The following is a 72,089-nucleotide window of genomic DNA, read 5'->3' as shown; positions in this document are numbered from 1 at the left end:
ATAATAAGCAGAAATAAGGACATCTTAAGCGTTAATTAATATGCAGTATTTTCAACAATTATAACTTCTCCTATGAACACAGATTTTACATTATTTCAGCTGTGTTGTGTTATATTTTCATATTAATTACTTTTGTTCGTACTAGATGCAAATAAAATTTCTTTTTGTAGGACAAATAAATTTGTTTCTATGATTTATTGAATTCTTTTTCCATTCATCCCCTGAAGGGAAGGATGGAGTTGCTTATTTCACACCGTAAAAGTAACACTGCAGATTTATAACAAATTAATTACATAAAGGCTAAAAGTATAATTTCAGAAGATCTAAGCTACTGAATTCTTGTTTTAGCCTGTTTGTGTGACTGTGTTTGATTTAAATGACAATACAACATAAAAAACAAATCCGTTTTTATTCAGTATCTAATAAAAACGTCTAATGAACAAATGTCTTTGATATATTTTCAAAACATCTGCAGGCACATTTTTTGCTAGCATCTGCTACGTCTGCAGTGAAAAGCCACCAACCCACAGATTCTGCCTTCTTGAGCAGGTCCGACTCATTGCACACATCAAACAAAATCATCCTGTTCAGATGATAATATTAAAAAATCCTTTCTCACAACTGTTATGACAACTGTTGATTCTCTTATGTTGGGATCATATTCATGTGAAAAAGTATCGTGGAAACTGTTGTCTTAAATGTTACATTACAGTCAGATTAATCAAGGTCATTGCCAAAGTTCATGTATCATATTCTTCTCATATACTTATTTGAATTACCCAAATTCTGAGTGCACCATCCAGCATCAAACTTAGGTTAATGTTTAATTATATTCCAGAATGCAATCAATTCATAATCTATCTCTGCTGGCCATTAAAAAGAATGCAAGTTTTAGGCACTTCCACATTGGCTTAAATTTTCAGACTCGGAGGTTGCCGCCTGATTTCAGTCCTTCAGCCACCTCCAGACTCTCGTACATCTTCTCCTTTTATAGAGCTCAGTGTTTGGCCATGAACACTTTGGCTGAGTGTTAAGCGATGATCAGGTCAAAGGGTAAGTGGCCAGAGGCAGTGTGTGCAAGTGTGTGTGTTTTCTTAGAAAGGAAAAAGGAAGGAGTGAGAAGATGGGGAGATAAAGTAAGAGGATGTGGTTATCCTTCTTTCTGAGTTGTGACTGCATACAGTATATGCTCTATGAATACTTTATATAGACTAATGCATGCATGTATAAATGTGCTTGCATTTACGTTGTGTATGCGTTTGTAAAAAAGGGGGGCTTTCAGTCATGAAGATGACAGTTATATGGGTATGAACCTGCTTAACTCAAAGAAACAGTGTGTGACATTTAAGGGGGGGGTTTGTAGGCAGATATTTAATATAAAATGTTCATAACTATGTTTTAATCAGTGTATAATGACCTGAAACTAAGAAAAGTAGTGTTTTTGTTAGCTTAAAAAAGCCATTTATATCTTCCGAGGGAGTGTGTCGTCTTACACGGAGCCAAGTCGCACCTTTATGTTTCTCAGAACGGACACTGACTCATGCGAGAGCCTTTGGCATTTTACATTATCTGAATGTACACATCAAAGCTACTTGGTTAAATTCAGGAAACGATCGTGGGATGTTTATTACGTAACTGGCGTTAGTTACGTATGGATGTTAGCTAACACAATAACTCAACGTTCTTTATGATACATCAGTTGCTCTGACTATCTAATAATGACACAGATGGGTTTATATTGGAGTTAGTTTCAAGCCCAGTGTACTCTCAGTTGCTAAAGGATGCACTGACCAAGCATCAGTATTTTACAAGTTGGGAGTGATAATGGGTTGCCTCAACACAGAAACATGTTCATCTTGCTGATATGTGTATCACAATTGCATCCTCATGTATACATTTAGAGATAAAATAAGTATGTTGATAAAAGCCTTTATAAACAGAAATGATCACAGATATATATTCTATACTAACCTCGAGGCCTGTCACTCAGAATATCACCCTGGCATCTGGAGTATACCCACCTCCACCCAAATTAAAACAAGGAGGGCAAAAATATATTTTCCAATTCAGCAGATGTGAGTCATTTCATCTTGTGATTCAAATGAGTTTGGTGTTTTGTGTGAACAGATGTCCGTACCCCGCCTCCTTTATCAGCATTAGCTGATTGGGTTTTAGCATGCAGCTTGCCGTGCCTCTGCCTCACAGGTACTAACACACTAATCTGCCTCTGCACAGCTGTGCAGCTTGGTGGAGGAGGGTGGAGAGGAAAAAAGCAAGAGAGCAAGGGCAGAATGGAGGAATGGAGGAGGGCTGGAAGCAATAGAGTAAGAGATGGAGAGGGGAGATGGAGGGAAGGTGGGTGAGACGGGAGAGCCAGAGGGCGGCCTGGAGAGAGGATGTTGGTGAGACAAAGAGAAGACTGGAGAAACACAGATGCTGGCAGAAAGAAGAGGACGAAAGAGAGAGAAACAAAGGAGAGGTGGAGTGAGACAGTGTAAAAAGAAAAATGAATGACAGAAAACCTCTCAGCCAGAAACATTGAGGGCACAAAGTTTGCGTTTGTGTGTGAGTGTGTTTGTGTGCAAGAGTGTGTGTGTGGTGAGGGCAGTGGCTTTCAGATAACCCCTCAGCGGCTTCTTGGCCTGTAGCAGTTCACACAGAGAGCACCTGCAGCACAGCAAGGGTCACACTGTGGTGACACACTTTCTCTAGTAGCGTGTGTGCTCGCAGGTGTGCGTGTATGTGTGTGTCGCTTCATCATTGTAATCCATCTTTGTGTTGCCCCCCCCAGCCATGTTAAACTCCATTCTGCACTCCTACTCCTCTGAACTGAGATGTTAGATATCTGTGGGTGTGCATCTGATTGGTGAATCTGTGTGTGTGAGTGTTGTTTGTGTTGTGTGTGTGTCTGTATGGGTGGCTATGACAATGTGGCATAGACCTCTGGTGCGTTTGTTTACCCAGCCGTCCTGCCACAACAACGGGGCTCTTTCTGTCTGCGCACCTGTTCAGCAGTACTGACATCAGCAGCACTCAGCGCACAAAGACCACCTCTGCACCCCAGAGGGGAGCAGCAGGAGGGAGAATGAATTAGGGCTTTGGGGGGAGCCGACTGTAGGGGGGGAAAGTGCGACGGTAAGAGAGGAAGGTAAGAATGAGTGAGAGGTGGCGGAGGGTTGTTAGAAAGGCTGAATGTGAGTCATGTGGAGACGGGGGGTAAGAAAAGAAAGAGGGACTGGGGGAGACACAAAGATTCAAATATCGGGTTTAGGGTGCGGTCGGAAACAAAAATGTGGTTTAAAACATAGAGTGGGTGGTGTTAAAAATGGGAAATAGATTTAAAGGGTGGGTGGTGACAACGAGGTAAGGTGGTTGGGTGCTGTGTCCCTTGCGTCATTCGCCTCCACCCCAGGAGTTGATCGGGTGCACTCAGCTTGTGAGCTCATTAAAAAGCACCCATTATCCCGACATTTGCATGCATCGCATGCAAAACTAATTTACTTGTAAGAAATTAAAAGTTCATTTTAATTGAGCTCGCGCTGCAGTATGCAAATTAGGAGTACATAATGTACATTGATGCGGAGCAGACAACACACTGAAAATGGACTTAACCCTTTCGTTAGAATACGGGAAATCCTTAATTCAAAATTATAAACAATGTCCAAACAATACATTACAATGTACGATGGAGACAATGTGTGTATTTGTTTGTTAGGACACATAAAACAGGAGTAAAACTGTAGCAACATTAGTTATATTGTCACAGTAATGAAATCTACAATCTGCCCTGTTTAAGTGTTTGCTTCATCATACAAGAATATAGCATATTATAACAGTCTGTTATCAGTAATGTCACCAGTAACATCAAAACTGTGCTTATTTTTGTTTAACTAATGTTCATATCCAAGCCAGAGCTGATTTAAATCTTTCTTTAAATGTCTGCATCATAGACTAGTGTGTGGGTTTATGAATGCATATCTAAGTGTCCAAAGTTTTGCAGGAGTGTGTTCCGCTCAATAAGTCAGCGGAGCAGTGAAGATCCATACGTTTATTCCCGAGGTGGAGGTGAGAGGTGAGAGTCAAAGATTGGGGTCGAGCAGTAAATAAGATGGAACTGATCTGTGTGTTTGTGTTTCCTCCCAAGAGTGTGTCAGCTCAACCTGAACCCTGTGACCTTCTTGACCCTTCCTCCCACCCCGTCAATAGCCAATAACACGTCAATAAAATGACACAGTCACCTGGAGAGTTCCATAAGAAGAGGGGGTATCGGTGGACGGGTCACAGTGGGGTGTGTGTAAGCATCTGTGCTGTGCGCAATGGTATGTGAGAGTCTTCAGTGAGGGTTAAACAAATGTGTACTGTATCATTTTGCTACAGTTCTTTTACAATACATGTCGATGTGAGCATTTGTGTATTGCACAGCAGAATCTGAAAGCTTTGTTTTATGATAAAATACCAACTTCCCGTCTGCATTTTTTTGCCACACTGGCTAGCTCGTGGCCTCCGTAGGCGTAGAGCCCACCCTCCGATTTCCCCTCAGGTAAACACCGTTAGCTCTGTCGGTTGATAGCTGTCGAGAGGCAATTAAAAATTCTCTCACAATCTTATTTAGCACCTTTAGTCCTCCTACCTTTTCCGTTATAAATGATTTGTCTGATTCACAAACACAAAAAATGGTAGTTGAACTCTATAATTTAAAGTCTGTCGAGTCAGCACTGACTCTGCAAAGTGTTTCCTCCATGCTGCTGTGTTCACCCAGTGACGACAGGTAAACGTCTGGCACTCACAGGGCATGGCTGGTTGGCACAGAGGGTCGGCACGGAAGGCGGGCGCGTTGTTAGCTGGCGTGTGCAGGCCCTTAATGAGCAAAGTGTTGATTTGGCGCTGATCCTAATAGGATCAAAGCTGTCATTTGGCTCCCCCAATGGCTGACAGGAGGCCAGGCCTGGCACACCACCAAGAAAGACGACAGACAACATCACTTTCACAGGCTACGTAAGTACACATACTCAAACACAGCCTCTTTTCTTTTTCGCTGTGTCTTCCTCGTTCCCACTAGGTCTACCTGCTTTGCTGCTTTTGATCTCTTTCTTTTTCTGTCTCTCAGTCCTTCCTTCTCTTTTACAGACACATACATTCACACAAAACTAAGCTAATGGAGCCCCGGTGCGTTATGGGAATCTAAGTCAGGAATATAATGCCTGATGCATGTTCATTTATCTTTGAGTGTTCCGTCAAGCCACTGGAAAAGCCTCAAGGCCGTTATTTCTAGCAAACTGAAGTCACCCACAGTGAGGGCAATAGGAGCGATGTTTATTGAATGTAGATGATATTGTAATGCACTAAGGAGCGTCTCAGCTGGCTTCAGCTCATTGAGAAGAATGATTTATAGTGCAGGAGTAAGTGGGGTTTATTTTGGCTTGGGAGCGCTGCATGCCCTGAGGGCTGGTGATGGATTCACTCACCCACATGCATGCATTGTCATTTAGAGATATGCACACACACACACACACACACACACACACACACACACACACACACACACACACACACACAAAGAACAACTTAAAGGCAGATGGAGTCACATTGAAATACTGCGAAACGTTACACAGAAGAAAATAAACTGTAAAAATTCCAAATGCAGATATGATAGATAGAGCAAGGGCAAGAGCAAGGAGACAAAGACAAAGAAAAAGATCCTGATTGAAAAAAAAAACAGTCCCCCTCCACTCCCAAATTAAAATGCAAATGTTTTTTTTTCCCTTTTTTTTGTTATCATTATTTGCCTCATCCTCTTCATCCCACATGCCAACCCCCACCCTTTCGCCCTCCACCCCCACCGCCCACCCCCTTGTCTCCTCCATCCTTTTGTCTCAAAATTAGTGAAGCAGAGTGCTCGGGCGGCTAATTATGTATTCAAATGAAAGAGGCTCGTTAATGTTGCACTGGGGAGAGGCAAGATGATTGGGAGAGGGTGATGGAATTGAAATGAGTGCCGGGGTGTCGTTCGCTCGCTCACTCGCTCGGGTGGCGGTGGTGGAAGAGGCGGTGGTGCATCTGGAACCAGCCGAGCACATCCCGGCAGATGTCACCTCCCGGGGGGTGATTGGAAGGCAGGGTGGGAGAGAGAGAGAGAGAGAGAGAGAGAGAGAGAGAGAGAGAGAGAGAGAGGTGGGGTGTGGAAGGAGGTGTGAGGCAGGGGGGTGAGGAGAGGGTGGGGGGTGCGGTCAGACAGGAGACGCACACTTTACAATGACAGGATGGGTGGGGAGTAGGGAGGGGAAGCGAGAGGCAGGGAGGGAGGAAAGGGTGATGTGGAGGAGGGGTGTGTGTATGTGTGTGTGTTGGGGGGGACACATGGCTTTGTTTCTACAGAGGACACACAAAGAAGAGAAGTGGGATGGTTAATTTAGCTCAGCAGAGAAAGAGAGAAAAAAATAGAAATGAGCTAATGAGCACGTTGTTGTTGTTGTTCTTGTTGTTGCTCTATATGGTCGCTTTGCTATGTGACCTACGCCAGCTAATGTCTGTGAGGAATCATGCGACGAGGACGACAATGAGGATAACTCTGTCTAATAGACTGTACACATGCACCCAGAAAAGTGTTAACCAGCAATGAATCTGTGCCTATATATCAGGGCTTTATCACTGAGTGAAGGGGTGTAAATATTGAACCTCAGGGTACAAAAACGGCTCTGTACGACACAGAATGTGCTCTGTGTGTGTTTACTGTAGGTACATTCAGGGTTGTGTGGTGTTGAGGGGAGCGAGCAGCGAGGTACATCGAGTCATTCTGCAAAGGGAAAAAGTCCAGGCTGAATGATGCACAGAGGCAGGGAGGGGATGAGGTGTTCATACAGCTCCAACCAGCCATCTGCTCTCTGTGTCCTTCATCTGACATACTTCTCACCCATATTGGCCCGTACAGGCGCATGCACATGCACAGAGACACACACACACACACACACACACACACACACACACACACACACACACACACACACACACACACACACACACACACACACACACACACACACACACACACACACACACACACACACACACACACACAGTCTTATCCTGTATTCATGAGGGCTGTCCTGCCAGCTCGGTACCCCGAGGCCCCTGGCCCTGTGGCCTGCAGCTATCATTAGAGAGAGCCTGTACTCTCATTATTGATCCCCTGTCTGATAATGCTATGCATGCTCAGTCCCTACGGGGCACCACTGGGACCGGTGGCCCCCACCAGCCCTGCACCGCCGCTGTAAGGGTGTTCCATCAACGACACATCAGTACACACATCCGCACACACACACATATACTTTCCGACCAGCCAGCACAGAGGCATGCGCTATGCATGCCTTAACAACGCATTGGTGTGACGGTGGCATGATGGATATTCTGCAGGTACAGTGTTACATTGTAGAGAGACAAAGTGATGAAAGAGGATTAAAGGTTGCCTACGGGATCTATCAATCTTTGTGTTGTAAGCATGCATGTTCAGTATCTATCTATCTATCTATCTATCTATCTATCTATCTATCTATCTATCTATCTATCTATCTATCTATCTATCTATCTATCTATCTATCTATCTATCTATCTATCTATCTATATATCTCCCTGTCTATCTATCTATCGGTCTATCTGTCTGTCTTTTATGTTTATCTCCCTCTCACTCTGTTTCTTTCTTTTTCCCTCCATCCCCTCCCCAATTTTTTTTTTTTTCTGTGAATCTCTGACGGAGATGCATGGTGTTTCTAATTTGGCATGCAGACATTAATTCCAGCACAGCTGCTGCCTCTTCCTCCTCCTCCTCCCTCCATCCTCTCCCCTCCTCCCTCCACCACCCCCACCCGCCCCCTCAACCCCACGTCTCCTCCTCCCTCCCTCTCTCCCTGAAGGCTTCTCTCTAATGTGCAGCTTCAGAGAGGCGCGGCAAATTAACACCATTTGTTCTGCGGAGCATGCCTTCTTCTCAACACTACAAGCATATCTTATGAGGTTTGTCTAAATGTGAGAGGGAGCAGGAAAGAGAAATGTTGCAATGTTGTTTTTTTCGACCCTATTCAAATCCACAAGATACAAGCCCAAAACACATCTCAGCGTGACTTTTTTTTTTAGTTTTTACACAAGAGATTGCAAAGCTTGCTTCTTTCTTATCTCTTCAGAGTTTTGCCTTCAGCGATAGACAGTCTTTTGCGTCTACTCACCAGCACTGACAGAGATGAAACTGTGAAAATTGTCTCTGTTACAGCAGCCAACATCTGCCCAACTGCTGAGATCTATGTCACCTTAGACGAAATGCTGCGACCGTACTATTCATCCATTAGCACACATCAACGAACTCTCAAAACAAATGTTTTATTCAAACTTAAACCCCCATAGAAACAAATATCAGTTTTGTCTGAGGAATAGCAGTTGAAATGGTGGACCATATGTGTGAGAGGAGCGAGGGGAGGAAAACAGAGCAGAGGAGGAAAGGTGGGGGGAGGAAGGTGTGGAGAGGCAGGAGCATCTGTATACTCCCAGACAGGTTGTTTTGGTATTCTAAGTCCGGGGCTGACAGGAATATTGAATATGGCAGACCTGCCTTTGCATACTGCACACAAAGAAACACAGCCACATGCACGGATACACAGCCCTCCAGACGGCCACCTGCCCCCCCCCCCCCCCCCCCCGCATAGACCCAGCAGGGCTCTCTCTCTGGACACCAGCTCCTTTTGAACCATGGGCTAATTCCCTTTTGCACTTCTTATCCCCCCTACCAACCGCCCCTTTCTTCGTCTTCTTTTATTTACTTTTACTTTCTTTCTGCACATCTCCCTCCCAACCTCTCTCTCACCCCACATCATCTCTCTCCTTTGCTCCCTCCCCCCTGCTTCCTCCCCCTCCTTGCCTCCGAGATAACAGCATTATTAACTGGCCTAGTTGACCTACACTCCTGATAAACTCATCCCACCAAGGATCCCTGCTTTTCTTCCCCCTCTGCTGCATGAGGATTACTATCTTCTGGACCAGAGGAGGCCATAAACATTGAGTGATCGGAATAAAGTCTACCCAGAAAGAGATGGTAGATACAGATACACACAATTGCAGACGGAGGGAAAAAGAAAGAAAGTTAGATATGAGGTAAATAGAAGGACAGTCAGTTTAGTATTTACAGCTAAATGTTAAAAATGAAATGTTTAGATAAGCTAATAGTTGAAAAATATTATTAGCTGCTGATTAGCTGATGCTATAAAAGCAATTTGATTAGCTGGAGTGGATATGGGCCAGAGAGTAGTCAGCTGTGCCTCAGCTGGGAGAGAGCTGAATAACCTCTTTACCACAGGTGCATGCTGGGAGACTGCAGGGGGAGCAGTCTCTGCAAATAAACAACTGCTTGAAATCAGAAAAAAACATATTTTAAAAACGCGAACCTTCTCTTGTTGCCTCATTTACAATGTTTCGTGAATAGGGCAGAAATAGGAAAGTGAAAGGGTGTTCATTTGAGTCAGAAAGCGAGACAGATGAGTGAGACAGAGACAGGCAGGAAGACATGGGTAGTAGGATGCATTGAGAAATGGACAGACAGGCAGGCAGGGCATGTCCCTGAAGGCAGAGAAGAAGAAGAGAAAGAAGAAGAAAAAGAAGAAAGGAGAGCGAGTTAGAAAGGAGGGATGAAGTGCTTCTGCACTTGGAAAGCTGCCGCCACATCTGCTCGTCCATGATGTCTGTGCGGCAGCCATCAGCTGTCATGTTGGACCGCAGTCAAGTGGAGCAGAGGTACCGCCTGGCTCCCTGCCTCCTTTGGTACCCAGAGCACTGGTTTGTCTTTCCACAGCTTTGAAAACGAGCCTCTTCGTCTTCCTTTCAGCTCTCCTCTCACTTCTTGCTCCCGACCCTGAGTTCCTTAAATACAGATTATTTCGGGGGGTTTCAGGTTAAGAAACACAATATGTCCATACCAGGTTCCTCCTGCCAGGATTTGGAGGGCCACTACTTGGCCATTGAGGCAAATCATAAATGTAACCTGGGCGTCTGCTGATAAGTAATGGCCTCCAAATCTCTGTCCAAACAACAAGCCAATCCATCACGGAAAACATGCCACTAACAGCCCAACAGGATGCATTACTGTGGAGCATTTAGCCCAATTATCACCACCAAACAAAGAATTTAAGTGTCCCAATGCATTAGGCAGGGTTGTAAATAATGGCATTGTATTTAAGCACTACCATTAGGCTTCACAGACAAACATCAGTTATTCAACACTCCATTCACTCCCCACCCATCTGCCTAATAAAAGTGAGGGAGAGAGAAAAAGAGAAAAAGAGAAATCCAGAGCAGGGTAAAAGAAAGGTAGAAAGGAGGGGCAAGACAGGGAATGATCCATCAAAATACCCACGGATATGAAGTAAGGCATGTTTATGTATCCAAGGGAACGGTGCCAATGAAAAGAAAGAAAAAAGCGTGTGGTGAGTGACTCTGAGAGAAACAGGAAGGTGAGAAGATGCTCTTGCATGTTGAACTGTTGTTGTGCATTAGACAGCCAGGCAGCAGGGTGATGAAATAAATAAATAAGTGGTCTCTGGTCTGTGCGGCGCGGTGCTGTGCCGAGGTGCCTGGTTGCCCATGAATATTCCATGAGGCAGAGAGTGGGGAAGTGTGCTGCCTGGAACATCTGGTCCGGTCCACAGGGACCCTCGTGGCGAGAAAGCTGCAACTTCAGGAAGAAAGAAGGAAAATAGAGGGGGAAAAATGCCAATAAAATGAAGGGAGGAAAAAAAAACAGCAGCAATCAGCAAGCCTGCGCATCATATGGTTGATTTGTTTTGCTAATTCGATTTTAAGACCAGCGGCCCCAGCAAGTACAAAACAAAACTGAATGAATGATTTCTGTAAGCAAAATAAATCCAGCTCCACAGCATCAGGGTCATCTTTTTCAGCTACAGATTTGTGTGTGATCAAACATGTATTTCACACCGCATTTGTATATGAAGCACTTGTTTGCATGGTGATAAATTAGCATTCAAATTGGCAAGGCTCAATATAGGTAGATGTCTGTTGTGAAAGAGCTGTTGAGTTTTGTGCTGCTTTAATTCAGAAACCCCTCTGAATGAGTGTATTGCATGTGTGATTATGTTTTTAATCACTGAGTTGTCCGCCTCTATGTGATATCAGTATGTATGCGAGCAGGGAGTTGAGGGTTGAACATGCAAAGCCGTATTCAACAGAGCTCAATGGGAAGAAAACTGTTGGGATGTGAAAATGGTGAGGAGCCAAGCGAGGCAAAGAAGGAATATAATGCACATGGCCGATTGCAAAGCAAAGTGGCACAACGACTGTGGCCTTGGTCATGCATCTGTATTGTTGGAGCTGTCCAAACACTTTGGCTAGATAATGAATATGAGAGAGTGTCCTCACCAGAAACACCAGTTACAAAGACGATTCTGCAAAGCCTTTAAACACATTTCAGTTACATTGTTCACGTCTAATTTGTGCATGGCAACTACGGTATGGTAAAGATAACGGAAATGTTGTGTATAAGCCAATAAACCATGATTTAAGGTACTGTGGTTAAAGGTCATGCAACCAAAATACCTGGTTACGGCTAGAGAAAGATTGTGTTTGCTGTAATAAATAGCAGGACTGCAATCCATGGTCTCCTACATGAAAGTCAGGTGTGCTTCAATCTGACCTCCAAGTCCTTACAAGGGCAAACTACTTCCTGCGCTGGCAATAAATGTTGGTATTGGATGTGACTTGTGAGTTGTGAAATCAAACCATATACATACAGGAAACACTAGGATACAGCATATTATGAGACAGAAACAACTGCATTGGTCGTTTCTTCAAACAGCAAAGAGCTACTTACAGTATTCTGTTGTTAAGATTCCATTTAAAGTTCCAGGAAAGTCAAAGGATGTTTGTTCTCTCTGACTAAAAGTCAGTGCTGCTTTCATTTTACCATGAGGAAGATCTTTTCCTTTACCAAGGAGTTTGGTGCATCTTATCGATTGTCTTATCGATTGTTAAACATACAAAGTGTGTGACTTTAACACTGGAAATTGCGGTGTGCATCCTATCTTCTACTAATAGCCATAAAACCGATTTTTGCCGGTTAGCACACCCACGATCTTTTCTAATGATTAGTTAGTTTTACTTTCTTAATCCTAGAGAGACCTTAAGCATATATGAAGATCAACGAGCTTGTGGAACAGAAATGTGTTGGATTTTGAGGGCACTAACCAATGTTGTCTTGTTTTCTTTCTGGCGTGAGGATTTGAACATCAAGATAAGTCACACACACTGATACCGTCAAGAATGTGTGCACTCACCTACACACAGCCTTTCACACTGTATGCCAGACTGTATGTGAGGTAAAAAAAATAATCTTGTTTTCTGCAGAAATTCCAGTTGTTTTGATTAAAAGAAATTACTCCGAATGGTGAATAAATATTTCAGTGTGGAGAAGAATGCTCAGAATGGTTCCCTATACTGAAACACCTCAAGGATTTCTGCTTTAGAAAGCATCTGACATTCCTTTTCAAGAACAAAAATACCAACCCTTTTTGCAATACAGTAATTGCAAGGTTAGTTAGAAAACCCTGCCCAGAATGTCTGTGTGCTGAAAGCAACTATCTAAGAAGCAAGAGACAGCACATTGAATTCATTAATTTGTCTGACTTATTGTGATTCCTCTTGTGACTTTCAGTGAAAGTAAAAAAAAATATGCTTATTTGTTTTCAGGTCTTGTAAATCGTTCTGCTTGTTTTGTTTTTAATCACTCTATTGTTACTTCAGTTTCCTGGATTTTTGTTTTATCTATACTTAATGTAAAGAAGGGAGCGTCAGACAAAAGAAGATCTACACTGTTATTTAGAGTTACTGCATGTTTCCTGCTGATTTCATGAATTCTTTTCTACTGAATGTTGGATGTAGAATATTTATTAAGTCTGTCACCTGTGTGACATCTCTAGCAGTCTCAGTGTAAACACCGAATGTGACTTTGCTAATAATACGTTTTCACCCTCTGGCAGCGATTCCTTTTTTTGCTGGCACCTGACAGTAAACAGAGCTTAGTATTGTATTTTAATCAATGTAGGCATTTATAGGAAAAAAACTCCACTTGGAGACATAGAAATAACTTGAATCCTTTACAAAATCAAATTACGGAAATACAATATCTTTCATGTGATACAAGATGATAAAGTTGTTTTTAGAATAATTAGTTGAAGCCTCTTACAGCAACTTGGGGGTAAAAAAACACTTGCATTGAAATAATTTTTAAGATATATTTCTTAGCTCTTACGAGATGAAATGAGGTGTACCAGTAGGGCGCTGTAGCAGCTGGAGCCCGGAGCTGAGAGCACTGGTGGATGAGGGTCAGGGTACCTTGTCCTGGATACTGGATCATGGAGATCCCCTCATTAGCCAGAGGCAACCCTGTGATGATTGGCCTTCACCACCGAGCACCTGAGCACTACTCACTGGCCGGGCTAACTCCTAAAAACACTGAAGGAGCATGGCAGGCAGCAGCAGAGGGCTTCATCATCATGGCAGTTGTGCAGTACTCACATGAATGTTTGCTGCGAAAAGGCAATGCTTCTCTGAAACAAAACATATATGGTTGTACATTTTAAATATAATCCTTCCAAATAACAAAAACTATACACCATATCTAACAAAATTATGGCCGGCATTATTTATCACAGTGTAATCTTCAAATCTGCTTAATCTCTTAATAATAAAAATACCATCTGGGATTTTAAAATATTTGTTGTGGAATCATTTTTCCACAATTGTCTGAAATATAATTGAGAAACTAAATTATAGGAAATAAAAATGAAGGTTTTTTTTTATATCATTTTAATTGTCTCAGCAGAAAATTAGGGACTTTAAGCTGCAACGGTTGGAAAGATGGCTCTGGCATTCGAGGGACATTCCAGCTGGTTGCTGTTCAAGTGAAAATTATACATCACTAAGCAACGTAACTTTTGCAATGACTTCTTCATAAGGAAACTATCTGGGCTCTGAACATTATTTAGGCTAAAATACGTCTCTAGGAATGGCACAACATCACTTGATTTATGCTTTACAGACAATTTGATATCAAATAAGCAGTTTGCATGAACAGGTCAAGGAATTTAGACTTGCCATTTAGATAATATACACCTTTTAATGTGGATGATATGCCTAGCATCAATCTCGATGGGTGACATGTCTATGAATTAATAGGAAAATCAGTCAAATAAGCAGCTGATTAACAACAAATAATCTATAAAACTACTAACATCATAATCTAGTTTAAAATAAATGACAAATGCCAAAAAAGATAAAAATATACAATGCGCTGCTAATGCTTTCAACAATTGCGGGGGTGTGGCAAAACAATGGAGATGCCATTCAAAGTGCAATGCCAGATGGGACACACTTATCAATAAAGTTTTCCAATGTCATGAATGAGAAGACCATTCCAGCACAATGTCAAAAATTTGTATGGCTGAAGTAAATGTATGCTATTATGTGTTATCTTTCATCAATTATTGTAAAGTGAGTCAGGTTTCATAACTGATGTTTAGAGTTGATGTCCTGTAACTTAAGGCTTTGCAAAAATCTTTGCACAATACTAATAAATGATATATTTAAGATTGCTCAGTTCATTTGTAACAAATGACTAGCAGTGAATATTGTAGTTTAACATGGTGCATAGTTTACACAAATTACTTTTATAGCCATCATTTGTAACAGGTGAGGTAGATGAACAACATCACATGAAAAGATTTAGATAAGGGGATGCAGAGATGTTTGTTAATGACTTGTAAATAATGCAATTATACATTTACACATGATTCATAGAAGGTGAATAATTAATCATGTTAGTCTTGAAATAATTTAAACTTGAAGAGACTTTGTTTATGTCTTCTAAATTGATCATACTTATTCGTTGCATATGGCCCATTTGTTGTGTGTACTACAGTTCAGAGGGTTTGAATAACCGTATGCTTTCTGACACACATGGAGTCACCAGACGCTTCTTTTCATTATTTCCCAGATAACCGTGATCCATAATATAGCCACAAATGACTTGTAATAATCACTGTTTGTGATTATTTTAGAATTTATATAAAGTGAATAGATGACGTAAATTCGTAATATGTTCAAATCGCAATTATTAATCATTAACAAACGTGTACATGTTTTTGATGAGAAGATCATTATTAACTTCATTATTAGGGCTTACTAATGACTCATGACTAATCATTATTATAGATGTTAACAAATATTTTATAGAGTTCGCGTCTCCAGATTATTTAAATTATTCTAAATCCAGTTAACATGACAAACATTAAGTCTTTTTTCAGGACTAAATAATGTTTTTTAATGTTTTAATTTTAATTTGCGTTGATCTCTCTCTATCTACTGGTTCACACATAAACCCTCATAAAACTGTTTTGTATCTGTGAGTTACTGTAACAACATCAACATTCCCTTAGTCACGCTAGCTTTCATATGCACACTTTTTTCCCATCTAACTGTCAAATTATAGCTAAAACAGATCATGTTAATCTCCAAGGTTAATATAAAAGACTGGCTGGTAACTCAAAGTATTTATCTCATTGCACCACTTGGAGTATTTCTATGTAACAAGCTGCTGAAAGCAGCTTTTACTAAGGATTGGAGAAACCCCAAACACTTCACACATGTGATTTATGAATGAGCTTACCTACATGTGCACGCAGTGATCAATCAGTCCATGTTGGGGGACTTTTCATTAAAAAATACATTAACTGGAGTTGGAAGTACTGTTGTTGTATTTACAGTAAGGGTGTTTGACTGACCGAAATGTTAAAAAGAAATCAACCAAAAATCTGAGTCCACATGTTATAATAATTTCACTGAAGTCTCAAGTGTGATCATCCACAGACTGCAAGGTTAGCCATGGTCCACCATTATGTCACTAAAAGTGTATAGCTTTAGAATCAAAATAAAAAATAAATATTTTATATTGTGACAATTGTTTTAAAGTGGTTACAAAAAGAAACGTGCTTTGATTTTTAGACTCACTTGTTCTACTTAAAAAAAAGGAAACACTTACTCTTCTTTAAATGCCTTTACATGTCTTGATAATCATAAGGGATACAAATACTTGCTGTACTCTCTTCTTTTTCATCTCTTCCTGATACATTATTATTCAGGAGGCACAAGAATGTTTTGCTGCATCTTTTCTTGAGGTCTTGTGGTTTAGAAAACATTAGCTTAATGTCTGCCGGCATTTAAAATAGACGTTTACATTATGTATGTTATGTAGAAACTAGAAAAATAAATTAAGTAGAAAATAAATTACAGTTTCTATTATTCTTAGAGAGTGTGGGAGCACAATACACGTCCGCTATGGGAGTGGAGGAATCCTCAGGTCCAATATGCTCTGATGTATTGTCTGTTTGACCATAATATCTGTGGTGAGAGACCACATTAGCGCACCTCATCCATCACACACAGGCACACCACGCCTCTCTCTCTCTCACACACACACACACACACACACACACACACACACACACACACACACACACACACACACACACACACACACACACACACACACACACACCCATTCACCTTAACATCACTCAAACCCACAATATTTCCTTCTACACCTGAGACCTTAACATCCATAAAAAAGAAAAACACACACATCCGTCCTTAACCCCTCCTCCACAACAGAGATGGCCTCTCGATCTCCGCCTCTCCCCCTTTTACACCCACACACAGCAGGGCAGGGAGAACAGCTCTGCTCCCTGCCCCCCCATGACTTTGCTAGTGCTTCATAAAATGTCTAAGCAGCGTGTAGCACTCCAGTGCAGTTGAAAGTATGTAACCTTGAGCTACTCACGTCTAGCTTATTACAAGTTGTGATAGTGAGGGAAAACTGTGAATTTGATAAGATTGGCCACAAAGCCAAAATGAATTGAGTTGTAAAGTGTGTAAGAAATTTTCCATTGTGGATGTTAATGTTGAATACAGTTCATAAAAGTAAATTCATTCTACGTTATCAGTATTGGTGGATCAAGGTATTTTCTGGTTAAAGTCAAGTAGGTGTGTATATTTGAGCAGTATTCATTTAGAGATGCATTTAGAGATTTGCCTTCCACTTGGCATTGTAGAGATTTTTTGCATTGCCGCATTTAGCTACCAAACAAAAACACATTGAATGTTGGCTGTACTTGCTTGAGTAGTGTTAGTTTGCAGGAACATTTACATTGTTATATTGTTCCAGCATTGATAAGGAACATTTATGGCCATATCTTACGCAAAGCGACGCACAGCGCAACACAACTGTCATAGATAGCTTCAGACTGATGCAATTATCATTTTCACGTCATAGGAATATGACGTGAAATTAAGAGACAAAATAAAACCCCTTTTCCCGTTGTGCCTTATTTTGCGCCCAGATTATGCACATTTCAACTAGCATAAGTGGAGTTGGAAACCCACTTAATTTTCATGGCTAACACATGAAAACTAACTACGTTGGTTAGCTAATATTTATAAAGTGTATCAAAAGTACTAATAGACCAATAAGGACCGTGGCATATAAGCCAAAACAGCTTCTTGACAAGAAGTCCTAAACTTTGACTATACAACAGTAGTTCAGTTTATAATCTAAACATTTTAATCAAACTGTGACTCTAAAATGCTATTGCAAAATACATTTCACAAACAGATGTTGATTCGTGAATTTCCTTTATGGGACATATTTAGTTACTCTTATGTTCTTAATCAGTTTTTATTCCATTTATCGCATCAAAGTAGGTTGTATGAATGTAAGTGCTCTTTTGTGGCAACATCTTAAAAGCGAATCACTGTAATTGATTAATCTTTCCCCTTAACCCTGATTTTCAAAAAGAAATCATCCAAATTGAATCAATGCTATCCCTATAGAAATATTTGCTTTATTTTCAAATAAATGTTATAAATGAATTTTCTTTCCTTTAAGTTTGTGTGTACGGTATAAGCATCTGCACATCAGTGTGCAGCGTGTAGTAAAGGAAAGGCACTACGAGATCTAGAGTGTGCAAACTAATGCGACTTACTGCATGCACAACATGTATTATACATAGTGAGTGTACATACAGGGCTCTCCTTCATCTCTCCCTGTACTACCGCTATCAAATCAGCAATTTAGATAGGATGTTGGTCTGTTTTCACAGCAGACGCAAGGAGTAAATTAAAAGCAGTGGCTGACAGAGAACCATATGGTACCACTCTCTGCAAGAGAAAAAATCCCAGCAAAGATTAATTGATAATAGCTGGAACTTCCACCACCTCCAACAGGGATATTAGTGCGTGTATGCGTGTGTGTGTGTGTGTGTGTGTGTGTGTGTGTGTGTGTGTGTGTGTGTGTGTGTGTGTGTGTGTGTGTGTGAAGGCGCCTGTGTGTATGCATGCAGTAAATGTGTGTATGTAGGCAGATTTCAAACAGCATGCTTATATTGAAAGGCCCAGGAGGGGGACCTGTCAGACAAAATGGTTTGTATTGTCTGTAGCATCAACATGCCTACATTTTTAAACTTGCCATCTTGTAAGAGATGCTGAAGACTTAAACAAGCAACACATTACTCATGCATGAGAGCTTTCAGGGCACTGTTGGATTCTATTGTTAAATGTGGGTTTCTTTGACTGTGGCTGTTTGTCCTTGTTTGTGTTTGTGTGTTGCCTACAATCCATTCATCGTACAACTGTGGTGCTTTCTCTCACAGTTGCTGCTGCAGGAGGGAAAATATGACATTAACACAAGTACTGAGCATGATTTAAGGGTTTTAACTGGCAGGGTTGTGCAAACAACTCCCCACACTCTAAGAAATTCAGGATCTCAATTGTATCCGCATCTCTCTTTGTATAGTCCAATGGTCAGTAACCCCTCCAGGTTAGGATTGGCTGGAATTAAAACCTGATGTCAGACGGGTGAAGAACCCTGCAGGGGTTGGAAAGGGCTGCAGGGGGAAGTGAGGGCAGGGAGGTTGTCTTGATTGGATAGACTGATGCAAAGAGAAGGAGAGAGAGAAAGAAACAGAGTAAGAGAAAGAGAGGGAGAAAGACCACTCAGGGGAAATCAGCTCTCTCCACTCATAAACAAATTCATCATCAGCTCTGACAAACCACACGCCGCATAACGATGAGCTTAAGTGCACAGAGCAAGAAGGGAGGGTTAGAATGAGAAAGAGACAAGGGAACAATAGCAGGACAACAGGAGGTATGTATATTTATTTATACTAAGCTGTGGCAACCACCATGCATCCATCTTTAATTGGTTGGTATCATTGCAGCCTGGATGGAGAGCTCAAGTATGTTGTCATGCAGAATCTTCTGAGTAAAGTGGTTTCCAGATCATTGGTTCAGCTTTAAATGGTGGTAATATAAATTATAATTTGTAATCTACTTTACTATATGTAAGATGTAAGGTGTGTATAGACTGATCATGATTTAAAGTGATAGGGGTACTCAGATATACTGTATGTGATAAGCAATGGCGGTAAGTGATGTCAGTCTGGGTGTGGTGCAGCAGAGGGGAGGACATGGACCCATGAGATGGAGGAGCAAAGAGGGTGCCAGGGGCTGGACTGACAGCCCATAATTACGACTCATTTTCAGTCATTAAGGCATGGAGTGTGAGCAGCTCTCACACTAAGGGAAGGGCCCTGATTAATAATGAAGCCCCCCCCCAACCCTACCTCCCTCTAATACACGCACACACACACACACATAAATACGAAGACATCCATGCAAGATGAGTATGTGGGTAACACACACACACACACACACACACACACACACACACACACACACACACACACACACACACACACACACACACACACACACACACACACACACACGTACACATGTGCTCATTTAACTCTAATGACTGACAATAACGATGACAATGTCAGCCCCTCAATTAGATAACTATTAAAATGTATGGATAAAAATACGTTTCGTCTCAGTATCGAAGTTGGTTTCAAAATGTTCCAACATCCACTGCACAACTTCTTGTTTTCCACTGTGTTAAAGACTGAGGGAGCTGTCCAGGATAATGGTGGTGCTGAATTTAAAACTGAGCACACAGCCATGCCTCCCTCCCTTGCTCTCCCTTCCCCTTCCCACTCGCCTTCTCTTCTCTCTCCCCCCCACCTCCTGTCTTACCCCCAGTCTCCACTCCTCCTCCACTCTGTTCTGGCTGGCTGTCAGAGGACCCAGCGTCTCCTTTGAACTCCTACACCGGCACCCTGCAACGATCAAACTTCGAGCTGCTCCCCGCCATGAAATATTTACCACACAGAAGGGACATATTCAGTCAATGTCGGTCGAGAGGCTGGTACAAAGGTGCAACATGAAAGACAGAGAGAATATGAAAGGAGCAGAGGAGCATTTTGAAGCTGAAACTTCGTCCTTTCTACCATGAAACTGCAAAGAAACGTGACTACTCAGATAGCATTTTATTGAGTGATGTAATACTTTGGCAGAGGATAAATAATGCATCTAATTCCCAAAGAGGAGGAGGAAGTCAAACAGATGATACATGAAAGTGTTCTCACCGAAGTGTCATCCAAACATGTAAGACTCATAGTCTTTCACTTATGCGTTTTCTATTCAAATACAACTCACGCTATGTGCAGAAATACACTACTCACTTAATACAACAATACACATATTGCTAATAGTGCTATTAGATTACTTTGTTGTTGAATTCAATCATTAAATGTGGATGTGAATATTAGATATGAATCTTTATCTGGAGACTTCAATCCTGTTTCTGTCAAAGTCATAATTTAAAATGGAAATATGAACAAAGTAACATCCACTTGCATATCAGTACCCTGCGATTCTCAAAGCCTGAACAACAACAGAAGTTGTTGCAGAAGAACGTTGAGCTCAGCAGTGTGAACACCCACCTCTGCCTGTCATTTGCAGGCGTCACCAACTCCCCACCACCACCCTACACACATACAGTAGACACACAGACACACACCAACACCAGCAGCACCAGCAGAGAAAGGGCCGGGACAGAGCCGGCTGGTCCCAGCTGGTCCCTGCTAACACATTCCACTGCACCCTAATGACAGCGGGCCCCCCAGCCTCTGTGACCCTGGCCCTAACACCCCTTCATGGGCCCCCAGGGATCCCACAGGGCCAGGAGGGGTGAGGAGGAGGAAGGGTGGTGGAGAAGAAGGGGGGGAGGAGTGACACAGATGAGGGAGGACACTCCAGGTGGTGGGACAGCTCTGAGGGAATTGGAAGTCATGAATATATTAACTGACAGGAGGGGGAGTAATGAATTCAAATTAAATTATATGTGCTGAGCACCACACGAACACGGGCGAACATGCCGGGGATATTTCAAGGAGGCCGACATAATTACACCTTTCAGGAAATTTGATAAAAAGGAAATATGTGTAAGACAATCACAGATGCAAAACACAGCTACCAAGAGTGTGCTTCACTTTAAGAAAGTTGGATACTATAAAAAGAGAAGTTTTTATGGGCTGTGGTTTGTGTTCCTTTTTTTCTTTCCTCCCTCTTCCTTGTCTTTTTTTCTGTCATTCCTTTAAATTTTTCAGGAAATATTTTTTCTGTTCATTCAGTCTTAGAACTCACATGTTAATTATCACCATTGCAAACAACAATATGCTTATCTGTGTAGATTAAATAGTGACCCACGGGGCTGTAGTACAGGCTGTTTTCTGATCCACATTAATTGGGTTTTGGTAGAAGGCCTCTCTCCGGGCCAAATCCTGTAGACGTTGGTCATGTTCCAGGCCAAGGATTTGGTCCTTATGGCTGCTGACCCCCTCAAACCAGGAGGTTAGAGGGAGTCCAGCTGTCTCCCAGGGCTGAAACTGACTGAGGCAGCCATGCAACCATACCCCCCTCCTCTCTCCTGTCCCATCACCCACTTTGTCCCTCAGTCTGTTTTCGCTTCGCCAGGGGCAACTGTCATCCCTAGATCCCCTCTGCTGCGGTGTGGGGCCAGGTGACCAGAGGGCAAACAGCACTGCAGGATGATTGGTCTACAACAACAATCAGGACAAGCAGCCCTTGAAATCCGTCCCTGACTGCAGAGGAGAAGGGGAAGGATTGGAGGGGACGCAAGAACAGAGGGTGAAAGACAGGAAGGGAGAGGTCAGGATGAGGAGGAGTGTTGGTTCGAAGGAGTACAGGGAGAGAAGTGGGCAGGGCAGTCTCCTACACCACCTGAGGCAAAATGGAGATTGAGAGCCGAGAGGGGAGCTCCCCTTCCTATTGTTCATCTGATCCTATAAACAATATCCAAATCCCTGTGATCTGCAGAGTATTAGCCTGTCCATACGGACCTCCCTGTTTATAACAGCGAGACGGACCAGCCAAAGTAAACAGGCCAGATTTATATAACCCCTCTTCATTTCCTCATAATGGAGCCATTGATATTAAGCTTCCGGACTATTTGTTTTTCCATCATCTATTAGCGTTCCCTTCATGTCCTGACACCACTGAAATCCCTTTTAATACTTCCTTTACTTTTATTTATTTTCTTTGTAGAAAAATTGATATTTAAGCACATTGTCTAATCAGACAAAGCACCAAATGAATCATGCTTGAATCCAGTGGGGAGTAGGATAAATGCAACACTCATAATTTTCCGCAATGCGAATAGTTAGATGCGAAAATGCGAGAGCAATTTGCAATGTGATGGCAGGCAGTTTGTTGTCGGCACGTTAAGGCGCTGTGTAATTATGGATTCTGAAGACCAATTAAAAACCACAGTCACACTGGGCTTTGTTTCAAGTTTTTCTATTATTTGGTGAGACTGGAAGATGGGTAAAGATATGGCGCTAGGCGGACGAAGATAAACGTAGACTGTGATGATGCAGGGATAACCGGTTATCTCAGCTTTCACACGCCTTCAGCTTTACCCTTCCCTTCCCCTCCTTCCCGCTCTCTCTATCTCTGCCTCTCTATCGCTTTTAGATCCCTCACAAGTAATCTGTTTTTTCCCCAAGCCCATGTCCTCATGTCCTCTTTCAATATAACATGCTTATTTCGGTATGTTGCATCTAATACCCATATCCCACCATCTCCTCACACCTCCTTCCCATACAACGTATACAATGTAGCTCTTTTTGCCCCCTTGTCTTCCTCCGTGCCTTCTTCATCTTCTCGTTATCTTGATGAGCACAGCCAGGAAGAAATACACAGATTTATTCCATAACAGTTATACGCAAATCAATAAAAATGAAGAAAGATCTCATGAAATTTATATTAATCTTCATTGTCTACCAATCCTTGATGGATACATTTACAAATGCCAAGTTAAAGGTAAAGAAGCATATTACTGCTGTAAATATGTGTATGTTTGTGTGTGTGTGTGTGTGTGTGTGTGTGTGTGTGTGTGTGTGTGTGTGTGTGTGTGTGTGTGTGTGTGTGTGTGTGTGTGTGTGTGTGTGTGTGTGTGTGTGTGTGTGTGTGTGCGCTATGTTGCAGATTAGGAGGTGCGAGACAGCAGATGGGTATGTCTAAAAAAGCCCCAAGCTCCCAACACCAATCAGCGATTGCGGGTTGGGATTGATGGATGTTGAGGTGGCAAATTATTTCATTGGTGCAGATGAAAACTGATCATTAGATATCAAAATCACACCACATTAGTGTCAGTTTCAGACAAGTGGAAGAAGTCTTAACAGAAATTGCAACAAGACTTATTTTTCCTCTCATAACATTTTTGAGGGATCACAGTGGAGAGCAAGATGACGCATCATCAGGCAAAAGATTTGACTCCGGTGAGAATTTGTGTACAATGTTTCATAAAATAACATTTATATATACTTCAATGAGACAGCTGCTCATCCAAACCATCTTCCCCCTCATAAATAAGTATACAACCACATCTTGCTGTGTCAGTCCCGTGTCTGTGTGCGAGTGTGACAGATGAACATGGACTAGTGCATGAGCAGAGTGGCTGATGACAATGACAGGACTTGATGAGCAGATACAGCCCGCTGCTGATGCCCTGACCATATGGACGGGTATTGTTGTGCCTCCCCCTCACCACCACAGATGGTGCCCGCAGCAACACAACACAACAAAACCTAAGCCATTGTTTTACCGGTAGCAATCATAATAAGTTGAAGGAGGGAGAGAGACAGGGAAAATAATTACTTCTGCAGCCAGGAAAAAAAATCTGTCCTTCTTCAGAACTGGTGTCCAGAAGGGCAGATTCCTGAGAGAAAGCACCCAGAGTGGTTGTTGGTAATTGACTGATATGGTAATGAGTGCCTAATTATACCCGGTACACGGTAGAGAGGACCGCATACACAGTGACTGCCCCATGACCCGCTTTCTGACAAACTGTCACTTCATCTTGCCACATCACTCAAGGGCTTATCAAATATGACCCCGAAATAGACAAGTGATAATGCGCACACAGGCCGAGTTAGACACACATAAAAATATGTACAGTACACTTGCAGGCGTGTTACACACACAGACATATGGTTGCACACACTAACAGTTAAGCGCATATGTGTGTGAATATTATGACACATTGGTATCTTCATAAGCAATCAGTGCCTACAGTAATATACCTCAGAGTCATGGCAGTGACTCAGCAGTGCTATTATAGAAATTCTTATTATTGTTTCTCCTCAGCCTCAGTGTCCAAGGGAGATCTAGAGGATCATACTATTGTGTGTCCAAAAATAAAGTCCTGTATTGCAGTGGGCCTATCTCCAGAATAGTCTGGCTGCACATATATTCATGTTACTATAGGGGGAGAAAACACTCAAGCTTGTTTGGGTTTCTTTAAACCAATCACAATCGTCTTAAGGCGGCGCTAGACACAGGATGCAGCGACATTTGCCTTGTAGAATAGACAACTGAAGGGGAGGATAATGCCTTGTGAAAAAAATGGCAAGCTTAACATCCGGTTAGTCAAAAAATGATATACAAAACTGTTTCAGCATGATTTCCAGTTGCGTTACATCAGACGTGTTTCTTTTTTTGTATTCATTGTTTTACAAGTGCATGAAGGTTTAATATATATTTTCAGGGCCTATTCACATTTACCAGTTTCTAACAGTTGAATTGTGAAGCGCTGACTCAACATATCACAGGAAAAATGTTACTCAAATGCTCCCCTTTAATAGTTCACTTCAAATCCCCCACAGCCCTCCACCAACCCTTCACCCCCCTCACAGGTACTGGAAAATTGATCACAGCTGTACGTATCCCTTGCACATCTTAACACACTCTGAATGTTAAAGAAGCAATAATGAAACAATGCAACAACAAAAAATGATAGAGAAGGAGCAGTTTTTAATTTCAATTGTAGATATTTTGGACCTGGTCACAACTGAACTTTGAACATTAATAGAACATCTGTCTTAAGTATGAGATGTCTGAGGTTTGTCACACCTGTCCTTTACTTCTGTAAACATTTCAGACAACCAGGAATTAGAAAAATAAACACTGTGCAGGACTTTGAACTGTTCGAGACGAAGTCAGCATGAAGAGTATGGGTCCTTTTGATCGCCCCTTTCCACCGGTCCTCTGTGAATTTTCAAACACCGACCTTGTTTTAGTCATTGAACATTTATATATATTCATTATTTACATTCTATATTTAAGTGATAAGAACTGACCATGGATCATGGAGATCAGTGATCTCTCACATCAGGCTAATTTCTTCAGGAACAAGATCTTAAACTGTTATATTGATTTTGACACATCATAGTCCTAGTATTAGTGGTTTACTGTGCAGAATAAAAGCATACAAGATAACATTGTGTTTGTCAACTCTCCTGTAATAAATCAAATAAGTATTCCAAATAATTGCGGCCTTTAACATATTAAAATCCTCTTTTCAATGCTTAATGGTCAACTCTTTTGCACCACTTAACTTGAGCTCTACTTCATGAAACATTTTTATAAAACATAACTTTTTTTTTTTTTAAATAGAGCCCTCGTGCTTTTCTGGCACATCATACAAATGCTTGCCATTGTTCACAAGGTATTCATGTAGCCTAATATCTAGTTTTATCAATTTGAATGTTATTCAAACCTTCCCACCAGGGATGCCAAATTAAAAGAGCCTTTGACCAAAATGAGGAAGTACTCCAGGAGGGAATAACATAGAAAAGTAGAAGAACCAGCAACACATTTTGTGTATATGAAATTTATTATTTTCAGAATATTGGAAAAGGGTCAGAAAATACATTAATTAATTAATTAAATATGAGTTTGAGTCATATACATATAGATTTATCATGCAACATACTGTTGCACTATAAAAATAACATTTTAATACAAGCAGTATGTAACAATGAGAATAAATATTGTGTATCTGAGGAAAGAAAGCTAATTTAATGTTTATGTCTTTCTAAACTGTGTTTTATTTATTGAAATGGTTTGACAGTTTCTTGTTTTCTTTCAGCGAGATCACATCTACGGAGCTACAGCATGCAGCCGACCATCTTAACTCTTGACACAAAAGGGAATAAACATACTTCCCAAAACTATTCCTTCAAGGTTCCAGACTTTAAACCCAGAACAATTCTTTAAATCAATAATTGAAGAAAATATGCATGGTTATAATGTGTATTTGTTTGAAACCACAGCACTCTAGTAAAAAGAGTGTAGTCAGTAAATATGATTCTGCTCAGTGCAAAGGTGTGACATAATGCTCAATATATTTAATAACATCTGTTTATTCCACAAATATCCAAATCCAATTATTTCTACAGTGATTTTCTCAGTTACAGCAAAAAATGTGCAACCACAGAGGTTTGATATAAATAGGGGGAGTTCTTAAAATCAACACAATGGCACACACCACCTGAGTTACCAACGTAGTGCCAGCACAGTTGTTTGGAATATGCACACCTCCTTTTTTTAACACTTCTCTTTCACCCATTAAGGCAGGTTGTTGCAGAATCACAGTGGGTCCTTCTGTCTGGGTGACGTCTCTGTAATCTCCACAAGCTGTCAATTTTCCCTCTCTCTGATTGGGAGTGTGAAGGTTAAGTGCCAGAAAACGGTCCTTCGAAATTGGATGAAAATACACCGTAAAGAAAAATATTAATACCTTCCTGCTTTTAAATGTCAAGGTGAAATAAACAGAAAGCTCAGAAACACAAATAATGTCTTGGATATAAAATATGTGAACTTTCATTAAGATTAGGATAAGGACAAAGACATTATGGCTGCAGATAACATACAAATTGTTAAACATATGGTAAAACATAATTTTAAGGTTGAGACACTAATTGCATAAACCATTGACCATATACAACTTATGTATGTGAGCCTTTTCCCAAGCAACATTTTGACTTGTAATAGCTGAAATAGCACAGTTGCTATTAATAACATTAACAAGGCTTGAGTTTTTTTCAGCTGTGCTAATAAACAATGGCAGAGTGACGGTGTGCCAGCATGCAAAATATGTTAGTCTGATGATTTACACCTGTGCTCTTCTACTGTGACATATCAAAATGTTTTCCCCAAAAATATAACCTTTGAGGAAAAAGTAAGATTGGCAGAGAATTATAGTAAACTGAACTGATTAAAACAACTGACACAATTGGATGCTCTTTTTTCTACATTAATATGGGACAATAAATATAGGATGTTTATATTATTTTAATTGTTTAGGTTAAAATCAGTTAAATAATGTTAAAAAATAAGAGAAAAAACATTATTTGTCTTCTAATTAGGAGTGGTGGGGTTTATTCATGCATTTTGTTCTTGTATTTTTAGCTTTCGTGCTCATTATACCACTCGTTAAGTTTACAAAGAAACAGCCAGAAAAAGAGAAACTAGAAAGAAAAAGATACAAATGGACCAAATGAAACAGACAGACAGACAGACAGAAGGAGGAGCACCAGACACGCGGGACGTTTCCTGTCATGTGATCATGTATTACTGGTCAGCATGCTGGGTCAGACCCTCGCAGTATCAGTCCGGAGAGATGGCCCACCCTCCAGATGGCCTCGGTCCAACAGGTGGTCCCATAGTGGGGGTGGAGCTGAGAGGTCTGACATCTGCCATCCACAGCTAACCCCTCACACACACACACGCACGGACACACACACACATATTGCACACAGTAGCACAGACTAGTTTGCACCTTCTCCTTCCTGCTCTACATCTCTGCCGTGGTGAGATCTTGGGGCCCCGGGGCTCAGACTCCTGCTCTCTGTCTGTTTCCTCTATCTGATTTCACCCTCATCTCACACGTCGCAGATCAGTGTGTTCTCATTTCCATGGCTCATGCTTCAAACAATGACAACTAATTAGCATGTATTGTATGGCTTTGGATTGTCGTGAATTGGCAAATAATGAATATGTATTCCATTCGCAGGCCTTTTGTTTTACTTTATTCTCATTTACTCATAGTCTGAGTTTGTGGTAGCTGTTTGCGCTCAGCCTACAGAGCTATATTATGTGCAACCTTGCACTTGTTGGTTTACTGATGATTATTTAATTGCCTACATAAGAGTGATGCTACACAGGAGCCATGACTGACATAAACAGCGTGGTAAATCAGAGGGAGATTGCTTTCTCCTAGGGTGACGCAAAGCAGATATGTAGTTTGTTGGTTTCTCTAAAAACTCATGCACATTTTATTCCAACTCTCTCGCCTGTCAGTAGGGGACATATTTGGCTTAAAGAGAGAAAAACAAAGCAAAGAGCTTGTTAATTATTCCTGGCATATTGACAACAGTCTGGTGGAGTAGCTTTGTGTTTTGCAAACATGTTTCCTAATTGTTTATATGCTAGAGAATGATAGTGATGATCATCTGCCTTACAGAAAGTGTCTGCTTGATTAGTCACTGTACTGTAATACTAATTTAGATGCTAAAATAACTATTACAGATATCACAGTAAATTACTTTCAAATGTACTTAGACTTTAATATATATACTGCTTGAAAAGAAAAGTGTTTGCAGGTCTACAGAAAGGTTATTGTTCGTAGGCAGACAAATTGGTTGGTGACCAAGAATAAAGTGACAGAAGACGTAAGAAGCAGTGATCTCTCTGTGAAGGTTCAGGAGAACTTGCTGCTATAGTTGAATTATTCATCACACGTCATTGCCATTCTTCTCTACCTTCAATTGATAGGTGTCTAGGTGAGTCCATATGGCACGTGGGCCACGATATGCACAACACACACACACACACACACACACACACACACACACACACACACACACACACACACACACACACACACACACACACAACCAGGATTGGTACTGTGTTGTGTGTGTGTGTGTGTGTGTGTGTGTGTGTGTGTGTGTGTGTGTGTGTGTGTGTGTGTGTGTGTGTGTGTGTGTGTGTGTGTGTGTGTGTGTGCACATGGTAGAGGTCTTGTTAGCACCACCAGTGTACGGCTAATTTAGTCTCCTCTATCCCTCACACCTGCTCTTAGACCCTGCAGCTGTCAGTAAGCTCATGTCTGTCTATCTTTCTATTTATTAGGGGTTTCATGTTTCATGCCTTACATTGATGCATCAGTTACAAATTATGCCAGTTGACTGCATTCTTTTGCTTAAAGAAATATCTTGATCAACAATTCAACAATCATACTGATTTAAAACTGCTCTTCTGCAAGAGCTGAGTGTGTACTTCTGCAACTACTACTGCCACCGTCAGGGATATTCATATTACAGCCAAGTAAATGTACTCTATATTTTATTGAACTTTTGAGACACTTAACTTTTTCATTTTCTTAATTTTTTATACTTCTACTCCACTACATTTCAGAATGAAATATTGTTTTCAATACTGCACTCTGTATTTGACTACTTTTGTAACTAGTTTCTTAAACATTTAAGTTTCTTATTCTTATAAAATAATGCATTGTTATAGATTCAGCTATCCAAGCCAACAGTATAAACATACTTAGAATTAGCTCCACTTTGACCAGCAGCAACATTTACATATTAAAACGTCAATAATTATACTAATCTATTAACACAAAGTGAAAAATAACACTTTCAAAGTAAAGCCATTTTAATACATTTAGGACAATTACTAAGATAAGATATTCAATATATTGATGCTGATAAGTCATCTGCCAATCTGCACAGGGGAACATCATCAAATTAAAATAATGTGCATGCTGGCACACTGCCACAATGCCTTTGTTTACTAAAATTGAAGATAACTTAAGTCTTGTAAATCTTATTAGAAGCATTACATTACATTACATTACAGCACTTGTGCTTTTTTTTTTGTTATTACATGTCAAAAATCATCAAAATATAATTACCGTATGTTCTTTATTTCTTCATTTAAGTCACAATAACTAATGATGACTAATCATTGATAATCAACTGATATTTTAATGTCCCAATATAAAACAATGTATCAATACTTGTTTTATGTTCCCTTCCTGGGGAACAATCTGTCTTTAGTTTCACGCAGTTCAAGTGAGAATATAACGTCATGTTTTCATCAAAATACTAAAGCAAACCTACGTTGCAACTTTAAACAACAGTCCTCTGCTTCTCATTCCTGCTGCTTCTGCCCTCAGCTGGCATTTTGCCTTGAATCATTAAACCACTGTATCTCTTTGCTCAGGGCTTTAATGTCTCCTCTCTCTCTCATCTCATTAACTGAAATGTTATGCCCATCCATGTTTTTTCCCCCTTGTGCGAAACTGTGAACAAATGAGGAGCAAGGAAGAGCAAATGGACTAGAATGGAAGTGGACAATGGACCACAGAAGTAAAAGGTCAAAAGGTCAGTTCGGTAGTGACCCCTGTGGTCAGTTAGTAGCGATGTGGTCTGTGCTGCCACCACCTAAGCAGCTTGTTAGTGCTGGTCAGGTGACCTCTATCTGCCCTTTCATGTAACCACACACACAGAGCATGCTTACAGAGTATGCAGTATATGTGGATTATATACAAATTACACTTTATTTAAATGTGTTTGAATGCTGGAAAATATGCATTTTTCTCATGTCTTCTTGTTACTTCTACTTTTTTTTCTGTCTTCATGTCCTTGCTGTCTTTCCACTTATGTTAACTGACACGGTGTGACCTCCCTCCACTATACAAGCTGGCTCCCAGAGCCTGCAGAGACCCTCACAATATTGCTTTTGAAAAGGGTCCAATAAACAAACAATTACAAGGGAGGAAGACGTATCAGGCTGAATTGCTTCACGATGGTGAAGCGGTTAATTTCTGATTTCACAGTCTTTTGGAAAAGGGGACAGGGGGCCAAGCCAAACAGCAGTCACTTTCCCAGGGACACACACACACTGCTTTTCTTTCTCTCTCTCACACACACACACACTTTTATTTCATGCCCTACTGTTTTTTAACGGCCTGTAATTACGTCTCGTAGCCCTCGTGTCATGGCTCCCATTTTCAATTTAATGTATAGATGTAATGCATTGTGGCCTGAGGAAAACATCCATCTCTATCTGGGTTTTTACATGCTGCTCATAACTGAATTGCATATTGAATAATTCAATTTGCAGCCATATATAATCACTACATGTTGTGGAGAGTAACCACAGTTTCAATACTCACCTAATGGATTGATTCAGTTATAACGGTGGGCTGCAGTAAGTAGTTTTCCTACTGGCTTGTCTAACCGCAGTGTAGCCATAAAGACCAACATTAAGCTACACACAGATCAATACATACCACTGGAATGGGAGGTGAGGGGGAATATCTTGAGTAATATCCCAATGAAGCCTTTTCCTTAGTGAAAGTTAAATGTTATAGGATATAAAACATCCTTTAATGTCTCGACTGTAAGATGCATTCAAGTATTGCTGCAGTAAGTAAACTAGTCTTAAATCTGAGGTAAACTGAAGTGGTTCCCAACCCTTAGGGTCAAGACCCTCCAAGGGATCACAGGATAATTTACAAGATAGAAAATAAGAACTGAAAAAGTTTTATTTCCTTTTTTATGTTGTGAAATACCTAAAATACTGTTTTATTTCCTCAGGTCTTTAACAGCTGTTGTGATAAACAATCTGAGAAGGAAACATCACTTTGATTGAACTGCTTGCAACAACACAAACAATATCATATTAGTCAAAATATAAATAAACAGGTATTTAGTGGTGAAAATAATAATTCATATCCTTCAAGCTACCTAAGAAAAGAATAGAGGCACCATAATGTACAAAGAATTCATTGAAAATACTCATTCAAACTTGGGGAAAAGAAAGGAATATTAGCTGTAAATTGAACTAATTTATTACAGTAAAATGACTCATTCAAAAGACTGATTCCTTCCGAGTTGTTAAATATTAATGTTTTAATTTGTAACAAGCATTGTAATGGTGTAGCCGGTTCGGGTGCTGCTAAAGCTCACTACTACACTGCACTAATATGCTGTTTAGAAGTTGTCGTGTCATGTGAAACTATTAAAGGTTGCAGGTAACTACGGCTGTTATTTGGTGCAGTAGAAAGTACTTTTTTATCTTCGCTTTATTAGTGTTTGCACATTACCTACAACTGTTAAAACATGATGAATTGGGGGTGAAGATCCCAGTCATGATGTAGCCTCATTAATATTAAATTAATGAGTATGGTAGGAATAGTATTTATTTCTAAAATATAGTGGCATGAGAGTCTCTCCTAATGGAAATGCTTACTTTGAATGCTAGTACTTCTGTGCTAATACTCACTAACAGTAAAGAATATTACATGTGAGTAACTCATGGACTCATGAATCCCCTCACTTTCTCTCTTGCACCCACCCTCTTTCTATTTTTGTGTCTGTCTCTGGACACACACACACACACACACACACACACACACACAAACCGACACGTGCGCTTGCCTGCTCCCATTGTTCCTGTGGTATTGTTCTCAGTGGATTTGTGCGATCATTTGCCCCCCTGATACATCTGCCATCCCTGATCCATTGTCCAGCAGCGTGCCACACAAACAGGCACCAATTAGACAGGCCCTCCCTTTCTGTAGTGGTGTGATTGTTTTGGCCTGGTCTCCATTGCAGCACCTGTCTTGCACATGTTGGGGTCCTTTGATGGTCCGTAACTTAACTCCTGTTCAAATTACCCAGGGGTAAAAATAGCACGGTCCTGCTCAGCAAATGATTGGTTCAGTTAAGATCTCTTTGCTGTAGAGAATATTACAACCAACCACGGGACTGCACATATGACACAATTGCACATTTTTTCATTACCAGGGGCATCATGGGTATCAACATATAAAAGGCTTATTATTAAAAATCTATATATTTCAATGATCACACTCAAATGATTACTGCTTCTGCTTTTAGATAAGTAAGGTCAGTCCTTATGGAGCGCACTTAAATTGAGAGTGATGAGGTGATGAGATAAGTTGATGATAAATTGCTGAATCAGGATAGTCATCATAGGATCACACAGGTTCCATTTATAAATATATCAGGTTAATGTCAGACAAATAGCTTCAAAAAATAATCTGTAAATGCTCAAATTCAATTCCATTGTCACACATCGTCTATTCACTTGTTAATTTAATGTTTTATTGTTTAATTTATATTGAATCTGAGTTAAAATATCTATTGTGATCCCTCCCACTGACTTCTGTAAAGAATTTTGTGGACATTTTAACCTGTATTAGAGAGTCAACAATAGACATGTGACAAAAAAAAAAAAAAAGATGGGAAATGGAATGCAATAAAAGTCTGCGGCCAGACTCAAACCAGTCACTTGCAATTCATGGTCAGTGTCTGAAACCCTTAACACCAGGGCAACCCATTTCTCTATAAGCTTTGCAGTTTAGTTCTGCTCATTAGATTTTCATGTAATCGAGTAAAATGTCAATAAAGTTAAGGTACCTTTAATTGAGCAGGTACAGTATTGTGCAAATATCCCAACCACTTCCTAAAAGTGCATTGTTATAATGGGATTCAATGGGGGAGTTTGATTCTCCACAGTCTAAATGCTGTTTCAGGTCCTTATTGCTGCCAAAAATAGATTCAGTATTGCTAACTGCAAGAATCTTGTTTTGCCTCTTGTTGACAGGGCAAAGTTTAAATGTAAAGACAAGGAGTATTGCCACAAATGTCAGCACTGGCCTCCAAAAATACAAATCAGTCAAACTGCATTTATTGCACTCCTTACTTTTCTGATAAAACTACTTCGGCTAAGGAAGTTTTCTTGAATATGGATCTCTGTCATTAATGTTTGTCTCTAAAAAACTCTGAAAATGTCTCGATACAAGCGTCGCTGATCATTTCTTTGCAAATAATTTATCTTTGATATTGTGCTCTCTGGATAAATAAAGGTAAGCTTAAGAATACAATCATTATACTCTATAGAAATGCTATTAAAACAAAAAATGTATTTATCAGTAACCAGGCCTGGATAGTACCATATTGTGACATTTAGTTGGGTTCACCTCGATTTTGGCAGGATCTCTGACATATTAGACTCTTCCAACAAAGACTGCAGGAAGTGGAGTGCGGGGATCGGATAATGAAAACCAGAGCAGAATGCTGCAAGGAGCCAGTGTTCTCAAATAGGAACCAGACAGCACTCACAACACATGTGTACAGCTTATATATACACTTGTAACAGTCGGAAACACACAACTGCCGAGTCAAGTTAGTACAGTATCTACATCAGTCTCTGAACTAGAGAGTTATTTCTCATCCTCAGCTGCTATGAAGAGTCACACCTTTCAAAAAATTGCTTCAAAAAGGCCCCTTGTTTTGCCTGAAGTCATCAGCTACTCTATTCAGACTGTAATAATGTCAATATCCTGACTTTATTTGAATATTAATATGTTATTCATTAAAGTATTTTTTTAATTTCAATATAAACATTTTTAGATAACAAACATATTTGTTGAAGAAAGACAATGTAGAAAAAACCAACTGGAAAAGCATTATTTCACTATTTCATTACAGTGGATCAAATGCCAGTTTGAGAACATTTCATGCAAATTTAATGCAAATCCACAGTGAATTATAGAAAGATGAACATATATAAATTAAGCAGAGTAGAAGAAGTCACCATGTGTCTGTGAAACAGAAGCCACTGCATATTTCACTCATCATAACATGATACTAAAATGCTTTGGTAAAATATTCAAGAATGGTACAAAATTAAATCCTTGTTTTCTGTGGTTTCCATGTGTCAACATCCATTGATGTGCATTTCAATCTATGGCTGCACGGATGTAGCAGAAGTAAATATTAGCTCGTGTACAAAGAGATACTGTTAATCTGTTCTCAAACTTCATGGTTTAAAGAACCGCAGCTAATTAACCGCACACCAAAACAGGAATATATTTTAATATTGATCCCCTTATGTCCCTGGTGCATTGTCTGTGTGCATATGAGTGTGTGTGTGAGAGTGCATGTGTGCAGGCAAGAGTATGATTATGAATATTTTAAGAGCACATTTAACATGGCGAAGCCAGAGCAGCCTCGATGAGGGATTTGCGCCTACTCTTCAGCTAATGACCCCAGGCGCTTCCAGCAAAGCTTCTTCATATTTTAAAGAAAGTCGATAGAGCTGCAGCCCAGTCAGCAGCATTAAGATTCATACAGACGCCACAGGGACCCTGAAAAAATTAATAACACGCGTGTCTAACAATCCTTCCTGCGATTTAGTGGAGCACCCAAGCTCTCTGCCTGAAATGCAAAGTAGTAATGAACACACAGATAAGATAAATTCTGAACATGCATCCCCTGCCCCTCAAGTCAGTACACAAACACACTCTTTACACCCACTCTTTCCTTCAGCCCCTTCTCAGCAAACGCTCCCATCACCTTCCCGCCCTCCTGACCAGAGTTATCCAAACACACTCTTTTGATCGCTCTGCACTCTATGACTTTTTTTCACTTTTCCCCTCTGTCTCTCAATCCCTTAAAAAATGATAAGAAACCACAAATCAAAGGGCTCGAAAATGCCTAAGATGACACAGCTGAACAAAAGCTTTTTTTCACTTTGCCAGGCTGTAATTAATTTTTCAAGACTTCTCATCTGCAGGTGTGCAGAGGCATTGTCAGGTCCTCTCACTGCAAGGTTAACCTCTGTCTAGAATCCATCTCAACAGCTCTTTACTTGTTAACAGTTTGACAGAAATGTTCACGCTGCACTACTAGTAGCACTTCCTATCGTCCAACAAGGCGGGGATGCTAGGGGCTAAGTGCACACAAACATTTACAGTATGTTTGTATGAATTCCTTCTTTTTTTTTGAACTTACAAGAAAACTAAATCTAATTACAAGAAAACAAAAACACAAAGTGTTAGCACCCTTAAAAAAATAGCGCTCTTGTTCCTCAATGTGTTTTCCCGAAGGGTGGATGAAGGTTAGTGAATAAAGATACACATTTCTATCTTCAGTAAAATCTGGATAATTTATACCTTTTAAAAAAATTATCAGGATGAACATCAATGAATATCACACTGTAAGGGATTTCTCTAATTACAAAATCCTCAGAAATAGGAAGAGTTTTAGGGCTGAGGTGGGCTTCCCTCAGAGTCAGGACAACAGTGCAGCGGTAGGCTCTGCTCTCCCTGGGAGGCTAGACAACATATGGCACCGACTCCCAGAGAACAACACGCCACCCAAGCAGCCTGGCAGCCTCAGTGTGTGTGTGCTTGTGTGTGTGTGTGTGTGTGTGTGTGTGTGTGTGTGTGTGTGTGTGTGTGTGTGTGTGTGTGTGTGTGTGTGTGTGTGTGTGTGTGCGTGTGTGTGCGTGTGTGTGTGTGTGTGTGTGTGTGTGTGTCTGTGTGTGTGTCTATGTATGTGTATGAGTGAGTGTGCTTGTGCCTGCCTGTAGTTTGAGCATGTTTGCAGAGGATGGAACAAGAAAGATGCCTGCCAAGTTTTTTCCGCATGGCAGGAGAAATAAATTGATGATGTATGGAAAATGTCTCTTTTTTTTTTTCCCCCTCTTCCATGTCCACATAAGCTAAACAGTCATTTACAAGGCTTTCAGAGGGATAAGAGACAAACATGTCCTGATGTGAACTCACAGTTCCTATTTTTATCCAAGCTGTATCATAAACATGCTTGATAGAAGACGGAAGGGCTGAATATTCCACTTTACATCTGGTTGTAACACTGGCCTGCTTGTTTTGAATAACCATATACAATAACCATCCCGCTGTTCAGAAGCAGCATATTGTTGAGGATGCAGGACAGAGTTAGTGCGCTGAATTAGACGGAAGAGCGGAAGTCCTGATCTTCTGTCTAGCAGAAGAGTTTCCATTTTCATATGTGTGAGTTAAAAGGGAAATAGGAGAATCAATAAGGCATTAGTGGAAAGCCATCAAAAAATCTGCAGCGACCTGAAACTGCAGCCAGCAGGTCAGGAAGTTGGATATCATTTATTCAGTGTGAGTAACCTTAAGACTACAGTTAAATAAACTTTATTCCGTCCATTTGACCGTGCCGTCTGCCTCAGTGATTCAGAGAACGTGTAAATTACAATAACAAGTTGCAGACATCTTCATATAACCTTTATTGATATACTTTATATTTGATAGCCCAACAGATTTGTATCAAATATAAAGGGAGAGCATCCCTGCAAACAAACATATCTGCTCTCTACGGTAAGTATGCTGTGCCAACCCAAACAAAGCAGACCCACTGCATATAGCCACTTCAAATCCTCTAGTGGAGATATCTCTCTCTAAGGCCATGATGAGAGGCTTGTGTAAGCAGCTCATCAGCAGCCTGTTTGCCCATATGTGCCTCACACCCCACAGTCCCCAGTGGGTCCTGGCTCTGTGCAGTGATACCATCTCATCTGCCAACATGGACCACTTCCCTCGTCTGGTTGGCCTATTCTGCCTTCACTGGCTTATGTTATGATCTGCACAGATCTGCAGCCAGTCTGTCCACAAAGTCAAGTGCATAATCATAGGCTGGCCAGTAGGAACAAAATAAATACAGGTGAATACTGAATAAAAGAGTTTAAGCAGTAAATAAGATGCAGAGTCATGATGACTGTGCATGTTGTCTGACAGTTGACACAAATAGTGCATTGACTTAATAACAACTAAAATAAAAAACACACATAATCCAAAATCTTCGCAAATTCACTTTGTCTACTCATCAAATTTCACAACAGACAGACATCCTTGACTCAGGAGAGGCAGCCAGAGTTTTGTTTTGTCGAATCACTAAGGTGTGAATCCTCGGGGCCAGTATTGATGATGACATATGCTGTGGGAAGCAGACAGACAGGAAAGCAGGGTCCAGTGTCATATCTGCAGTGTGTGTCTGCAGGTCCCGCGCGGCGACGGTTCGCTTATCCCCCTGCCACCGCACATATGTTTGGGAAACGGAACAGTTGGACGTGGCCGAGGGCTAAAATGGGTCAGACCGACACAGATGGAGAAAAAACTCCCACTGGGTCACTGTCAGATGACTAACACCCACAGAAAAATGTGAGAGAATATATGTGTGTGAGTGTAAGGGAGAGATGTAGTCAAATTCTGACAGATTTTAACAGCTTGCCAACATTTCTTTTGAAACAAGGCTAGAAATAAATACTAACACAACAAGTTTTGAATTCAAATTGGGTCACGCTGTGCTTGAGTAGCCGAGAGCAATCCGGGAAGTCTTAAGAAATCCAGTGGATGTCAAAAAACCCTGACATCACATTTCACATTTCAGCTTTCTGCTTTTTCACTTGCTGCTTGCTGCTTTCCTTTCCTTTACTTCAAGTATAAACAGAGTCAACACAACATGATTAATAACTTCAGTTACTGTTCATGTTGCCAATTAATACTGCAACCGTGATCACAGTAAACACACTGTACATTTGATTTTTTACAAACTGCTATCAAACTTGGACAGCAGGAGAGCTGACATTTGGGTCACAATGAGAGCTTTGGGTTAATTCCTTTGGAATGTATCAGGAAATCAATTGAAAGTGGAGGAGAACCCAAACACATCTCTTGACAGACGGAGAAGAGTTGGTATTTAATGCACCTCAGTGACTAAATGGATTCATCCAGACCAGTAGATGGTATATTCCGAGACAAAAGGTGAAAAAAAATATAACGAGGTAATCTTCAAACAAAGCTGTCACAGCTAAGTTGTATTCAGGGCACTTCAGGCAAATGTCCTTGGTTGTCAAAACCTCCATTAGAAATGGAATGTGAGGCAATAATTGCAGAGTTGAAAGGTCACTCGTACATTTGTTCATTAGAAAAATGGGAGGGAAATTCCTTTCAGTGTAATCCTTTGCTGCCTTTTGATTTGATCTTTCAACACAATTTCTCAACACAAAGAGATGGGCCATAGCTGCTGGATGAAGAGCACTGAGACCAACATACAGTGCCTTTCTGAATGTTACTGCCACCTTTGCTCACTGTGCTTTTGTTGATTTGATGCTTTAAAAGAAAATAAAAGTTTTTGTAAGCCAAGAGCTTCCCATTGTCAATGGGTTGTTTCTCCCCGAAGCCTCTTTGGAAGCAGTTGTGTTCGACAATACACAACGTAGAGAACCATCACAAAGCATCCTTCATCTTTCACCTCAAATGAACCATTCCATCACACGGGCACACACAAGTCCCTCTGCGCAGAATACAAGCCATGTTGTCAACCGTGCATTAGTATGTGGGTGGCATGTGCTCTGTGAGGCAGTCATATGTTTATGGTGAATCTCTTGGATGAAAGTCAAGTTTGCAGCTGCAGCCTCGGAATAATTCATCGCTCGCCTTTTTACCCATGAGGAGCCACAGGTAGTTGATGAAGTGGCAGTGCCAAGACTCCCAACTGGCGAAGACGAAGCGCAGCTGCCAGGAGTCAGCGCGGCCAGATGCCGCTGCTGATGTACCATGTGTTCCAAGCAGGGCAACAGTGTGTTTGTGTGTGAGCCGGGGTGGGAGGGGAGCGAGCGGAGCGCTTGCCAAGAGATTCTCACATTGATGCCAACCTGACACATGCTTGGGTACTCCCCACGGTTTGTGTTACCATCTCAGCCTCTCTCACAGATCTGTGGGGGGTCCCCTCTTTCCCTCTTTCTCTTTTCCTCAGATGCAGTCCTTTGCCAAGATGGGAGTTGGCGCCTGCTCGCGGCCGTCCTGCCCATCACTGGCTAGATCCTTTCAGGTGTCCGTTGCTGAATGGTGTGTTGGCAGCAGGCCATTGCAACAGAATGCCAGCTTCTGCCGGATACTCTGTCTGATCATGTTTTCGCCATAACCGTAACCATAACTCCGTATGGTAGCCATGTCTTGTCCTCTCACCCATGACAAACAGACATATACGTGATGCCCTATATCATCTTCTTCAGACATCCCCGCTGTCTCCAGTAGCTGTAGATAACTCCATCAACTGCTCAGATTCCAGTCCCCATACGATGCAAAGCAAAAATATGGCTAACTTCCAGGAAACAAATCCAAAAACATGGGTCATCTGTGCCCTATTTCGTTTCATCGAAGACAACGTTCGATCTTTTTTGGGTTGAATCCTTAGAAAAATGCGGCACTGCAATCTATATCAAAAAAGACTAAAGACTGTGCAAATGGCTTACAAATAAAGGAGTCTCTGGAAATTACATTGCTGCCGGGGTAGCATAGCATTCCCTTGAATAGCGTTTCCCCCACGAATGGGAACGAGTGGTCTTTGACGATACTATTCCTGAGAGTGGAGGGGAGTTCTCTGAAACAAAGGCTCCAATTTCGTTAGGAACATGCCATCATCGTTTGCAGTGTAGGGGGTTTGGGGAGGGAAGTGAAAACTTTTTGAACGTGTGCCATGTCTGTACCATTCTCTTATCTGAGGCACGCGACTGCCAGCTGGCGGCTGAATGTGCCCACTTGCACTGTGATGATGAAGCCAGCCAAGCTAGTTGGCACACTGAGTGGTGGGACTGGCATGTGATCTAACGCCAAACACAGCTCTGTGTGTGGTAGCTGCGTATATACTGCATTCTCCCTTCCCATGTCCTCATCTCTAGTGAGCAGCTTCTCCACTCAATCTGCAGATCCTAAACAATTGAAGGAAGGGGGGTCTTGCCAACAACCACCAAGCTGAGTTAAGAATCTCAGGATGGCAGATAACAACAACCACTCATGCTAGTAGCTCTGTAATCAATAATAAATATATCTTGAACCAGCTGTCTGTGGCCTGTGATGAAACTAGTAAAGAGGTCTAAATTACTGTGTTACCTCTGCCCTCTAGTATCCTACAAAGTACTGCATCAGATCATGTGTAACATTTAACTTAAGGGATTGTTCTAAAAATACTAAATTAATTAACTCTAAAAGCCATATAATTTATATGTGTATTTAAATCATTCCATGTAGTGAAATAAAAGTAAGTAAAAAGTCATTAAAGTAGCAAAGCACAATGTTCCTGGGCAATCAAAAACAATATTTTTTAAAGGCAGTTGTCACTCAGGAGCTGGGCTGCAGTGTGTACAGTACTAACCGGGCAGGAACCATTCAAGCAAACGGTTTCATGCCGGAAGAGTTATGCTGTTGCACCGTCCTCCACTACAAGACGTACCGGCTTATGTTTAGGGTAAGGTGAATAGGAATTAAAGCAGGTATATGTGCAGGGGAACACGGGCATTACTTCATACATATTCATAAAGTATTCGCTGTAGAAAGGAGAATTTATTGTTCGTATGTTTTGCTGCTGTCCGGTCGGTATGGAGGTTGTCTTCCATCTGCCACTGTCAGTTACCTAACGTTAAATACTGTCAAATGTCATGGTAACGTCAACGGTCAGCATTAGCGTTCCCTGCTGTATTGTTACCGAATCCGATGACGTCAGTGGTAATGACGAAAAGAACACTTAACGAAAATCATTGATAAACTGGACATTGTTTCACTTCATTTTAGTTGCCACAGTTACACTGAATAACTTTATATTTGGGAGTAGTTTACACACAAGCTACCTCTTTACTATGTTTATAATAGTTACTGAAAAATAGGATTAAAACGTGGTTTTAGAAATAGAATATAAGATCATAGAAAGTGGGGACATTCACAGAAAATCTCCTCTGATAGTTGTTTTTTTTCATAACAGTCCAAAAACTCAAAATTGTTGATATTTAAAGGAAAGGAACACCACCAATAATCACAATGACGTCACAAGCCTGCCTGTTAGGTGCAATGAGTTGTGTTATGGAAATTGTAGGATCCATAATATTGTTGAATTGAACCATATTTGAAACTAAAAGTCTGAATTTCTGAGCCTTCAATCTTGGTAATTCCTCAATTTTAAAAGTGCAATACTAATTTGAGTGCTCCTTTAATTTTGAATCATTTGCTTTAGTCTGCCCCTTTTTCTGCAAACCATGTTTTAAAATGATAGAATAAATAAAGCAATAAATTGAGGCCACCTGCAGGGAGTTTGTGTTGAATAGTGCAATGCTAGATGAATCAAAGTGAAGGAAAAGTGATGTGTCAACAGGTCAAATTAAATATTACAGAGATAGGTCAAACTTTGTGTGTTGCTTGATAAAACTAAGCCTTTATTTCCCTGTTAACTCACAGATGTCTGCTATAAGCATTGTGCAAGAGGCTGCGGATGGAGCTGTCTTGAGGTTCTGACTCTTGACTTGACTTGAGGGTCTGAAAATCTCCAAACATGCTGTCAGGACGTGTTGCTGCTTCCTGCCACTCTCTGAAGTGGACATTACCTCAGTGGAAAGCCACTCTTCACAGAACTTATAGCCCATCAACGCCATGGCAGTGGCTACTGGGAACTGTGGTTCACAGAGGGGCTCATAGATGGACTACAGCGCCATCATCAAGGATAAACCAGAAGCCAGTGTTTAAAAGAGCTCCTGCATTTGGAGATAAACTTGCAATCATAGACAGCAGTGGCAGCCACAGCTACAAGCAGCTGTATAGCAGCAGTTTAGGTCTTGCAGGTAGAATCAGCACCGCCCTCAACTGTGACTTTGGGGGTCTGGAAGGGAAACGAATCTCCTTCCTGTGTGCTAATGATGCTTCCTATACAGTGGCACAGTGGGCTGCTTGGATGAGTGGTGGGACGGCAGTGCCGCTTTACCGAAAACACCCTGAATCTGAGCTGGAGTACATCATCTCCGACTGCCAGAGTTCACTGCTGGTGGCAGGGCATCCCTATGCTGAAACCCTTGAGCCACTGGCACAGAGGCTGGGGCTGCCATGTCTCACACTGCCCCCTACTTCTAACCTGGGAACCTCAGATGGGGCAGACAGCCAAGAGAAGGAGACAGAAGACGACATAGACTGGGCTGATCGACCAGCTACGATCATCTACACCAGTGGTACCACAGGGAGACCCAAGGGAGTTCTACATACGCACAGAAGCATCCAGGCCATGGTAATTGTTGACTTCTAAACCATAATTACATTGGAGACATAGCTAATTACATTTCATCTCCTTGTTTGTCATTTGGCATATCAAATGTCTTCTTAAAATGCACTTTTTCTTAAAGATCTTGGCATTCAACAATGTTTTCTTTTTTGGGATTTGTTCGTAGGTAAGAACAGATTCTACGCACACTCAAGAGCCCACTTACATGTACATTTGAGTGCTGACATATTTGTACAAAATAATTAATTATTGCGTTCTCTTCAGTTGTATAGTATATTAAAACAATATTTTTTATAATTTATGATATTATTTAGTTAGTATTTTAATGATATTACACAGCATAGTCTTAAAAAGTGAATAAACACTAAACAACAACTTAAGCACTGAACAGGTAAAATAGCATTCTGTGCTTTATTTTCTTTATTTTATATCCACTGCTAAATATATTTTTAACGTTAGGAACCTCAGTCTGTTGCTTCACCCTTTTTCAACTTTCCTTTGGGCATTTTTTACTTAATTCTCTCAACTTTTCTTTTCAATGATACCCTGTAGTCTCATGCCCTGTAATGGCCACTGGCAAGGCGTTTTTCTATGTTAATTAGGATCAACTGGCACGCGCTTTCAGTTTACGAGGACAAAGGAATTCACCATGATAAGAACACAGTAGAAATTAGTCTGTGGTTAAATAACATGCCATAAAACTGAAGTAGCCTTATCTTTCCTCCTCGTTGGTGTGTTCAGGTGCTCTAGGAAGATCAGAAATCAGTGACTTCAGAGTCAGAAATCTACCTTTTCGACGTAATTGCTAAATTTACATTTTGTTTGTCTTCTGAGTTTGATTTAGGACTATTTAAAACATGACATTTGATGTTCAACGCAGTGAAGTGACTATGCAAAGCTCCAACAAATGGAGACACATAAAACATATTCATGTTTCTGAGTGCAAGTGTTTAGACATCCCCACACCCACTTTTGACTCCCTGATTAGCATCAGTCCTCTTTTGTTCCAGTCAAGGTTTCTGAATAATCACTAATTTATGCCATTAGAGATCTCCTGAAGATGTTCCTGTATATTTTTAAGTGAAATTGACCTACATGTCCAATAGTGTGGAAAATTAAATCCATCTGAAAGAAGGCAGAGCTTCATTTGTCTCTGTTTGGCCCAGGGAAGTGAGTGAGTGGATGATTAAGTGAGTCTGTCTGTTTTCCTGGAAGGCAACAACATCAGGTTGTCAGAGTTCCTGGAAAGCTTCTCTGTCAGGTTAATGTGAATGAAGACTTAAGGCAAACTTGAAAGAAAAATAAATTTGCTGTATAACTTCCAAAATTATGATCTGAACCCAATCTTCCACCATTTTTGTTGTCTTTGACAATTAAATACACTAAATGTTCGTCGCATCATTTGGGACATTGAGTGCCTACACAGACAGCAATTTTCTCCCGGTGAATGTAAACATTTAAATCTATTTATTTGCATTTGCATTCAGAAGCATGTGGTAGAAGTTTCACTTGTCATAAACTAGGGAAGATTATACTTTATTATCTGCTTACACAAATATATATCAAACAGAACATAATAACCAGGATACCTGTACAATGTAAGGAAATGAAATGTATATCACTAATGTACAAATAATCATTTTCAGTTGCATTAACAACTTTTCTCACACAGCCTCAACATAAGTTGAACAGTATAAGCTTCACAAAGGTGATGTTTAAATTAAGCCTACAGCAACACACACACATTTCTTGTGTTACTCCATTACTTGATATTGACAGCCACAAACATAAAACTATTTAAACAGACACAGTTCCCCTGTATACTGCTAAGCAATAGCTTAAGTGGATTCAGTGGCACTAGAATGAAGTTCAATCTGTTGCCATGCCGTCCATACTCAAATCTAATTTTGGCGACTAAATTAACCTTAATGGAGAGTTAGTGGAGTTTTTTCCACATTTCAATCAAGGGTCTAAGGATGGAGGGTGTGTATGTTGTACAAGACAAAACTGTTGTTTTGGAGCTACAGATGTATAAATAAAATGTATTTTACTAGAAAAAATTACACATTCATATCCTTTATTCCTGAAGTAACTCAGGGCTCAATTTCTGCAAGAAAAAGTCCAGCAATCCACCATTTACAATCCCGACCTTGTATGACAGCACTAAAAAGGTGGTATTCCATAATAACAACTGGCTTCACAAACGTCTCAAATCAAACACTTAAACAATAAAATAGAGCCTTAATGAACTGAGCCTATTTTAATTTGTGTTGTTAATTTTCTTTTATTCCTGCTAACTGTTAAAAACATACAATGACGTGACATCATACTGAGATACTCAATTTCAGAGGAGCTATAATTATGGCATTATAAAACATGAATGATAAACATCCGATTTTTGGGGTTTCATTCTGTACTAACAGTTTGCAAATCACGCAGGGAGACATCAATTGTTGAAGAGATGTATACCAATGTCTCCACTGTGACGTTCCTAGATTAGGCTCCAGGGGACGAGGGGGTAACTAACATAAACCCAAAGAAAGAAAGTCAAGGGCAACGGACAAATAAACAAAATTAGGAATTATTAACTGAAAATACTTTCTAAAAGGAAAACAGTACTGATTATTAAAAGTATCAATGTAAGACCTAAATCAAATACCACAACACAAGATCAAATAATAGGTCACACTTCCAACCTCGTCACCCACGGATCGAGCAGAGAAAACACCACATCAACACACACACACAGCTTGAACGCTGCCTCTTGGAGTCTCAACAGGAGTCTCAGTAGAATATCAGAGCCGTTAGATTATAATGATCTGGAGTTATTAATATGCTCTCCAACTGCACCAAATTCACTGTTCACAGCGGTAGTCAGAAGTCATTCTTGCAGAAGCAGTGAATTACTAATTAAGGTTTGAATACAGCAGTTTAGTAAGAAACTAAGTGCAAAAAGTTTAAACGACTAAACTACACAACAACACCACAAAATATCAAGACTAATATCTGCAACAGGTTGAAGTCATTGACCCCCTCCTTTCTTTCCTCCCCTGCTCACCCCCTCACCCTCAGGTCCAGTGTCTGGTGTCGGAGTGGGCGTGGTCTAGAGACGACGTCATCCTCCACACCTTGCCGCTCCACCACGTGCACGGCATCGTTAACAAGCTGCTGTGCCCGCTGTGGGTGGGCGCCACCTGCGTCATGCTGCCTGAATTCCAGCCTCAGAAGGTCTTTACTGCGCTCCGTCTCCCTCTCTTTCTTCTTCTTTCTCTTTCCCGTGATACATTACGCCTTTTAATTAACACCCCTGAACAAAAGAGGCAGTTGTAAGACTTGGGAGGTGTTTATGAGAGCCAAGCAACCATTGACAGCGAGGCGTAGCAGTATTTCAGATTTAGAAGTTGTGTGTGGACAACGTGCTGCTGAGGTTAAAAAGACATTCAGCTTTTTCCACATCAGTCCCTCTTTCTCTCTATCAGTGTTTCCCTTTCCCCTTCCACTTTTCTTATTCCTCCTTTTCTCCACGCTTCATCTCATCTCTCCTTCTATCAGTCTCCTCCTCCTCCTCCACCTCCTCCCTCTCTGACTGTCAAACTAAGTGTTTGGGGCTCAGTGATGAATTGCCTTGTGTGGCTTTGTATCTGACCAATGCCGACTCACGGCAGGGGCTTAAGCAGCAGATCAATCGATGAGCTGACATTGAAGGATGATGGTGCTTGTTTGGCCCTGAGAGGGGAGGGGAAGATGGGGATGCTAAGCGTGTGTGTGTGTGTGCGTGTGTGCGTGTGTGTGTGTGTGTGTGTGTGTGTGTGTGTGTGTGTGTGTGTGTGTGTGTGTGTGTGTGTGTGTGTGTGTGTGTGTGTGTGTGTGTGTGTGTGTGTGTGTGTGTGGCTTTGAAACATATAGAGGTATAGATACACTTTCTTTTATTTATGTGTGTTTTTGTTTGTATGTCAGGTCCTCTGCAGCTGCGGCAGTGAAGGTAGATGGAAAGCAAAGGTCTTTAAAGGACATATCTGTCAACATGGGTATTGCTACAGCGTTATATCAGTATTCAGCTGTTATCCCTGACCTTGTGTACCAAATCACAAAACCCCTCCTCTCAGCCTCAGAAAAAAGCCTTTATTCTCCTCCTCCTGAAGTAACAGTACATTGATGAAGTGATCGATAGTCTGTCTCTTCTATCCCCTAAGATCTCTGAAGGGTAGCCCAGGCAGCAGAGGCCGGCATTGATTTTTTTCTGATTTTGCCTGGAGATAGTGACAAACATTTTTAGTGCAGGAATTGTGATCCAGTAAAACGCACATACAGCATGTCTATTTCAAGTGTGCTGCTGCAGACTGACGGGAGCAGATACTCTTCCTCGGGTTCACAGAGCACTGGTCAGATGTTTTAGTTGAATCACCACTGACTACTTCATCACAGCAACTAATATTTTTGATCATTAACACGTTAAAAAACACATCTTCACAAATATTATTGAGATCTTATAAATGAGGGAGGGATAATGCATCAATTTATTGTGTTCTACCAGAGAAAAGCATTCTTAAAAGTATACTTACAAACTCATGTCTGCCTTTTTTATAATTTGAAGATTCTCTAAAGTAATATTTCATACATTTATAGTTAAGGTTGGACAAGACTGAGGGGACGCAGCATTTTGACAGTGTTTTGTCTCAAGGGATGACAATGTCTCTATACAGTAGTCCAGCAGTCTGTCCTGACTCTCAGCAACTATTGGATGGATTCCCATGATCTTTAATACAGACATTCATGGCCCCCAGAGGCTGCAGACTACTGGTTTTGGTGATCCCTTTACTTCTCCTCTGGTGCCACCATCAGCGCAAAGTTTGAATTTATCCAGTGAAATAGCTCAACTTCTACTAGATTTATTGGCATAACATTAGGTACAGACATTCATGATCCTCGGAGGATAAATCCTATTGACTTTAGTGATTCCCTGACTTTTCCTTTAGCACCACCATGATGTGGTTTGGAATGAAATGAATGAACAATTATTATTGAAATATTGAAAGGATTGTCATTAAATATTGGTGCTGACATTCTAGTTCCCCTGATTATTGTCATAACTTTTTATCTATCGCCTTCATTAGTTCAAAATTACAAATTGTACAATTCTTTAGTCCAAATGTTAGATGTTATGTTTCAAATGATCAAATACCTTCAAAGCTAATGACATCCCCATCAGCTACAGCTGGATTTTTGTTTAGTGCGAATTAGCAAGTGTCACTATGCTAACACATTAAACTAAGATGGTGAACATGGTAAACATTATGCCTGGGCAATATCGGCATGTTAGCATTGTCATTGTGAGCATGTTAGCATTCTGACTTTCACAATTAGTTCAGTTCAGTTTAAATAAAGTACAGCCTCATAGCACTGCTAGCTTGACTGTAGACGATACCAAAATCATACCTTTTTTTAATACCTTACCTTGAGGAATATATATTTTCTTTTTTTTAACAAAATAAACCAAACGCATCACTGTTTAATGTAGTTTCAACATAAGCAAATGTACAATAACTTTCCTAAATAAAACAATGTGAAATTGGCCAAAAAATTTGCTAATCAAAGGAAATAGCTGATCAAATAAAAAGTAATTAAAATAAAAAATCTTACCAAGCATCAATGCCAACTTCTGATATCTGAAAGTTTTCGCTACTCAGTGCTACAGACACTTCAACATTCAAAATACACTCGTTCTCAGGAAGAATTAGCATTTGTTTTGGAGTCCCATGTTGAGTGGTGAGGCCTGAGTAGACCATAGAGTTGTTTAGGATGCAGGCCATGGCCCTTTGCTCTAATCACATCCTGTCCCGTCGCTGGAGTTCAACTCTTTGACGGACATAAATTGCCTTCCTCTTCCCTCCAGACTGGACTCGGTGGAAGCGCTCCATTGCACTTGATAGACACCACCCAGAATGGTCAGGGCACACTCGGTTAATAATCCGTCTCTGCACAAAGTTCTATTCTGAATGTGTACAGGTGACCTGTGAACGCCCCACAATTTTTAGATAAACTTGTTATGATACTGTGAGATCATCTCAGTTGTATTTGTCTATCTATTTCTGTTATGTTTGTTTATTAAGGGGCAAAGGAGGTGAGAGAAGTAGATAATAGATTAGGGGAGTCTACAGCGAGGTGACTCAAAGGAGAAGTGGAAGGAAGAGTTTAGAAATTGCTGGCATATTAAGAAGGATATGGTGCTACTGTAGGTGAGATGGATGAGGGGAGAGACTGCATATCTCAGTGTGTGAGTATGTGTCTAGGTGTATGAGAGAGAGAAAAAGAGAGAGAGAGAGAGGGGAGAGACTGCACAGGCAGCGAAGCAGGAAATTACGAAATGGAGAGAGAAGGTAAGTGAATGTGAGATAGGAAGCAAAGGGTGGAGGAGAGAAAGAAAGATGAAGGGAAGATGTGGGGTCAGAGATGAAAGTAGGGAATGAAAAAGAAGCACTCGGGGAGGCAGAATGAAAGAAGAAGAAGTGAGGATAAGTAGACTGAGAGGGGAGGGGAGCGGAGGGGGAGACAGCTGGGGAGGAGCGTTTGTCTCCCAGGGGGAGAAGCTGCCGTTCACCTTCGCTTAATTCATGATGTCGTCCCATCCTCCCATCGTCTACTGCGATGTACCCAGACTGTGTGTGTGTGTGTGTGTGTGTGTGTGTGTGTGTGTGTGTGTGTGTGTGTGTGTGTGTGTGTGTGTGTGTGTGTGTGTGTGTGTGTGTGTGTGTGTGTGTGTGTGTGTGTGTGTGTGTGTGTGTGTGTGTGTGTGTGTGTGTGTGTGTCTGTGTGAGAATGCGTCTGTGTGTGTGAGAGAGGGGGATGAGATAGAGTGGGTGGGGCGGGTGTGTAAAATAGCTTTGTCCTTGAACATGTGAGTTTAAGTGATATTTAAACAGTGTTTTTTAAGAGCATGACAGCAGTTCACAATGTATGCTTATGCACATTAGAGCCAGTGTGTTTAAAGCAACATACTTGACTTCTGTAACAGTCAACATTTACATTTGTCAAAAGCAGCCGTACCAAGAAAGCCTTGTACCTGGCGGACATGGCGGCTCTGCCCTTCAGCAGTCTGCTGTTTTCTTCCTTCTGACCTTTACAAATCTACAAATCCTTTTTTTGGTCTTTTTTTTAGGCATTGTGTTGACAGGTTTTATATGAGGCTACTGTCTGGCCATTTACATCAAATTAAGGATAAAACAACACTTCCACATGCGCAAATCGAATGCGTCTGGATGTCAAGAATTAAGTTTGCATCGCCCCATCCATTAGATACACTTTCCTTATCTCCCTCTGTCTTCCTCCCTGTTCAGTTATGTGTTTTACTCATCTCCCTCCCTCCCTCTCTCTCTGACTCTCTCTGTGTCCCAGGTGTGGGAGATGCTGTTGAGCTCCAAGGCTCCCCTGGTTAATGTGTTCATGGCCGTGCCGACCATCTACTCTAAGCTGATCCAGTACTATGATCAGCACTTCACACAGCCTCACGTCAAGGACTTTGTCAAAGCAGTCTGCAAAGAGAGGATCAGGTACTGGCTGTGGGATCAATGGCAGACAGCTTACTCATGGGTTGATGAATATGTGGATGCATGCATGTATGTGTGTGTGTATATACATATACATATATATACATATATATATATATGTATATATATATATATATATATATATATATATACACAAATTAAAGGAAAAAAGGCGTAATAAACGCATAAGCAGACATAAAGTTGCTTCCTTACACGGCTGAAGATGTCATTGTCTTTTTTTTTTATGAATGATCATATGAATCATATGCTATGGCCCTTGCAGTCACCAGATTTTAACCCAATTTAGCCCCTTTAGGAGTTTTGGGATCAAAGTGGCATACAGAGCTCTCCATCACCATCACCATCATCAAAATATTGAATAAGGGATTATCTTTTGGAAGAATGGTGTTCATCCCTCCTGTGGAGTTTCAGAGACTTGAGCTATATGTGTCAAGGAACAATGAAGCTGGCGTCTGAATGTGTGCATGCATATCAGAAACGTGATCAACAATTGTTTTATTGCCCTTTTATATGTTTTGATGATGCCCAGAAATAATTCAATTAACACATTTAATTACAATGTGAGATGTTATGTGTTGTCAATGTTTTCAAATTATAACATTTTGTAGTACTACTTGGTTTTTCAAATAGAAGTCAAATTGTCGTTTTCGATGTGGATCACCGTAGACTAAATCCTAACTAACTCATTGACTTTCACAAATCACCCATATCACGTAGAAATGTGTGACAATCCCAACAAATAAGATGTACTATGGATGTACAAGAATGGTCTTAAACTTTCAAGGCCATCATTACCCTGAACTCCTAATTTCCATTGCTATTAGACTTTAAATTAAATGTAGATTCTCTCTCTCTCTCTCTCTCTCTCTCTCTCTCTCTCTCTCTCTCTCTCTCTCTCTCTCTCTCTCTCTCTCTCTCTCTCTCTCTCTCTCTCTCTCTCTCTCTCTCTCTAGGCTGATGGTTTCGGGCTCGGCTGCCCTCCCTCTTCCCACTCTGCAGCGCTGGGAGGAGATTACAGGACACACACTGCTGGAACGCTACGGCATGACGGAGGTTGGCATGGCACTGTCCAACCCTCTCAAGGGCTCACGCATCCCAGGTACACAAGCTTTACTGACTGGATACACTCATATACACCCACCCACAAACTAATCTTTTACCTTATTGCCTGGGTTTAACATGCAAACGCAGTAATGGCAGCTGGTTTAATTCAGCCAACTTTCATGGATTATTCTGCACTTTCGACCAAAGAAACCAGGCTGTTGGTGTGACCACAGCTTGGTTTAACGTTACTCTTGTTTATAACATATCTCTCAAATATCCTGATATTATTCTACCTCCCTTTGCAGTTTGATTCAGTAGCTCGGCTTCATGTGTTGTGTTTTGATTGTTGGCAGTTTTCTCTGCTGTGATGTCAGGTAAAACCCCATGATCCCAACGACACCTCCCTCACACATGCAGAAACAAAGGCAATGTCTGGAAATGAGGTCAGACTGCTGGTTGCTTTCTTCTCACGTCTGGTCCTGTCCTCCCCCTTTCTCTCGCTCCCCACCTTCTCCTTCCCTTTCCTGCTCCCCAGCCAACTCTTCCTCTTAAAGGTAAAGCTAATTAGCTTGCAAGTGGAGTGGGTAATCCTCTGTCTGCTGTTTTGTTGGTGTATTGTTTTGTTTGTTTGTCAGGTAATGCTCGGGCATAAACTGAGCAGGCTTTGTTTGATTCCTCTCTGGTGATTATTAAGAATGGCTTGTGGTTCTATTGATGTTTCCACTGCAGACTTTGTAGATGAAGAAGATGTGTGTATGTTAGTGTGCGTGTGTGTTTTAGCCATAGGTGTGAGTGTATGCAGGCATGAGCTTGTGCCTGTTTGCGTCAGTGTGTTCTTGTCTTGTTTTTAAGTAGGTTAAAATGGATCAATAGCAACCACAGGAAACACTCTCCGAAGAGTAGTGGAGTGCAGTCACCCTCTCTTACATACACTCGCTTTCTTTTCTTTCTGCCGTCCGCCAACTGAGTAGCTCTTAATACAAAAGCTATTGACAGCAATTGTATTAATAATTTTTCTACTGTATTTAGGGCATCTAATTGGCACGCTTTTATTATATAGCCTACAGTTTTAGAGCATTCCAGATGAACAGCAGTGTGGTTTTCTAGGTCATATTGCCCTTGTTGACACGTATGTATGTTAGAAACGTTCATCTGTGTTATTTTCAACTCATGTTTATCTCTCTCCGCTATCGCTTTCATCTTTTTGATTCTTTTTCCTCAAACGTTTAAGCATTTTTAAAATCTTTTTACTGACATAGACAACAGAGATGGCGTCAGACCTTCCAGCCAGTGTTGTCTTCCTCTTGATGTCATCCAACCAAAGCTGTATGTCTTTCAGTAACTTCTTGAAGGAATAACTGTAGAACAATCCTATCTGGACCTTTGTCATTCTCTTCTCCACTCCACACAGACCGTTTTCCCACAGAGCATGTAGCATTTATAACCTGCCTGTACTCTTCAAAATGGCACTTCATCTTGTTGAATCATCGAGATCCGAATGCTACAAGGTTTCTACAGCTCCTGATGTGAGATTGAAAAAAAATGATGATAGAGGAGGGTGTAGACGTGGAGAGAGATTTCCTGAATTGAACCCCTTAAATGGATTTTGGACATGTTGTCATTGAGGGAGACAAGTTTGTTTTTGTAATTTTTTAGATAGTGGTGTTTTTACTGGACAGAATGATTACTCAGTCTACTCCTCGTCAACCAGTCAGAGGAAGAGAGGACGAGAGGCTGAGAGATTTATCTTTTTTTGTTTGGGTTTTCTAATCTTTTATTTACACGGTTTCCCTTCGGTATTATTTTTTAAATTCTGTCCATCATTCCAATAGCTAATAATCTTAAACTCAACATGTTGATTAAGGAGATTGTGGCGGGATTGCTAAAAAGTGGGTCAAAAAACACAAGCTGTCAGGTGATTAGATGGCTTTTAAACAAAACCCCTCATCCAAACATATTTGGAAAAGATAACAAAGAAAAAAGGGTAGAATTATTACCTAACTTGCTGTTTATTGCCAACATTTCCAAGTAAAGTATTTTAGATAATCTGGCTAAACTGTTGATAAGTAATTAAAATTATAAATCTAAACCAGCATCATCCTTTAAAGAAATATGACTTTGAAGGAACTTAAACTTGACATCAATTAGTCAAACCCTGACAGCCTTGATCCAAACGCGGGACTTTTAATTCAGGTGACCCATATGTGTAGGCATTTAGGGTCAGTTTATGCAAGAAAAGAGCTACTTTGTATGACCCATCGTTCAACCACATGGAACTCTTATGTGTTTATAGTAGTTCTGGATGGCCAGACTTTAAGGTGAAGGGAAAGCCGGCCATCATAAAAATGGGGGAATCGCAATATAGTTTACATTTGGGGTGACAAACATTTGCATTTGACAGTCTGTCCTGGAAAACATTTGTTGTGTTGCAACCTGTTCACAACCAATGCCATGACGAAAAGATATGTGAGGAGTAAAACTGACACAATAATTACTATATTGACTTGTCATTCAATATATGGACATTACTTCAATAACTTTCATGACTTGTCCACAGCTCTTGTGTGGGAACATTTTGGCTTTAAGCAAAATGAGAGAGCAGTGTTGTTGTTGTTGTTGTTGTTGTTACATTTTTAATTATAGCTAATATGTTTTTTATTAACATAAGTCACAACCATTTATAAACTGATAGGCAGGATATTGGCTGGTTAGGAATAAAAAAATCTCTGTATTTCTGTGTCGAAATATTTAATATTTGAGTGCAATTTCTTTAATAGAGCCCGTAGACCATTTTATTTTTGTTTTGTGGTTTTCTTTTTTTTCTCCGTTATTTATTTACAATATTTTAATATTTATTCTTCACATTCCAATTCAAATGTCTAAATATTCCTTAAGAGTTAAAAGTTCATTGCTATTTTAAGGATGTACTTTATATCAGTGGGATAAAATGTTATTCAAATTACAATAATCTATGAATAAATAAATTATTTATGGGACAATAAATCGGTTATTGTAGCTGGCACAGGGGGGGAGGAGGTTTCCATAGCTATTCAAATGTCCGACCAGCAGTTCTGATGAAGCGTACTTGCATCTTCTACTTCAAATGTCCTTGAAAAGACAGTGAATGTCCTCCTGGTCCACTGTACCCTCCATACTGTCACTCGGTAGCAGAGCCACTTTGAGTTTAGGTCTGAATCAACCTTTATCGCACTGACTACAGCAGTTCAGGATGAACTGATCATTATAACTTGCTGCGATTCAGCTTCGCTAACCTTCTGACTCAAGCTTGTTTGTGACCATGCTTGTCTTCTGAGAAACAGTCTAGTTACTTCTGTGGTCAGTTGGTTTTCCCTGCTGGACTCAGAGAAAGTGATGGTGTGTGATAGACATTGCCAATGAGGACTGGAGTGGATACGATCAATATGAAGTGAGAGAATCACTCTTTAATCAGGACCTGCCCTGCTCTTTATTGGGAGAGCAGTGGTCTGTGAAATGGCATAATAGCCTCAAGGCAGGCACGCTAACACACACACACACACACACACACACACACACACACACACACACACACACACACACACACACACACACACAGACACACACACAGACACACAGAGAGAGAAGACCACTGAGGCCTTCCTTGTGTATCCCCTCTGCACTCTTTGCTATAATTACTTAACTGAGGAGGTCACACTTGCACACACACAGAAAGATGGAGGCTGCAGGTGGTGTCAGTACATGTGGGGATTTTCAATTTGTAACACATTTTTCTTTTACACATTTTTTTAATGATAGTTTCCCTTAAACATTAGTGCAGCTCACAGTTATGAATAGTTTTGCCGCTCAGTCCCTATTGTATTTTATAATTTGTCAGCTCAATTATAACATTTTTATGCAACTGTGCTGCAACAAAAAGCCTTGTCAAGCACTCAGCGGTAGTTTGGACTGAATTGCTGAATTCTACTGTAGAGTCAGAAACTGCATTAGACAAAAATAGAGGGTATTACTGGCATTGTGGGCATTTGAGGAGAGTGATATTGTAAATTATGGGTTGACTTAAGGCCATGGATGCTGCAGTTTGCATCACAATGTCATGGAGAGTGATCTGGGTCTGGTATCGTTCTTATTTGGTGTTTACTTGATGTAGAAGTAAACAGCTGCATCAGGCATTTCCCCAGAAATCCCCATTACTGTACAAGTCAACTGACTTGTGGTGACTGAGACGATGGATTTCTGTTTAGTGTTTTACGAGCTCAGCAAAGCATTTAGTGACCAGTTGTGGCCTGCGGACAGAGGTTGATGCCATCTGAAAGAGAGCAGTCCCAGTGTGGTGGAAATCATTTATAAGTTATAAGGTTATAAATGTATAAGGTTATAAGTGTATACGGTTACAAGTCTGTAAAGGCGACACAAATCATCCCATCTGGCTTCCAGTAGCCTACCTTCCTTTTGTACTCATGTGTTTTTTTGTGTGTGTTTCTGCTTGATTTGTTGACAGGGGCCGTAGGGTTTCCACTTCCCAGTGTCGAAGTCCGGATTGTCATGAATAACACAACAAACACCACAATTGTGGAGGGCAATCACCGCGAGACTCAGGTAACAAATTAACTAAACATCCCATACTTTACTGTTTATTTATTACCAATGGAAATAGAGTATTTTGCCTTCATAACTCTGCTTCAGCATATATTGCCTTGCTGATGTTGGCTATTGCATCAAGTGGATAGTGCACTCAACTCTTTTAAACTGTCTTTGTCATCTAATTGGTCTCTCCCTTTCTCTCTGTAAAAAATTGGCAGGTACGTCCAGGTCTGGATGGAAAAGAAGGAGAGCTCCTGGTTCGAGGTCCGTCTGTCTTTAAGGAGTACTGGAACAAACCTCAAGAGACCACTGAGTCCTTCACTGATGATGGATGGTTCAAAACAGGTACCACTCCCTCCTGTGCTCTTCCTTTTTCTCTTAACTCACCCTTGAACACTGTGCATGCACGCACACACACACACATTCCCTTGGAGGGAGTGAAGTCTGCCACTAATTGCATCTACATGAGTTGTGCTGTCAGAGGGATTCACACAAGGAGGAAAGATGTCAGAAGACAGCACTTTCAGGGGCTTGATTTTAAACACTTAAAAAGCAGGAATCCAGTCGTGTGTGTGTGTGTGTGTGTGTGTGTGTGTGTGTGTGTGTGTGTGTGTGTGTGTGTGTGTGTGTGTGTGTGTGTGTGTGTGTGTGTGTGTGTGTGTGTGTGTGTGTGTGTGTGTGTGCGTGTGCGCGCGCGTGTGTGCACGCTTGCACATTTTGGGGGACTATGAGGGAGTGATAAATGGACTATGTGTGTTTTTGGTGCTGCAGGGCATTTTTCCTCCTAAGTGGTTGTGACTGCTCTGGGTCTTGAGAAACCAAGTATTGCTCTCTCTCTCTCCCTTTCTCTCCCCCTCTCTCTCCCTTTAGTGTGTGTGTGGCAGCACACAGGGAATCTGTCATCTCTCTCTCCCTGCAGCCCAGAAATTCTCTCTCTGCCCCCCCAAAGGAGCTCAGCTTTACTGCTAAGCCACAGGGAGACAGGCGTTAGGTTTGCTTGAGGGGGAGTGAGGGGAGGCTGTGGTGACACAGAAGAGAGGGCAGAAGCGATCGGAGCTTTTGATTGTCGTGTAGACAAAACAGGAAATAAAAGTCCAGAAGCAAAGAGTGAGGAAAGAGCTAGAACTATGTGTGTGACTTAGTTAGAGAGAGTCCACTACAAAGGATGGCATGTGAGGCACCAGAGAGAGTGGGGACGGTTAAGGTGAGGATGGAGAGCCGGTGATGGTGGTGGTGGTTGTGGAGGACGAGATGGTTGGGGGGGATGAATAGAAGCAAGGAAGGAGCAAGTGATGGAGAGTGATGCCGGGTGAGGCAGTGGGAGAGCAGGGCAGAGTGTGTTTAATTGGCTTTGCAGGCTGGAAGGACACAGATCCAGAGCACAGCACGCTGCTGTCACACTCCATTACAGCCAGTGGCCACATAATGAGAGCCGCGCAATCAGCTCCCCACAGACCAGTCCCTCCAGCCACACACACACACACACACACACACACACACACACACACACACACACACACACACACACCGTGGTCTACTCAATAGGAAGGTATCAAACATATTACTTACCCACCCACCTGCCTGTGTTCCCTGATGCCAACTTAAACGCACACACACATAGATGTGAAATGGGAGTTTTTTTTGGGCTTCCAGGATACCAAAAGTAAAAGTTTGAGTTTTGATTATTTTTTGCTTAGACAATATTAGTGGGGCAGTTGAAGCACTTGAGCCAAGGCTCATGGGTATCGTAGTATTTGGACCCATCTATCTAGCAAAGTGACAGAAAACCTTTTTTTTTTCATTTAGAAATAAATTTGTAATAATTTAAACATTTAGCTCGACTGATGACCACAACGTAAACCTGTGGTTCTGTAGAATTATCCTGGGTTTCTTTGGTGCAACATTGAGAATATTATTAAAAGTAAACTTTCAAATGTGAATTTACACATTCTGTCTCAAACCCACATTCCAATTCTGACTTATCCTAACTCTTGCTTAGCTTTTGTCACTTTCCAATCGAGCTTCCTGTCTCTCTCTTTTTTATACATCCAGGGTTTGACTTTCAGGTCATTGAGGGAAAATGAACGGCGTTCAGCAGTAGATTGCTTTTCAGGGATTTTACTAAGATGTACTTTTTTCGAGGTAAAATCGATGTCTTCACTTGAAATACATTTATAAGACGATAATGCAGTAAGATAGGCATAACATCTAATTCATCAACTTACAACACCACAGGGGAGTTTTTAAGGGACTTTCCTGCCCTAAATTGTGCCTCCTGGCAGTGAGGGAGGCAGAATTTGTCTACAGCATGAGAGACTCAACTCTGGCTAAGTGCCATTTATCAATCTAGCTTCTGGCTTGAGTAAAGTACCAACATCTTAGCTTTTTAAAAAGATAGTCCCCTAGGTTTGATTATCTGAAGGCTCTTTTCATATACTCTATCCAAGATCTAGAGGACGAACAAAGTTAAGCTACAACAGAAGTAACGTACAGTGTTTGTCAGGTATGTTATTTATAGGTTTAGTATGAATTATAACAAAGATTGTTTAAAATATATAATATAAATAGATTTTGATTGAGCCTCCACATACACTTTTCACACCTTCATTGAATCTTCAATCTTCATTGAGGTTATTTGTCTAGTGTCTGTTAAACTGTTGGGCAAATTTCCAGAAAACCAACAAAACTAATTGTAAATTGTGTAGGTTTCCACCCACTAATGTAATGCAATCATTAGGAATTAGGGGCATTGATATAAAGAGCTAGTGATGCTTATTCTCCTGTCGGTTACCATTGAACCATTCAAGAAGAGGGCGTATCAAGATTATGTACTTAAAGAGTCGAGGTGGTTCATTTTGAGGAGAGTACAGTCTCACTATCGCTCCTCACAGATCAGATTTTTTTGTCTTTCATCGTCATTGTGAAACTGAATCTTCAGTGGACATCTAAGTCACATGCTTCATGTATATCATTATTTATTCACCAAGTCCCCTTCTAATGTACATCTATTTTCATCAATATATCAACATTTCCACCGACAGCTAGGTATAAAAATTGTAATGCTATATTTCTCCGGCACTTAAAGCAGGTTGATAGAAATGCACTTACTGTTGAGGAAAGTCATATTCCTCCAAGTTATCCAAAACTTGAACAGAGCACTTCAGGCTTTTACATTCAGTACCTGTTTGGTCAGAATTACATTGAGCTGAAAGAAAAAACAAAAATGGTTTAAAATCCATTTCATTTGAAAATGTCTTAAAAACCATTCTGTTTGCAGTGTGTGGATGACACTTCCAAAGTGGAAGATGAAGTCTGAGGAGTAAATACAGCTTAGAGGGCAGACTGACAGGCCAATAGGAAGAGGAGACAAAGGTAAAAAAAGAAGAAAAGTGGAGTATGTGAAGTTGAGAAGAGTGTGAGAGTTTAGATCAATAATTTCTCAGCTGGCCAGAGGTGTCTTCTCTAGTGCTAGCGGGTGCTGTGTAGCATGACTGGCAGCTCTATAGGCAAGCTGTCACCTTCTCCTGAGTGCTCTCTCTTTCCACTCATCTTCATGAACATCTCGCCACACACTGATCCCCTCTCACCTTTTTTTAGCCTTCATTCTGTGCTCGTCTGTCTGCAGTCCAGAGCTGCAGACAGACGAGGGCTTTTGTTGTTGGATTTATTGTACACATGTAAATAACTCAAGTTGGGGGCAACAAAGGGGAGAAAAGACTAAAATCAGTGTTGTAGATTTGGGTTTAATCGTAACCATCCAACCGAGAGAGCCTGGTACTCCACCCGGAATGAATTATGATGTTCTGAAATAAACCATAAATATATGTATGAATACATAAATTAATAAGGACTTGTGGGAAGAGAGGTAAGCTTGGGCATTAGTGATTTAGCGGAAGCTGTGTTTGTGTGTGTGTGTGTGTGTGTGTGTGTGTTAACCCTGCCTGATCTGATTATCAATTATTAATTTGATAGACTTGGAGACATTCATGCTCAGAAGCAAAAAACTTAACAATGGGGTTAAAAAAAGGTAATTTTACCTCAGTTTTTAGACTCTTCATTTATTATTCCCACACAGCCTACTTGTGTGAGCCAACTGAAAAGTTGTAAGAGCCACAATTGGCAATACATTTCTCTTAATATTATTTGGTCGAGATTCTGTTTTTACAACTAAAACTATTTCCGCAAGTATTTTAGGATGCACCCGCCAGGCTTTATAAACGTTCTGTATGTTGCTGCATTTTAATCTGAACCAGACGTTTCATTTGACAAATCACAAATGTTAATACATATTCGACTGAGAAAGTGTGTGTGTGTGTGGGTGAATTCTCCACAGACAGACAGACAAACAGAAATGTGGCTCATATCCTGCAGAGCCATCACTAGTCATTTGTGCATTGCTCTTTTGCTCGCAGCTGTGCGCTCCTCTTCCCTGCCTCCATCGCCTCTCTGTGTTCCCAATGTCACATTTCACCTCAAGTCAGATTGTGTCCTCCTAACTCCAATGTCAGAGCTCCCTGTGGGATTCTCCAACACCCCACGCTCCCAGCACTTTGTTCCAACCAGCCGCCCCTGTAACATTTACAGCCAAGGTGTCAACACACGGTGGTCCGAGTTTTATGAACGCCAGTTGCAGGTACATGTAATGAAACACCGCTTCATATGAGCCACTAAACCCCAGGAGTGTTTGGCAAACTGGTGAAGCAGCTGCCACTTTGTTCTCTGTATATTTTCTGCAGAAAACCTTGGAAAATACAATTCTGTGGGGTTAAAACTTGTATTTACCCTTCCAAAGGCAAAGGTAATCTGAGTTTTGAGATCTAGTTAACTCAGTGCTCAGGTTTAGTAATTAACGGCTGTTTTCTGGAAACCGATGGGTCTTGGTTGACTATCAGATTTGTGTGATTCAGTGCAGAGAAGGAGCATGTAAACGGCAGTTAAGTAGTTTGCTTGATGAACATGGCAGATCTGAGACAGACATCAATCCTCAAGTTCAGCTTGTTATCTGCTGGTGGAGAGGCAACCCAGCAAGAAATACAATCAGCCACACGAATATAAAGCAGTTCAAGCTCCTTTAATTGCATTATATTAAACAAATTAGATCACTCATCCAAGTGCAAAGTGCTTTCTTGTACGATATTAATTACAAAAAAAAAGAGCTGTGACAAAAGTTAAGGATGATAAATAATGTCAGAGCTGAGATTTCACTGCTTGGCTGTCTGTTATTTATCCTCATTAACTCTTCCATCCAGGCATCGGGGCTTTAATGTGGAACATTAATATTCATATATGCTAAGTGTTTACAGTCACTCTGAGAAGAGGCACAACTCGCATCTAGACCTCTCACATCTCTGTGCAGATAAGGCTCTCCTCTCCACAGCGATGATGGAGGACACTCAGCTTTAACCTGCGGTGTGAGAGTTTAGGTCTCGCCGGGCGTGGTGGAAGACTGTGACTCCACTTGTACCTTTCGCTGAGGAGAAGCGTCGCCTCATCGGGCTCACTTAAGTGATTCTAGTGCAGAGACATGTATAAACACAACATGGCTGATATATAGTTCATCTGAAAAGGAAAAACACTTGTTATTTTCAATGGGTTTTGAAAGTCTTTTAGCATGCTTAGGTGTCTGCAGAGAGGGTATACAGAAACCTTCACTGTAGCTTAAGTGTACTTATTAATTTAACTAGAAAGGTGCACTTTTAGTAGTAGTAGTAGTAGTAGTAGTAGTAGTAGTAGTAGTAGTGATATCAGTTACAATGACCCTTTAAGGAATGACAACAGAATTAAAAACCCAATTTTTTTCAAAGCAGCAGTATAGCATGTTGAATTAACTTTGAGCTTTCAGAATAATGTGCAATGATGCTTTACAATTAATATATATTGCAACAGTGCAGCCACACTTCTCTTGTCTGTACATGATAACTGTCAATTTCGAACAGCAGCATACAGTGATACCAGTATAACATCCCAACCCCAGTGTGCCAATATGTGTTTCTTTATTTGTATAATTGTTTAATGTAGTAGCCCATGTTTATTCAATTCGTTACACTTATAATTTCCCACTTGAGTGCCTGGAATTGTATTTTTTAGCCACACCCTGTACCCATGGTAGTTTCAGTGTGCCCTACAGTACGTCGAAGCCAGAATGAGATGATAATGTGAATGTGGACACTGTTTTCTTTTGACCACACTTAGTGGGCAATTTAAAGCAGGCTACATGCCGGCCACATCTCGAGGGTTGAGAAGGGTGTGCAAACATTAAATTCTAGTACATGGTGGTGAGATCAAGGTCAGACTCAACTCACATCCAGTTACAAACACTATTTACTTTAGTTACAGCTGAAATCTCTTACGGGTTATCGCTTGAAGGTCCTGACGAATTGATAGATGACTTCTGTCACCTCCACGATAAAAAAAAATTTTTTTGTGGAATTTCAGTAGCGTCTCTCTTTCCCCACACCTCCAGCAGCGGCGCTAGTGGCAGAAAGGCTGAAGTGTTTTTGTGATGTTGACCTTTGTCATATGTCACACGCTGCCCTTTTCTTTCACACACTTTTTGTCGAGACAAAGAAACATGTCCAGTCTTTGTGTGCGTCTGTGTAGTTTTGAATAGTCGACCAAGACCTCTACAATTACATTTTGGCCACAAAGACTGGCACATATATGCACTCATCAGAAATCAATTAATGACAGCTACAAATTATTTGGGGAAAGCATGGATAATAATCCAGAGCTATTTCTGAATTTTGTCAAATAATAGTTCACATTTTCTGAGGCAACAGAAATGGTACCATCACTGTGGAGCCCCCATGCTGCTTCCCTGCCAGCTCTGAGAGTTTAATGAGTGGGTGCTGAGGGAGAAAGGCAAACAAATGTGCCTATATATATTACCTTCCGGGTACAGTAAAAGGGTATATTTCTGTGTTCTGCAGTGTGGAGTAGACGTGTTTTATGATGTCTTTTGCTTTTACGTATTTAGGGTTATCTTTACATCTGGCTCGTCCCCTCTCACTGCAGACCATTCATATTTCTCCGCTTTCCTATAGTTTTTTCAATGGAATAGGCTTGGTTTACTACTGAAATTGTCAAGAATGACACCTCTGTCGACTTCTTTGAGTAACAAAAAGATTTCAGCAGGATTGAAGGCCAATCACTTATAGTTCTGCTTAGATGTTAAAATGTCACACTCCAACAAAACTGCCTCTGAAGGCAACTTTGTGTTTTCTCAGATTTTTTGCTGTGGCTCTCATTTTAAACACTGTTCATAACAAACTTCTGTGCACAATGTTGTTATTGCTCTTAAGAAATTATAATAATGACTTAAAATAATGTAGTGTTCATTTTAAGAATGTTTTATTACATTGTAACAGGATGATGTTTTCTGTCTAGAGTAAGCTTTTCATTTTCTTCTTCTCTGAAAGACGTGATGGAAGTTTTCTCTGCCCTCCATCCTCCAGTTAAAGTCTTGAACTGTTTTTTGTTTTTTTTACACTCTGTGCCTTCACTTTCTTTAATGCCTCAGAATGAGATGAAAGCCCAGTGCAATTAGGCTTCTTATCGTTTTAATTAAGAAAGCCATTCGGCCATATCTGCCTCCGACGCTATAACACATAATGGCAGAGAGTCTCTGATGCCTGAAGTAGTGTTTGTGTGGGTATTTGTGTGTATGTACGTACCATGTGTGTGTGCACATACAGTATGTATGTGTACAAGCTTGTGTGTATGTCTGCGTCCCAGTAACACAGTTCCCAACAATCTCTCTCTCCCGCCCTTCTTTCCTCTCTTATCAGTCTGTGTTCTCCAATCACTATTCCCACTTGTGCCTCTCTCCAAACATGCTGTTCTTTCCCTCGTTATTTCCTCCTCCTCAAAGAGACAAGGTCAAAGAGTCCTGTATAACTACTTCAAACTCAATTCAAGTACGATGTCTGAGTGTTTCTTTTCAACGCTTTTGTCAAACATTGCCTCACTAATGCTGTTTCCTTCCCCTGCACTTAAACATTTGAACAATGTGATGGTAATTTTATTAGTTTAGGAGCAAGCTTACACACACAGGACACACCAACCGCTTATCAATATGCATGTAAATCACTATTTTTCCCTATATCTATCTGCATAAGATGACAGAGCTACATAGCTGTAAACAAAATATTCCTAGTGTTTATTTTCATTCTCCCCCTATTCTCCATCCAAAAGAGGAGGAGAATAGGGGAAACTGTGACTACTGTTAGTGATTTTAACACCCAACCAAGCTTCTCTACTCCCTCCCTCTGCTCTCCCTCCCTCCCCCTCCCCTCCCTTCTCCCTCTCAACCCCCCGTTACCCTGGCCTATCAGTGCGGAGCAGTGGTCTGTGAAGAAATTCCCAATATCTAAATTTACACACTGTATCAATCTTGTTTAATAGACTGGAAAGCTTATAGCCGCCGTGGAAAGCCGGCAGAGAGGGCAGTGGTGATAAATTGTCGGTGTGCAGGCGACAGCCGCCCGTGATGTATAATGAAATATTTATGATTTATCCCAGCTAATAAACTGAAATGAAGTGCGTGATGTATGGGAACAGATGGGCCCTCTATTGATGCTGAAGCGGAGAGGCAAGAGGGGAAAGAGGAGACAGTGAAGATAGGTGGAGAGAAGAGAACGCGAGATGTGATGAGAGATGCTCCAGAGATAGTGAGAAAAAAATGGAGGGCAAGGATGGAACAAAAAATAAATATATAAGAAAAACATAGCTGTGTGTGTTTGGATGACACTGAGAAAGTGGACAAAAATGTAAGATGGATAGAGGCATACGGGGTTGGACTAGAGAAGGAGAAATTAGATTAAATGATGAAGTAGAGGACAGACGGAATATGGCAGTAAAAACAGACCACCATCAAAATATGATTCTTCTCCTAACACACTTCATCGTGTTGATTCTAAGTGAGGAGGGGCCAGTCCTTTTCTCTTACTGGTTCCATATTTCAGGTGTGGACTTTGTCCTGCTGTAGTGTCTGCAAACACGCACAACTTAACCTGGTGGAAATGCTCCGAGCTGATTTTTTTAAATGCTGACGGAATAAGTGCAAAGTCCCCTCTGTGCAGCACCAACCCTCATAAGGGAAAGTCCAACATTTTGGAAAACTCACTTCTAAGGTGAGAAGATGACTTAATATCTTATTACCAATAGTATTTTACAGTACTTCAAGTACTTGTTTGCATTTCATATATTAATTTAATCATTAAATTATATATATTTTAATTGAATCTCCCTGCACAATGGCAGGTATTGAATTCTGGTGGGTAAATTATAACTCCCTTTTTTTCAGTTATTTTTAATTATAGTTTAGTGTACAAAAAAACCCAGTATGTCAGAAGAGTGTCTGTACCCAAAACATTGTTTCTATAATTAAATGAATGTGGAGATTTTTTATTTGCAGTATAATAGTTAAAATGGTCAAATTTGAGAGTATTAATTCAAACAAATATATCATAATTAGTCTTAAAAGTTATAAACTCATGGTTCATATTTGTGTGTAATTGTGGAATGAAAATTCCTCGTCATCCACACAGCAGATCAATTGTCATCAGTTGTATTGAAGCTACAGCCGCGGCCTCTATCCCTGACCTTTGTTGACCTTTCAGTCCACCACCTGTGTTCAACCATCCAACCTTAACTACAGCGTCCGCTTAACCTCATCACAGCATCACACACACACACACACATACACATCTATTCCCTCCTCGGTCCCAGCTGTGGACGTACCACCTGTAATAATCCAAAACGGACTCCTTCCTGTACCTGCTCTTCCTCTCTCCACTCCTTTCCTCCTCTGTCCATTTTTCTCCCCCTCTGTCTCTCTCCACTCATCCATACTGACCCATTTCCTCTGCTCGTCATCCCCAGGCCCAGCTGAGCCCCTCATCCCACATACTGTACTCATCCTCCCCCACACCTGTCCCCCAGACACCTAGGCAGTGTGTGTGTGTGTGTGTGTGTGTGTGTGTGTGTGTGTGTGTGTGTGTGTGTGTGTGTGTGTGTGTGTGTGTGTGTGTGTGTGTGTGTGTGTGTGTGTGTGTGTGTGTGTGTGTGTGTCTGGAGGATGATGTGGGGGGATCTTAAAAACACTCATCCATCCACTGCAGTCTGACCCTCTCTGTCTCAAACACACATGCATGCTAACACACACACACACACACACACACACACACACACACACACACACACACACACACACACACACACACACATATCTTGTATTCCAACAAACCAAGTTTACTAACCCTATATTCCTTGTATCTAGTCGTAAAGGTCATAATGGAAGATAATACAAAAATTAAGAGAAAATGCAAAATGTCTGCTTATTCAATCATTTTTTGCCCGATGTTTGTTAATTTTTAGCAATGCTAGCAGCATGAAATGTCTGACAACTATCGGATGGATCACCGTTAAAGTTAATACATCCGTGACCTTTCCTGTAGCGCCACCAGCAGGTGCCTTAACCCATTGTCAGCATATTATCATGCTGACATCAGCATTTAGCTCAAAGCCCCATTGTGTCTTAGTAAGGCCTGCAGATCCTTAGTTGGTTTAAAAATGCTAATTCAATTACAACCATTGATTTTTTTTTTCTCTAATCTGTTTTACTCTTAATTCATTTGTACTGCCTCTCTCCTTGTATGGTCGTGTCTTTTAGGAGACACTGCGGTCTACAAAGACGGTGTGTATTGGATTATGGGCCGCACCAGTGTTGACATCATCAAGAGTGGTGGCTACAAGATCAGTGCACTCGAGGTGGAGCGTCACCTACTGGCTCATCCACACATTATGGGTAAGAGTGCTGTAGAGGTTTAGTTTGTGAGTAGCCGTTTTTTTTTTTTTGTTATTTTGGCTCTGTTCTGTAGTACATTGAATTAAAGTGTCAAGGAATTAGAGGGCGGTCATCAATAATAGGTCAACGCTTGTATCCCTTTAAATAGAGTTTTTCATGACTAAGCAGTGGGATTTTCTTGACTGTTCCCTAAAATGAATAGACTATCTAGAAAAAGGACTGTAAATTCCTCCACTGTCCATCTGATGTGTGTGTAAACACCCTCTGCTTAAACATAAGAGTCAGCACTTTTAACCCCAGTTATTATTCCCCTTTTAAAATCAATGTGCTGAAGCACAGAGCCAACAAGGTGTCAACGTCCTAATACTTATGCACTGGACTGCAAGATCATAGATTTTGAGCAGTTGAAACTTAACAACAACATGTCTGCCTGTCTGTGTGATTTCTTACCCTGCAGATGTGGCTGTGATTGGGGCCCCAGATGCCACTTGGGGTCAGAAAGTCACTGCAGTGGTGCAGCTGAAGAATGGGCAGAGGATGACTCTGCCAGAGTTGAAGATCTGGGCAAGGTACTGTGACTTTCAGCAAGATAATCTATATTTAGGAGACACTGCCTGTTGGTCAGCTCTCTGATTAGATGTGACTAAATGTACTAAATTCATGTCCCAGTTTCATAATATATTATTAATGCAACAACTATTAACTATTGCTCACAGGCACTAAAGTGTGGAAGAAGGTTGTTAACACAGAGGTATAAACCTGCATCCTTCTGTCTTAGGTTAAAAAAACACAACCCCTTCATTCATTTCCAGCAAAAAAAATAATGCAGGCTCAGCAAAAAAGTTGAACCCGGCTCAAGGTGTGCAGCAGCACACGCTCACGTTCCTGGTAGAAGTCGATTTTATAGTTGCTTGATAAAATAATTTCTCATAGTATTATAGGCTTTGCGGCAGCAGGTGGTCTCCAGCCTGTACCACCAGGAGAGACTGTGACCTGATTAGTTACAACCAATCCACCATCCTGGATTCACAAACACAAAAAAAGAGCAGCATTTCCCATTATTACAAAGGAGTGCTGACCCTGTCTCGGATGAATCTTATTACGCCGATTCAAGAAGACAATTTCCACAGCTCTTTGTCAGTCTTGTGGTAAACAAATGAAGGCTCCTAATGCAGACTCTACAGTTCAGCATACACACATCCCCAGCGACCAGCAGATCAATATGTAGGGCTGTGAGAGAAAGAGAGACCAGAGATGGACGAGGGGAGCTGAAGGAAAGACAGAAGATGAAAAAGAGGAAGATGCGGAGGAGGCGATCAAATGGTTGTTACAAAAGGCTTTGTCTTACGTGCAAACTGATTTTCTTTTCTGCCCTTTCTGAATGTCAGTAGAGTTTATTTTATCTACGCAAACAGTTGGTGGTGACATGCAGCCCTTCGCTTTGGAGTGACTGAAGGCACAAACACTCTTATTATTTTTCCATTTCCTCCTCTTTTACTCACCCTCTATATCATTTTGTTTCAGTTATTTTTCCACTTATTTCTTCAGTTTCCCACCATTTGTTTTTGTCCACTTTCACTATCCTTCTACTACCCACCTCTACCATTTATTCACAGCTCTGAATTATTTGTGTGTGTGTGTGTGTGTGTGTGTGTGTGTGTGTGTGTGTGTGTGTGTGTGTGTGTGTGTGTGTGTGTGTGTGTGTGTGTGTGTGTGTGTGTGTGTGTGTGTGTGTGTGTGTGTGTGTGTGTGTGTGTGTGTGTGTGTGTGTGTGTGTGTCGGTCACGGCTGTGGGCCCCATATGGTGTGGGGGTTTTAGATCCTACTGCTGTGGCCTGCTGGTCCAGCATGGTGGCTTACTACTACTGCTTGTGACCCAGGTTAACACACACACACACACACACACACACACACACACACACACACTCTTACACTCTAACACACACACACACAGTGTTCGCAGCCAGCGGTGCTGCCAGCGGACAGGCAGTGCCAGCACACAGCCCACTGCTGAGGCCAGGGTGTAAAGGGGAGAGAGAGAGAGAGAGAGAGATAAAATGAGACATAAACAAGTAGATGGATGCTCACTCTTCAGTGCCCTGGCTTCAGCTGTCAGTCTGAATCTCTATCACACCCTCTGTGCCCCACACTGCCTTGAACACACACACCCGCTCACGCACACAACAACACACTGCCCGGGAGATATTGGTGACACGAGCAGTCCCCATTACAGAGATGTGTATGTATGCACATACACTCGCTCACACTTTACTCACTGAGTCAGAGAGACGGAGACATCTGCTGAAAGGAGTGTTTGATGGCAGCAGTATGAGTCATTATGCTCACTCCACACCACAAGCATGCACACAGAAACACACACACACACACACACACACACACACACACACACACATACGCGCACACACTCAGGCACAAACAAACAAACAAACTAGGTTAGGAGATAATAGAAAAGCTCCAGGCTTCAAGACTTGACGTAACAACCGTGCACTCAAAACCGAAAAAATAAAACACTTTTAATTATCCCAGCCTTCTGTTTTTCTTTTTATTATTTCTTTTTTTATTTTTTATTTCATCTCACAGTGATTATATTGTTTTGTACGAGAAGGGAATTGTCTGTGTCTGGAAGGCGAATTGGGGATATTAGGGAGGAGAGCTGCAGAGTGTATGAAGGACATTTCTTTTCTTATCTCGACTACTCTGCCACAGGGCTAGCCTTTGTTTTTGCAATTGTTTTCTGTTTGTTTGTTTTTTTCTTTGTTGTTGCATATGTGTGCGTGTGCATATATTCCCATCCATGTGTGCACATTCATCAGTGCTGTGCTTGTCGTTGTGAACGCCCTTCTGTGTTTATCTTCCTTTCCTGCAGTAAACAATCTTCAGTGTATTAACGCCAGTGTTTATTGCAGGGAGCACATGGCCCCCTACACCATCCCCACAGGCCTGGTGCTGGTGGAGGAGATGCCCAGGAATCAGATGGGCAAGGTCAACAAGAAGGAACTCCTGCGACACTTCTTCCCATGACCGGATCTCCTCAATGTGTGTGTCGACATAGATGTTCCTGGTGAAGAACTGCAGATGAACGCCACTTCCCCACTGTGCTTAGATCAGACAAGTAAAGAGAGAAATACAATGTAATGGAAAAACACATCATGGAAAATGACTTAACCTCTGAGGTAACTTAATCACAACTATGAACACGGCTACAGAGTTTATTCTATTATATTGATTGCCACTTATGTCAAGCGTTGTTTCTCAGTTACTGTGTAAGAGAGGTCTGAAAATCATCCCTTTGATACGTGATTTATTGAGCTAATATGAAACAGAACTCCACCAAGAGGAAACAATGTGTCTCTAGTCCAAATGTTCTGAAGTGGTATCAGAACTAGATGGTGATGGTCAAAGTGGTTAAAGTTTGGACTAACCAATATGGGCTCAGCCAGATTATTATATAGGACATACTTTATACATTTAGTATGAAGAAAAGAACTTGGATAAAATATGCGATATAGTCAATATTCCTGTTTATGAAATGTCTGCACCCAGAAGAACTGTACAATAGTCTTGTCCGACATTGATACCTATTCGGCAACCTAGAGTATCTGCCGATACCAATCAAAGACCGTATTTCCCTCTTTTAAACAACTAAGCTGTTAATAACACATTCGTATGGATACACTTTGCCAGACCTAGCCATATAAAAAGCATCATGCTTAAGCTGTGAAAGAAATATTCTACTCCCAGTGACTCAGTGATGCCATACTGCTGCTTCTTTTCTTATTTAAACTTTTCCACACGTTTAGCAGCATTTTGAAATGGTCAGCACCATTCAAATGTTCAAAATGAAATTGGAAGTGCAATTTTGTGTTAATGTTTAAATCTGAGTATTTAGAAGACATAAGTCCAATGTGAAATACTTGATTTAACTCAACACTCAGTGTATCCTATACCTCAATGACATTTCTTGACAGATAGTTTAGGCTAATGGATTGAATCAGATTATACTTTTTTCCCCCTCTATTATCTGATTCACTGATTTTGGACTGATACCAATAGTGAGCATCGGATCCATGCGTCCTTTCCATCAACTAGATGTTCAACTGTTCCAATAAAAATACACAGCAGAACCATCAGTGAAGATTGCTTTCAGCACTGTTATCGATGTATCCTGATGTTATTGGTGAAAATGGTTTGATCAGAGAATGCAAATGGACAAATTTTGTGGTAGAGCGGTGTGACCAGAATCAAGAAGCATACTTAATAAAATCGCACTAAACAAATTTAACGACAATGTGGTGATAGAACAGAAGACATAATGAACTCTAAATTGTGATCAGTGAGAAAACACTGTTAATGTGAGCTTTGTACACATGCTGGTGCACTTGAAATAACAGATAATGTTTATCTGAAAAGTAAAAAGATTTCATAAAACGGAAATGAAAAATTGTTTTGGAGTTATTTTTGTTTGCTACTTTTTCAAGAACTACAGTGTTGTCACACTTGTTTTCTCTGTGCTTGTTTGTGTGTGTGTGTCTATGTGTGTGTGTCTGTGCAGCTGTGGTTACACAGGTGTGATGAGAGCCTGAAGGCGGATTCTCTAGCGAGGCACAACACCACAGCTGGATGCCCCGCACTCCATCTGACTAACCCTCTCGCTCCGCTCGCTCTTCTCACCTCTCATCCTTTCTCATCACCATTTCTCCAATACTTCACCTCTTCTGTCTCCATCACAAGCCAAAACAGATTGCGGTAGCACCGGGACCGACTTGACTGTGAAGACTCCTTTTGAAT

At 41.0% G+C, this 72,089-nt stretch overlaps 1 protein-coding gene across 1 annotated transcript; it reads left to right on the top strand.

Annotated features, from left to right (window-relative positions):
- The first annotated feature begins 41,424 nt into the window (after positions 1 to 41,424).
- Positions 41,425 to 71,727, top strand: acsf3 (acyl-CoA synthetase family member 3). The gene is made up of 10 exons (XM_054614818.1): positions 41,425 to 41,492; positions 42,473 to 43,289; positions 46,356 to 46,511; positions 50,676 to 50,830; positions 51,802 to 51,947; positions 56,391 to 56,488; positions 56,692 to 56,818; positions 67,146 to 67,280; positions 67,738 to 67,849; positions 70,208 to 71,727. Exons 2-10 carry the CDS (start codon positions 42,567 to 42,569, stop codon positions 70,320 to 70,322), a joined length of 1,767 nt encoding a protein of 588 aa, XP_054470793.1. The 5' UTR covers positions 41,425 to 41,492; positions 42,473 to 42,566; the 3' UTR covers positions 70,323 to 71,727.
- Positions 71,728 to 72,089: the final 362 nt, after the last annotated feature.

The sequence above is a fragment of the Anoplopoma fimbria genome, chromosome 2 (assembly GCF_027596085.1).
Source record: "Anoplopoma fimbria isolate UVic2021 breed Golden Eagle Sablefish chromosome 2, Afim_UVic_2022, whole genome shotgun sequence".
In the NCBI taxonomy this organism is placed as follows: domain Eukaryota; kingdom Metazoa; phylum Chordata; class Actinopteri; order Perciformes; family Anoplopomatidae; genus Anoplopoma; species Anoplopoma fimbria.
Note: the sequence above shows the minus strand (reverse complement) of the source record. Positions and strands in the feature narration are given on the sequence as shown.

Bases quoted from the DNA above. Each gene is read 5' to 3' on its own strand.
- acsf3 (XM_054614818.1), top strand. From the start codon at position 42,567: ATGCTGTCAGGACGTGTTGCTGCTTCCTGCCACTCTCTGAAGTGGACA. The intron at 43,290-46,355 runs GTAATTGTTGAC...CCTCACCCTCAG, and splicing joins ACAGAAGCATCCAGGCCATG to GTCCAGTGTCTGGTGTCGGA. The intron at 67,281-67,737 runs GTAAGAGTGCTG...CTTACCCTGCAG, and splicing joins GGCTCATCCACACATTATGG to ATGTGGCTGTGATTGGGGCC.